The sequence below is a fragment of the Triticum urartu genome, chromosome 1 (assembly GCF_003073215.2).
Source record: "Triticum urartu cultivar G1812 chromosome 1, Tu2.1, whole genome shotgun sequence".
NCBI lineage: Eukaryota > Viridiplantae > Streptophyta > Magnoliopsida > Poales > Poaceae > Triticum > Triticum urartu.
In genome coordinates, this window is record NC_053022.1 from 227,325,795 (window position 1) to 227,397,883 (window position 72,089).

The window sequence follows — 72,089 nt, forward strand, 5'->3', positions numbered from 1 at the left end:
GGGCTATCATCAAGTCAAATGAGAACCAACGATGTTCATAATGTTGTCTTACTCGTAGTTGTTTCCTCGAGCATACACCGTTATATCTTTTGGGTCTAACCAATGCTATCACCTTGTTCACATAATTATGGAATTCCATCTTCACGGAAAGCTGGATGACCTGTTGTTGAGCTCATCGACAATATTTTCATCTTATCCATGATTCATGTTGAACATTAAGCTAGTGTTGGAAACTTTGAAAGCATTTCTTCATGCTAGCTCATGAAGCATATGTTTGGCATAAGAAGTGACTTCATGTAGTTCACGTGCATTTGAAGCAAGTTGCCTCCATGAATTTGGGAAAGTTTGTTTTGCTTCCTCTGGAATCATCCCAAGTCAGTCATGCATACGTGTGAAGTATTCTGTGGTCTGGAGACTTGCAACCTTCATCCTATATGAATCCCTAGCACACCAAGCCACTGATTGATTTGTTCAAGGAGAAGAAGTTTCTTCTTAAGAGCTAGAGTTACGCAAGGACTTCGATATCCTCGATGATGGTTCCCCATTTGGACTCGGTAGTGTTTTATTATAAGACTACTATGTGGTCATGCTTGTCTGGGACAGCATGTTCACATGTTTGTAGCAAAACCAGCTCATGTTTTGGAGCTTACTATCGTAGTTCATTTTCTGAGAATCTCGCAACGTCATCTCGTCGGTTGTGTTGCAAACTTTATTTTCCAGACATGCTGTCTGAAATATCCTATTACCAACCAGATCTGAATCTCAGGCAGATATGATGGTTGGAACTTTTCCAGGATCTATGATGTAGGTCCCGACAGGGTTGATGTTCTGGCCGACACACCTAGCCGGAAGATCTGTCATTATAGTATCTTGCCCATTTTTCCATGAGGATTTCGTGCAGCTTATTATAGAAGTTGTTCCGTAGGAATCCTTGTGCTCTCAGTTTCTTTGATGATTCTATAACCAATGAAACATTGGAAACACTCTCGACTGTTGAGTTTTGCCCAAGTTACCAGAATCATTCCCAGCATTTGCATTTTGTTCCCAGCTTGCACCTCAGTAGTAGTTGTCCAGGATCATCTTCAAAGGTGGACTTACCATGGGTCCCATCCATTTCCGGTGATCAGCAAAAGTCATCCATTGCGTTGTCTTCAACAAGGTAGTCCACATCATCTATTCTAGTCAGGGTATGCCATTTCTTCGAGCTCTTTCAAACGATCAATTGTAAATTGCCTTAAGCTGGTATGAAGAGTTTCAATGATCTATGGATCAAAAGTAATTCTTTTTGCCACTTAAGGGAACAATCCAATGAGTCACCTTTCCCAAGGTGCCCCGTTACGGGACCATGGCAATTATTTCCTCGCCACCTTGACACCATCCACCATCTTTCTAAGCATGGAATTGTTGCCCACCAAATCAAACCAGGTCGTTTGTTCTTCCATCCCTCTCGATGTGTTTGGTGTCTCAACTCAAGATGTTTCAACATGTCACTCAGTGAGTTGGTCTTGTGATCATTAGGATGATCCATCCATGTAGACATGTCTCGCTCTATTGACCACATGTTGGATGAAGATCTTGGAAGCAAAGATGTCAAGATCAATTTGAAGCAATGAATCAACATCTTCGAGAAGCACAGTTGGATCGTGAAGATCATCTTAGCTTTGTGTCCCCTCTGTCTTCTTACCTCATGAGTTGAATCTCGGGACGAGATTCTTGTTTAGTGGGAGTGATTTGTCACAGCCCTAGAGTTTGCTTGTAACTAGTGGCATTGCATCCATGCATCATGTTTAAATTTCATGAAACTTGAAATGGGGATTGTTGAAACCCTAGCACCAAATGAATTTAACTAGGCTCAGTAAAATATTTTCAGAGATCGCAAAATATCCTTTGAAAATGTTCATGATTTTTGATAAAGGTGAAAACCTCTGCCAAAAATGATGAATATATATTTCCAGGACATTCTGGATCTTTGAATTAACTCATATCGTATTTGAATTGGAGCATTTAAATCCTATAAATATTTTTAAATGCTCTAATAACTCTGACACTAGTTTTGGGTTGTTGGAAATAATCCAAGCACTACCCACAATTATTTTCAGGATTTTACAAAGTCGATTAGTATTTTTACTAATTCAAAACAGAATAAAAGAAATAGAAAACTGAAATAAAAAAAGAGAAGAGGGAAGAGTTAGCTGCCGCTCACCTCCCTAGCCCAGCCCAGCACTGTAGAGGCCCATCCCACAGGGGCATGACCGTCTTCTACCTCTGCCAGTAGGGAGAGGCGAACCAGAGCAAACAATGCATCACAAGGCATAACATGGCAATAAGATGTGCCGGGTGTGACCTAACGTATGGCTGCATGATATAGGTGAAGGGGGAATTCAACCGGGAATGTTTTCCCGGTTCTGAACCTGTGTCAGACAGATGACCGGAGGGGAAAAGTTCCATGTTCGCTATTCTAGGGATGTGCGATAGACAAACGGATCGCGTATTCGGATCCGTCTCGTCGTTCTGAGGAACTTTCATGTATAAAACATTTTCATCCGAGTTACGAATATTTTTCTATGATTTTCCAAAGTTTTAAAGACCTTTTCAATTTTTCGGAATATTATTAATTCAAATCTAAACAGTGGAATAACTTTTTATACCCAGCTGTAGCTAGCCACTGAGTATGACAGGTGGGGTCCAGAGGCTGAGTCAACATGCACAGTCAGCAGGTCAAAGGTCAAAGTTGACCAGTCAACAGGGTGTGTCGTCCACATGTCATAGACTATACCTCAGTAAATAAATGAAAACTACCTTAATTAAAGGGGACCACATGCCATAGGCGCACTAGACTAAATAATCAACTAACCTAGCTAACCTAATTAGTACTACTAACTAAACAGACACGGCCGGCCTCACATCTAGTGGCACCGCCGGCCACACACACACACACACGGCCATGGCCATGGCCATGGCCAACGGTAGTAGTAGTAGGCTAGTAGCCGGCTGCAGTAGCGGTAGTTCTAGAAGCGGCAGCGGCATGCAACAGCAGTAGCGACAGCTAGCACGAGCAGCAGCAGAGCAATGGCGACGACAGCAACAGCGCAGTAGTGAGCAGCGCAAGCAGCAGGCCCGCAGGCGTGGGCACGCGCGCTCGAGGCGCAGCCAGAGGCAGGTGGATGCGGCGCGGGGCATGCGTGGATGCTTGCGTGCGGGCGTGCAGCGGCGCGAGGTTCCGGCGCTGACGCGGACCGGGACGGGCGAGCGCGCACGAACGGCTTCAGCGGCCATGGCGGTCGAGCACAAGGCAGGCCTCAACGGCGACGGATCGAGGCAGGGAAAGTGGGCATTTGGGGGAAAAGCTCACCATGGAGCCATAGGTGTGCCCGGGGAGGTCGGGGGCGGACCGGAGCAGTGGCAATCGACGACGGACGGCGACGACGTACGTGGTGGAAACGAGGTCGATGGAGAATGTACGGGCCGCCTCTGCTCGAATCGGTGCTCGGGACGGACGAAGTCAATCGTGGTGGTTCTACTGAGTGCCTTCTCCCACGACAACGACCACAGTGGCCGCGACAACGATGATGACGAGCACGGTCATCGCGCGAGCTTTCGAGCTTGAATTAGAGCGGTTGAGGAGGGAGCGATGGGGAAAAAGGGGGTACTGCAAGAGGACAAGCTAGGGGATACTACATGGGCGTATTTGTAGGTCTGGGGAGGGCATGTGGCGGCCATCCATAGCCATGGCAGCTGGATTCACGCCACCGCTCTCCTCTGCCTCTCCCTAGCGAGAGGTGGGAGAAAGGCCGTGGTGGGCTTGGGTCGAATGCACTGTAGCTACATAGAGCCCACCCACACAGTAGCTTATTAGGCCTTTTCCCGCATATATTTACTGTTTTATAATTTTCTCACTGTTTTGTATTTTGTTTTCGATCCAAATAAATTCTGTTACATAGGAAATTTGTCTCATAAATACTTTGCGATATCGTGGAACTATCCATGGAGTCTTAGATAATTTTTGAAAGGCTTTATTTTTAGTTTGAATTTAAAGGAGCCACTAAGGGTTGTTTGCTCAATTCAAAAATATATAAGGGCAATTTTGAAGTTTCAAATGATGATGGTTCCAACATGAATAATGACCAGGGGAATTTATACTTATGTTCGAACATTTTAGTTTTTTTCCGCTTGAAGAAATAATAATTTCACTTGAAATTTTAATTTGAATTTGACTTCAATTTTGGACAAGTGGCAAGCTGCATAGTAATCACGGTGACATGGCCACCATTAGGGGGAGATTATTGTAGCATGATTCTCGGGGTGTTACAAAATGATAGTCTCCCCAACACTCAACTCTCTCTCATTGGATTTTGATTTGGTGGAAAGATGATTTGAGTGGAAAGAAACTTGGGGAAGGCTAGAGATCAAGATTTATGTGGTTGGAATGGAACATCTTGATCTCAACACAAGCGTAGGTGGTTCTCTCTCAGAAAATGTATGTTGGAAGTGTAGGCATGTTCTCATGGCTCTCTCCATGAATGAAGAGTGGGTGGAGGAGTATAAATAGCCTCCACACAAAATCTAACCATTACACACAAATCACCAAACTCGGTGGGACCGAATCCTGAAACTCGGTCAGACCGATCTAGTTCAAAATATGAACATTAGGATTTTCGGTGGGACCGACATATCAAGTCGGTGGGACCGAATTTGTTAGGGTTAGGGCTTAATGTAATCTCAGTGAGACCGATTACACAAACTCGGTGAGACCGATTTTGGTATGGACTAACAGAGAGTTGGTCAGGCAAACTCGGTGGGACCGATTCGCTCATCTCAGTTGGACCAAAACGTTACGAAAGGGAAATAGAGAGTTTGCATTGCAATCTCGGTGGGACCGATCGCTCATCTCGGTTTGACCAGAGCGTTACGAAGGAAAACAGAGAGATTACAATCCCATCTCGGTGAGACCGAGAATCCTATCAATGAGACGGAAAAGACTAGGGTTTTTGGCAGTGGCTATGTCAACTGAACTCGGTGGCCCCGGATAGAAAGTTTCGGGTGGGCCGAGTTTTACTTTTTGTTTGGGACATATTTGGATGTGAGAAAATAGTTGAGGGCTTTTGGAGCATATCACTAAGCACTTTGAGCAAGCAGGCCATTAGGCAACACCTCATACCCTCTTAATAGTATTGGCTTTTTCTATGGACTGAATGTGATCTTGTATCACTAAAAATTAAATGATGTACAGTCCTGAGCCTTGAGCTTGAGCCAATCCTTTGTCCTTAGAATTTTGAGGGATCCACTTTTGTCATCCATGCCATGCCAATCATTGAGCTTTCCTGAAATGTTTATCTTTAAGTAGCATTAGCTCAATGAGTTATATGTTGTTAGGAATCACCAAAACCACCGAGGGATAGTTGCACTTTCACTAGGGCGGCAAGCGTGCAGCAAAACACAAGGCATAAAGACAAGCCTTCCACCCTTTACAAACTACATATGTGCATTAATTAAATAAGAGATATTGTGATATCCCAAAATATCCATGTCCCAAAATGGAACAACCTGCAACTTCACCTGCAACTAGCAACGCTTTTAGAGGGGCTGTGCAAAGCGGTAACATAGCCAAACAACGGTTTTCTAGGAAGTGTAAAAAGGTTAGTGTCGGTGTAAAACCAGGGGATCTCGGGTAGGGGGTCCCAAACTATGCGTCTAAGGCAGATGGTAATAGGAGGCAGGGGACACGATGTTTACCCAGGTTCGGGCCCTCTTGATGGAGGTAATACCCTACGTCCTGCTTGGTTGATATTGATCATATGAGTATTACAAAAGTTGATCTACCACGAGATCGTAGAGGCTAAACCCTAGAAGCTGGCCTATGGTAGGATTGTATGTTGTCCTACGGACTAAACCCTCCGGTTTATGTAGACACCAAAGGGGACTAGGGTTACACAGAGTCGGTTACAAGGGAGATCTACATATCCGTATTGTGTCGGTGTACAAAAAGAGGGGTACGCTTTTTGTACCCCTATAACTGTGCACGGGCAGTCTGAGCCACCGGCACCACCACACTGAGCAAGGCAAGGGAGGTGAGCCAAGGTAAGGCCGAAGCTCGGGAGAAGCAGAACGACGCCAAGACCAAGACCACAAAGAGCGAAGGGGACGAAGCGGACCCCCCCGGCAAGATCCTTGCCGGGAGGCGGTTTTGGCAAACCCGACAAGACCCTTGCCGTGGCAGCTCGCCCCACACCGACGGAGTGAGTCACCCTTGAGTCCACTACCCCCATGGGGCAAGGATTCGGGAGACATCCCCGTGGTTGCATGCAGATCTTTGTGAAGACATTCAAGATCAGATACACCCTTTAGAAGATGATGATCCTTGGCGGGATCCCAGCCAAGGAGGACCACAAGGCCCCCGATAAGAGCCTTGCCGAGGATGACAGCAGGAGCCACGGCAAGACCCTTGCCGGGGTCCCGGCAAGGCCCTTTCCAAGAACACCCATAGGGCCACCATCTGGCCCATGCCAGTCAAACCTCCACCATCGTTCGCATGCAGCTGCCGACCCAACCAGCTGGGCAGGCACCTGCGCGGCGGCATGCAGATCTTCGTGGAGACCCACCACTGCGCCACCTCAGCTGCCTGCCTGCCTACATGGCACCGCGGGCACCGCTGGCTAGGGCGCGTGTCGATGCGAGAGGGAGCGGCGACGGATGAGACAGGGCTCTCCCCCGTCCCCAATAAAGCAAGGTCACCTGGGCAAGATGCATTAAATGCGCCTTGTCATGTAATGCGAGGGATGACCTCACATCACTGTTCCCTTTCCACCTCCTGTGTGCCACTGTGGCAACCCCTTTCCTATAAAAGGAGGCCCGAGGCGACCAGGAGGGGGATTCGGCTTTTTGGAGCTCCTCACACCCCATAGCTAGCTCAAGAACACAGATATACAATCCACCAAAGCAGGAGTAGGGTTTTACGCATCCCCGCGGCCCGAACCTGGATAAACGAACCATGTGCTATCTGTTTGATCTGCTCTTTTCACGACCCCGCGCCCCGCAACCGTAGTAGGGATTCTTGTGATCCCATAGGTGTCGTTCCCACCGACATATTGCCAAGCTTGCCTTCCACACCAAGGAAATTCCCATCCATACACGGGGACGAAGTCTTCGATGTTGTATCTCCATAGTTCAACAGTCCGGCCAAAGGATATAGTCCGGCTGTCCGGAGACCCCCTAATCTAGGACTCCCTCAGTAGCCCCTGAACCAGGCTTCAATGATGATGAGTCCGGCGCGCAGATTTATCTTTGGCATTGCAAGGCGGGTTCCTCACTCGAATACTCCATAGAAGATTTTGAACACAAGGATACTGTCCGGCTCTGCAAAATAAGTTCCACATACCACCGTGGAGAGAATAATATTTCCACAAATCTAATCTGCTGACACATTTTGATAGCATGACATCATGTCATGGCCCGGCCATTACTCGAACCGTTTTCTCAACCAGCACTGCACATATTGTGAGGCAGTTTTCTCGACACGTCTTATTGAAGCAGAGATCGTGTCCCCCTTATTACAGGATTCTCATCAATACGGACGTGGGTAACCCAATCGTGCATGTTGGTATGACTCCTCGATTTTAGGCAAGTTCCAAACGGCCACGAGGTGGGCGCTTGATATTCACCTTCTTTATATAGAGGCCAAGGCCTGTCCTTTTTTCCCTCTCGTGCTCAATCGAATCCTTCCCCCGCCTCGAGTCCCAACACCTAAGGCTCAGGTTAGGCACTTCGGACCTTCAACCATGTCTGGTTCCAACCTCCAAGGTCGGTGGATGCCTTCCTCTGTCACAGAGGAGGACATCAAGAAGCTGAGAGAGGCCAGGTATCTGACCGCCGAAATCTCGCAGAGGCTACCCGCCCGAGGGCAGGTCATCCCCACTCCCGAACCCAACGAGAGTGTTGTGTTCATCTCTCACTTCCTCCGAGGGCTAGGCCTCACTCTGGATCCCTTTGTTAGGGGCCTCATGTTCTATTATGGGCTGGACTTCCATGATCTGGCCCCGGATTCCCTCCTTCACATCTCGTCGTTCATCGTCGTGTGTGAAGCCTTCCTCCGCATTACCCCACACTTCGGCTTGTGGCTCAAGACCTTCAATGTGAAGCCGAAGATGATCGAGGGGTGGCACGCAGAGTGCGGAGGTGCCGTAATAAGCAAAAGCGCTTAGGCTCCATGGCCGGAGGGTTCCTTCCCAGAGGTGTCCAGTTTGTGGCAGCGGGAGTGGTTCTATATCACAGCTCCCTGGAGTTCCAAGTGGGTAGCTGTCGGTGTCAAAACCGGCGGATCTCGGGTAGGGGGTCATAAACTGTGCGTCTAGGCCGGATGGTAACAGGAGGCAGGGGACACGATGTTTTACCCAGGTTTGGGCCCTCTTTATGGAGGTAAAACCCTACGTCCTGCTTGATTAATATTGATGATATGGGTAGTACAAGAGTAGATCTACCATGAGATCGGAGAGGCTAAACCCTAGAAGCTAGCCTATGGTATGATTGTTGTTCCTCCTACGGACTAAAACTCTCCGGTTTATATAGACACCGGAGAGGGCTAGGGTTACACAGAGTCGGTTACAATGGTAGGAGATCTACATATCTGTATCGCCAAGCTTGCCTTCCACGCCAAGGAAAGTCCCTTCCGGACACAGGACGAAGTCTTCAATCTTGTATATTCATAGTCCAGGAGTCCGGCCGAAGGTATAGTCTGGCTATCCGGACACCCCCAAACCAGGCTTCAATGACGACGAGTCCGGCGCACAAATTGTCTTCGGCATTGCAAGGCGGGTTCTTCTCCAAATTCCGTGTACCTGTTGAACAGCGTCTGGTTTCCTGTAAATGTAGTGCTCCTTGGCTTCTATGCCCGATAATGGCCGTTTTCCACGTGTCAAACGAATAAGAAACGTCAGGGTGTTTTTTATATTTACACCCCTAGCCGCGTGAATGAGCCGCCTATTTATGGGGACGAGGATTTAGATTCAAACCACACCTTCTCCCTTCCGTGAGTATTCATCAGAGCATATCCGACAGAGGTCCATTCCATCATGGCCGGCCGCCGCAACTCCTCCTCTCGCCCTTCCAGCCCTCAGCCTGGAGATTGGAAGAGGTGCTCCATCCCGCACAGCGAGCTAGTGACGCTCCAGACCAAGGGATTCCCCCCCCCCCCGGCCTATATGGTCCCGGTTCGAGCCGGACTTGCCACCTATAATGGCGGAGAGCAAGCGGAGAGCGCCACCAATCCCTCCAAAGGAGAGTGGATATGCCTTGCCCCTTACTTAATAAGAGGGCTCGGATTTCCAATTCATCCGTTTCTCCGGGGGCTTCTGGAGTTCTATGGCCTCCGGCTGCACAACCTCACGCCTGCCTCTATATTGCATATCGCGGGCTTCGTAGCCCTTTGCGAGCTGTTCTTGGGCTGCGAGGCTCATTTCGCGTTGTGGAAAAGGTTATTCTGCCTTGTGCCCCGCTCTAAGGAGGGGTCAATATATCAAGTGGGCGGAGCCGAAGTGTGGTGCATCGCCGGGACCGGATATCTATCCGGAACCCCAAAGAAGGCATCCGAAGACTGGCCATCGGAATGGTTTTATATAGAGGACGTCCTGCTGCCGGATCCTGTCTGGATTGGCCTCCCTGAGTTCGACAGTGCTCCCCTAAAGAAGCGCCTAAGCTGGCGTCCACGGAGCCCTCAGAGGGAAAGTGATAGGGACGTTATTTACCTGATGGGCCGGATAAGATTGTTAGCTCCCGGACTAACCATGATCGGGGTCATGGCCGCATGCATCATGCGAGGGGTGCAGCCGCTTCAGTATAGAGGCCGCCCCATGTTGGACTTCAATGGGGAGGACGACGCCACCCGCTACAGTCGTAAGGGGCCGGATTCGGCTGCCGCTCTAATAAAGACCTTGCCCGCTTTGTACATGGGAGAAGAGGAGGAATTTCTCCGCGTCAACCCACGGGGTGGATATTCTATGTACAATCCCCCAAGTTGGGTAAGTGGACACTTTTACTTGCCCATCCGTTTTATATTCCCATTGTTAAATTTTCAGTCTAACGACTTCAACGCAGGAACTACGCCAGGCTGTTAAAGAAATAAACAGCCCTCCTCCACAACCCGAGGATCCGGGACGGTCCCTCGACCCGGCCTCTCAAGAGGATCCGGACTTATCTGTGGAGCTGATTGATGGAGTGTTTCATCAATTGAGCAAGGACAACGCCTTGGTGGCCATTACGGCTGATTATTCAGGGCTACTCCCAGCCTCACAGGTAACTGAGACCGGAGTCCCAACACTTTCAAAAGGGAACTGTCCTCGCGTGTTTTCGATTGCCGTATGACAATCGTGTTTTGCACGGGAGGTCCTTGAGACGGGAGGCCGAGCCTGCGGTGACTAGCCAACGAGGGGCGGCAAGGCCCCGCGAGCTGAAAAGAAGTGTGGTCCGGACTGAGGCACTGGTGCAGAGGTATAGCGCGCCACCTTATTCCTAGGTGTTATTCTGTCGAGGCATATTAACACTCGTGCTCTCTTCAGGACGACGAGACCTCACCGGACTATATCCGGAGAGGCTGCCAATCGCGCCTCCACCAGCCAGGCTCCAAAGCCTGGTCCGGAAGCGGAGGCGAACACGAGGCGCGCACCGGACGCTCCTCCGACGGATGATGCGGACAGGCAGTCTGCCACCAATTCCGAGGTGGAGAGTGCCATAAACCACAGGCGTCGCGGGACAGTTCTTCGCGACGCTTGTTTCTCCCAAGAGGCTTTGGATGCCTTCAATTCGGGAGACGCGTACCTCCGTGCCGCTCAAAATGGTCTAGCCAGAGCCATGGAGCAGTATGTGAAAGACATACGGGTAAGAAAATTTTGGTAATTATATAGATGTATAAGTGGCCCCCGAGACTTGAAATAGTTAGAATAACTGATTTAAGGATCATCTGTTATGCAGGTTCTTACAGAAAAGAATACCTTGCTATCCCAGGAGCTGGAAGAATGCAAAGGCCAACTTAAGACCGCACTAGCCGCGGCAGGGGACCCCAAGGAGACCCCCTCTGGTAATATACGCTTCGAAAGATAAGTATTTTGCGAGGTGCAGCGTGGGTGCAAATCTGACAAATGAAATTGCAGATGGCGCCGGATTAAATCCGGAAGTGCAACAACTTCGACGACAGCTCAAGGCTGGTGAGAGCGTTCTGACAAAGGTGAGGCGGGAGAAGAACGATCTCCAAGATGCCAACACCAAGCTGGGCATTGAACTAAAGGACGTTCGTGCCCAGCTGTTGGACTCCGTGAAGGAGAATCAGCGGCTTCGACGCGACATATATTAAGTGCTTAAACGAACTTTGAAAAAAGAGTTCGGTGAGGAAGTCGACTAACAGAGTAATGTCTGTTGGTATGCAAACAGGTCGTCCTGGAGAGGAAATGCCCGGTTCTACGGGTGACCTTCTTCCCGAGCTCTCACAATTGCACGAGCGAGTTCGGCAGGTGATGCAAGGAGTCGCCAAGGCTTTGTGGCCATCCGTCTCCATGCCCGAAGGCCTTGGAGAGGTTATAGAGAAGCTAAAGGGAGCGCGGCGGCGCTTCCGATTATGGAAGATGTCGGCCTGCCGTCAAGGCACCAGGGAGGCCTGGGCCATGGTGAATATGCGGTAGACAAAGGCTGACCCAAACCACATGGCCGAGGTCGGACCCGTAGGGCCCGATGGGAAGGAGATCCCTATGATCTTAGTACACGGCCAAGTAGAGTTGGCCGCAAAGTATTCCCAACAGGACTGTAAACTAGACAGCATGTTAGATGGTATTGAAGAGGAATACAATCAGTCAGATTGACTATGTAATTTTAATTGACATGTGTAATGCCTTCTAGCCGGATTGTAGATCGTTTGTCATGGCCGACCTTTTTGCTTCAACCTCGGGACCTGCCGGTCCGGAGTGTGTCCGAATACCCTCGCAGGTATATAAGAACCGGGATATGCATGGAGACCAGGCGTAGGGGTCATTAGTGCTTGAACATACAAGTGCCCAACTAGTTATGTTATATTACATGGTTAGTAAGAAACATCTTCCAGGGAGAATAGTTCCGTTAGGGGTTCCTTTCCCTGGGAGGCATGCCCTAAAGTGCATGTCCATTCTGCGAAAAGAGGCGCTGGAAAAACATCTGGGGCGTATAGATAAAAAAAGGATCATCTTTTGTTCACTGACCGAATATTCCCTTAAGAATGCTAGCTTTTGACTTCACCCAGTCTGAGGTACACATCCGGCTGAACCGACAGTAACAATCGCAGAGGTGCTCCCTTTACCACCTAGCCGAACAATCGAGGACGTAGGGGTAAGCACAGGAGCCAGGCAACCCAGCTTGGCCAAAACTTAAGTCATATCGATGCATATCATGGCGAATAAAAGGTACATGCGGAAGTGTGACACATGTGTTGGGCATGAAGCCCGTATAAATAAGCTTTTGTTTAAAGAAGCCCCCATGTTTATTGAGTGTGGATAGCGCGTCATTTTATGGTCCTTTAAAGGCTATAAGAGAGAGAGAGGAGAAGGAGAGAAATGTAAGACAGAAAGTATGTAAAAAATGGACAGAGGAAGGAGACAAACACAGAGTCCGGTGCTAGGCATAGAATCTTCGGAGACGGGCTGTGTTCCATGGGTTCGGCTCGAGTCAGTTATCTAATGCATCTCGCAGGCGGTACGCTCCACCAGTCAGGACTTGGTCAATTATAAAGGGACCTTCCCACTTGGGCTTGAGTTTGTCCTTTTTCTTGTCCGGCAGGCGTAGAACTAATTCGCCAACATTGTAATTTTTGGCCCGTACTTCTCTACTTTGGTATCTTCGAGCCTGCTGCTGATAGAATGCGGAATGGTCTTTTGGCACGTCTCGCTCTTCCTCCAAGGCATCCAAACTGTCCTGCCGATCGAGCTCGGCTTCTCTTTCTTCGTACATGCGCACTCGAGGTGAGTCATGAATTATGTCGCAGGGCAAAACTGCCTCTGCGCCGTACACCATGAAGAATGGTGTGTATCCTGTGGTACGATTCGGCGTGGTCCGCAGCCCCTAGGGTACGGAGTCGAGCTCCTCTACCCAGTGCATATTAGATTCCTTGAGGGACCACACTAATCTGGGTTTGATGCCGCTCATGATAAGACCGTTTGCACGTTCGACCTGGCCATTGGTTTGTGGGTGATAGACGGAAGCATAATCGAGCTTGATGCCCATGTTTTTGCACCAGAGTTTTACCTCATCGGCCGTAAAGTTCGTGCCGTTATTAGTGATGATGCTGTGGGGAACACCGTAACGGTGTACAACCCTGGATATAAAGTCTATCACTGGTCCGGATTCGGCCGTCTTAACAGGCTTGGCTTCTATCCATTTGGTGAACTTATCCACCATGACCAGTAAGTATTTTTTCTTGTGGGTTCCGCCTTTAAGGGGTCCAACCATGTGAAGCCCCCAGACCATGAAGGGCCAGGTGATGGGGATAGTTTGGAGGGCGGTGGGTGGCATATGGCTTTGGTTTGCAAAAAGCTAGCAACCGACGCATCGTTGGACTAAGTCCTGGGCGTCTGCCCGGGCCGTCTTAACAGGCTTGGCTTCTATCCATTTGGTTTGCAGCGTGATGTCCACCGAGTCCGGCATGAATTTCAGCCAGGAGGTTCCACCCTTTCTCTTTGGAGAAGCACCTTTGAAGGACTCCGGTAGTGCTTTTATTATAAAGCTCTCCCTCATGGACTTTATAGGCTTTAGATCGCCGCACTATGCAGCGTGCCTCATTTTGGTCCTCAGGGAGTTCCTGCCTGGTAAGGTAGGCGAGGAATGGTTCTGTCCACGGGGCCATGATGACCATTATTACGTGGGCTGAAGGTGTTATTTCATTGGCAGAGTCCCCAATTATGTCAGAGTGTTTGGTGTCGGGCAGTGCGGTTGGGTCCGGGCTGTTATTGCCAGGTTCCCCTTCCCATACTACAGACGGCTTGAACAACCTTTCCAAGAAGATGTTGGGGGGACTACATCGCATTTTGCGCCGATGCGTGCCAGGACATCTGCCTCCTGATTATTTTTCTGGGCTATATGGTGAAATTCGAGGCCTTCGAACCGAGCTGAGATTTTTAGGATGGCGTTGCGATAAGCTGCCATTTTTGGATCCTTGGCATCAAAGTCTCCATTTATTTGGGATATTGCGAGGTTCGAGTCCCCGCGCACCTCTAGGCGTTGAATGCCCATGGATACTGCCATCCGGAGACTATGTAAAAGGGCCTCATATACGGCTGCGTTGTTGGAGTCTGTGTACATTATCTGGAGTACATATTGAACTGTGTCTCCTATGGGGGACATCAAAACGACGCTGGCCCCTAGAACGGCCAACATTTTGGAGCCGCCGAAGTACATGACCCAGTTTGAATATGTGCCATACTGTGAGTTCGGCCTCCGTCCATTCTGTGAGAAGTCGGCCAAAACTTGTGACTTGATAGCTCGCCGTGGCTTGTAAGTTATGTCGAACGGGACGAGCTCAATGGCCCATTTTGGAATCCGGCCCGTCGCGTCGTGGTTGTTTATAATATCGTCAAGTGGCACTTCCCAGGCTACCGTTATTGAACACTCTTGAAAGTAGTGTTGCAGCTTCCGGGATGCCATAAATAACATGTACGCAATCTTTTGATAATGCGGGTACCGTGACTTGCACGGAGTAAGGACAGTGGACACATAATAGACCGGCTTTTGAAGGGGGAATTTGTGTCCGTCTGTTTCTCGTTCGACGACGAGCACTGCGCTTACGACCTGGTGGGTTGCTGCAATGTATAATAGCATCGGTTAGCCAATGTTTGGCGTGGCCAGGACTGGGTTTGTTGCCAAGATGGCTTTTATTTCGTCGAGTCCGGCCGTGGCTGCATCCGTCCACTCGAAGTGTTCGGTGCGCTGAAGGAGGCGGTAAAGGGGTAGGGCCTTTTCTCTTAAGCGGGAGATAAAGCGGCTTAGAGCCTCCACGCATCGAATTAATTTTTGTATTTGTTTGAGGTCCTTCGGGATATCCAATTGTGACAGAGCTCGGATCTTGGCTGGACTTGCTTCAATTCCTCTACCGGATACAATGAAGCCCAAGAGCTTTCCGGCTGGAACACCGAAAACGCATTTTTCCGGGTTGAGCTTGATGTCGTATGTTCGGAGCTTATCGAATGTTAGCCTCAACTCGTCTACTAGAGATTCGACATGTCTTGTTTTAACGACCACATCATCTACGTATGCCTCCACTGTTTTGCCAATCTGGTATGCCAGACATGTCTGAATCATGCGCTAATATGTTGCGCCAGCGTTTTTGAGCCCAAAGGGCATTGTGTTGAAGCAGAATGGGCCGTATGGTGTGATGAATGCCGTTGCGGCTTGGTCTGACTCTGCCATCTTTATTTGATGGTAGCCGGAGTATGCATCGAGGAAACACAACGAATCGTGTCCAGCGGTAGCGTCGATAATTTGATCAATGCGGGGGAGAGGGAAGGGATCCTTTGGACAAGCTTTGTTAAGGTCTTTGAAATCAACACACAGGCGCAGGGATTTGTCCTTCTTTGGTACCATCACCGGGTTTGCTAGCTAGTCTGGATGTTTTATATCTTTGATGAATCCGGCCTCCAATAGCTAGGCTAGTTCCTCTCCCATGGCCTGTCTCTTAGGTTCAGAAAAACGCCGAAGAGCCTGTTTGACTGGCTTGAATCCTTTTAGGATATTTAAGCTGTGTTCGGCCAGCCTGCATGGGATTCCTGGCATGTCTGAAGGGTGCCAGGCGAAAATGTCCCAGTTCTCTCGTATGAACTCTCACAGTGCGGCGTCTACATCAGGGTTTAACTCTGCCCCGATGGAAGCTGTTTTATTGGGGTCCGTTGGATGGACCTGGAATTTGACTATTTCGTCCGCCGGTTTGAAGGAGGTGGACTTGGATCTTTTATCGAGTATCACATCGTCCCTATTCACCATGGAGCACAACGCAGTCAGTTCCACAGCCGCTAGTGCTTCGGATAGCGCCTCGAGGGCCAGTGCGGCTGTCTTGTTTTCGGCGCGGAGTGCTATGTCCGGATCACTAACGAGAGTGATGATTCTGTTAGGCCTGGGCATCTTGAGCTTCATGTACCCGTAATGGGGTATTGATTGGAAGACTGTAAACGCTTCCCGCCCTAGAAGAGCATGATATCCTCTACTGAACGGGGCCACCTGGAGCGTGACCTCTTCGGACCTATAATTATCCGGGGTGCCAAACACCACATCTATGTGATTTTTCCTATACAGCGCGCTTCCCGACTGGGGATTATTCCTCTAAAGGTTGTGCTGCTTCGCTCAATGCGGTTCCAGTATATTTCCTTTTTTTGAAGGGTTTCCTCATAAATGAGGTTCAATCCGCTGCCGCCATCCATGAGTACCTTGGTAAGACGAAAGCCGTCCACTATTGGACTGAGGACCAATGCGGCTGGTGCTCGGGCTATTCAGAATTTAGGTTCATCACCAGCGTTAAAAGTAATAGCCGTGTCACTCCATGGGTTTATGTTGCTACTTGGTAGACTTCGGCAAGGCCGCGGAGTGTTCTTTATCGCATATTATTTGATGCGAAAGTCTCGAAGACTGTTAATACCGTACCGGTTTCTCTGGGGTGGCTTTCTGTCGCTTCTGGAATTAGAAGGTCTTCGCCAATTTTTGCCACATGCCGGAGTATCCAACATGCTCTAAGGCTGTGAGTTGGTGTGGCGCCCTCTGCACTATGAATTTTACAGGGTCCATCAAGCCATCCTTCCAGTACGGTTCCGTGCCCTGTAGAGGGCTTTTGCTTTTTGGTATTTAACCGGGGTGTCTGACGATGATGCACCCTTTTATTTCTGACCGGGCTTGTATTCAAGGCCGGATTGTCCCAAAATTTTGTTTCGGTTTTCCAGGCGCTTTCCATCGCACAGTACTTTCGTACTATGGATGCCAAGTCAAGCAAAGCGTGTAATATCACGGCAACTTATGGCGTTGAGGATTCCCTTGTCCGTGCAATTATTGCAGAAGAATGAAATTGCATCTTCCTCGCGGCAGTCCTTTATCCTGTTCATAACCAGGAGGAATCTCGCCTAGTAATGATGTACTGTTTCTTCGGGCTCTTGCCTAATTTGGGATAGATCGCTTATGTATGGGTGGGTGGGCGGAATCAAATCCGAAACCTCACCCAATCTGAGACCCAGGGGCCAAGGAGTTTCCGAACTCGGAAGTTTGGATTCTTGGATGCTGTCCAATGAATCTAGCCCGTCACCAAACTTTAAGTTCAGGTCTTGAGTGATGTCCTCCCCTCCGCGGGTATCCGACATGGAGGGATCGGGAATCCGGACATATCTAGTCCTTAAGATAGATGAAGGGTTGCTGCACTATCCCTCTACCACGGCAACGGGATGGGTGACCTGCGGGGAGTGAATCTCTCTCAGATTGTCAGGACCCCGATTCCAAGTCACATCGATCTAGGCGGTAACACCTCATATCACTTTGCGGCCTCACGCACGGTATCCCACGGGTGTCGCCTTACCATGGCCCGGGACCGTTTGCGCCTTTTGTCTCACGTATATGATAGTGTCGCTAGCATCCATATGATAGAGAACCTGGGCCGACATGGCTAGTCGTGAACCCAAAGCAGCACAGACCTATGGAGACAGGTATACATGAATCACATCGAGCATGTCGGTCATCAGCGAGTGATTCCGGGCTGTAGCACTGGGCTAACAGGACCCCGGATGTCACCGCGTGACATTTCCCCGAAGGGACAGACATAGGAACGACGTGAAACACATGTCGGCCAGTCAAGTGCCCTGAGCAGTAGTGCTGGACTAGTAGGACTCCGGTGAACCGGGCTGTAGCGGACTACTATGGCTCGAGGAACACTAGACTACATTTCCCCATAAGAAAGGCTGCCAAGGATAAAAATTAGATTGTTGGATCCCACTCATACCAAGCATTTCAATCATACACACGATATGCCCGATATGAGTACATACAACATGGCATCACAACAAAACTCTACAACTCAAGTACTTTATTTAAAGGCTCGAGAGAGCCATACATAACATGTTCATACAGATAGGGTCACATGACCCGACACTCAAGTAATACAATCATACAAGCACAAGCGGAAGCAACTAGTCTGAGTACAGACACTAGAAAGAAAGAAGGATTCTCGAAGCCTGTCTATCTACATAGGGCCCTCCATGGCCAGGATCACCACCTGGGTGGCTAGTCACTCGTCGACGTCAAGGTCTACGTAAGAACCCATCGGAGGGGGCGGGTTGTCGTCTGAACAATAATAAGCAAACATGAGTACAAGGTACTCAGCAAGTCTTACACAGAACCTACTATACATGCTCATTCTCAAGAAGGTGGTGGGGTTATTGCAGCAAGCCAGCTTTGACTCTTGGCTAAGCTATCCCTACGGAACTCCACCTAGAAAAATAGTTTTCGCACACGAGTCCACACTCACCAACACAATACTCCACCGGGATCCTCTCTCGTGATCCACCGGAGAGGGCCATCCTCAGTACTCACACTTATCTTGAGTCTTTTAGTAGTATCCATTAACTTTGTCTATGAACTGTATAGGCAACTAAGTAGTCCTTTACCGTGGACGCGGCTATTCGAATAGATGATGTTAACCCTGCAGGGGTATACTTCTTCATACAACGCTTTCACACTTATCGCCGTTTACACGACATGTACTCGGCAACCTTCAAGCGGAAGCCCAGCGAGGGTGTCGGCCACGGCCTACCTAAACACTTAAGTCTCTAGTCCAGGTTTATCACCTATCCAGGTTCCTGAAGGAAATATGCCTAGAGGCAATAATAAAGTTATTATTTATTTCCTTATTTCATGATAAATGTTTATTATTCATGCTAGAATTGTATTAACCGGAAACATAATACATGTGTGAATACATAGACAAGCTTAGTGTCACTAGTATGCCTCTACTTGACTAGCTCGTTAATCAAAGATGGTTATGTTTCCTAACCATGAACAATGAGTTGTTATTTGATTAACGAGGTCACATCATTAGTTGAATGATCTGATTGACATGACCCATTCCATTAGCTTAGCACCCGATCGTTTAGTATGTTGCTATTGCTTTCTTCATGACTTATACATGTTCCTATGACTATGAGATTATGCAACTCCCGTTTGCCGGAGGAACACTTTGTTTGCTACCAAACGTCACAACGTAACTGGGTGATTATAAAGGAGCTACAGGTGTCTCCAAAGGTACATGTTGGGTTGGCGTATTTCGAGATTAGGTTTGTCACTCCGATTGTCGGAGAGGTATCTCTGGCCCTCTCGGTAATACACATCACTTAAGCCTTGCAAGCATTGCAACTAAATGAGTTAGTTGCGGGATGATGTATTACAGAACGAGTAAAGAGACTTGGCAGTAATGAGATTGAACTAGGTATTGGAATACCGACGATCGAATCTCGGGCAAGTAACATACCGATGACAAAGGGAACAACGTATGTTGTTATGCGGTCTGACCGATAAAGATCTTTGTAGAATAGTAGGAGCCAATATGGGCATCCAGGTCCCGCTATTGGTTATTGACCGGAGACGTGTCTCGGTCATGTCTACATTGTTCTCGAACCCGTAGGGTCCGCACGCTTAAGGTTACGATGACAGTTATATTATGAGTTTATGCATTTTGATGTACCGAAGGTTGTTCGGAGTCCGAATGTGATCACGGACATGACGAGGAGTCTCGAAATGGTCGAGACATAAAGATTGATATATTGGAAGCCTATGTTTGGACATCGGAAGTGTTCCGGGTGAAATCGGGATTTTACCGGAGTACCGGGAGGTACCGGAACCCCCCGGGAGCTAAATGGGCCATGATGGGCCTTAGTGGAAAAGAGAAGAGGCAGCCCTACATGGGCTGCGCGCCTCCCCCTTCCCCTAGTCCTATTAGGACTAGGAGAGGTGGCCGGCCCCCTCTCTCTCTTTTCCCCCTCCGCGAATCCTATTCCAACTAGGATTGGGGGGGGAATCCCAGAGGGAGTAGGACTCTCCTGGCGCACCCCTTGTGGCCGGCCAGCCTCCCCCCTTTGGTCCTTTATATACTGAGGCAGAGGCACCCTAGAACACACAAGTTGACCCACGTGATCTATTCCTTAGCCATGTGCGGTGCCCCCAGCCACCATAGTCCTCGATAATACTGTAGCGGAGTTTAGGCGAAGCCCTGCTGCTGTAGTGTACATCAAGATCGTCACCCACGCCATCGTGCTGACGGAACTCTTCCCCGACACTTTGCTGGATCGGAGTCCGGGGATCGTCATCGAGCTGAACGTGTGCTCGAACTCGGAGGTGCCATAGTTTCGGTGCTTGATCGGTTGGATCGTGAAGACGTACGACTACTTCCTCTACGTCGTGTCAACGCTTCTGCAGTCGTCTGCGTGGTACGTAGACACACTCTCCCCTCGTTGCTATGCATCACATGATCTTGCGTGTGCGTAGAAATTTTTTGAAATTACTACGAAACCCAACAGTTCCATCCGCAGGGAGTCCGGCCGAGTTTCCACATACGGCCCCGAACGATGTGAACAGGGTCCCGAGACGCCAAAACGGGCGCCCGGCATACCCGGCCACGGTGTATCTACCGCAACATAGCCCACCCCTAGGGTCAGCGCTACGCACGGCCGCCAACACATAACCTACAAACACCATAAACTATTTGCAACTCCTGGACAGAGTACTAGGGTGATTAAGAAGCCGAGAGGGTCCATTGGTTTCGGGCCCAATGTACGGTAGTAACTGCATCTTAAATCACACATACAGATCTCAGTTCTTATGGACGGTTCAATGAAACAACCCACCATGTACTCCTACATGGCCTCTCATCGATACCTTTACCAAAACATGTTCAACACATCCCTCATTACCGACATAATCATATCACTCTAGCCCATCACCCAGATGAACCAGACCTGACACAACTCTAAGCATAGCAGGCATAGCAAGGTAGGAATCACATACATGGCTCAATCAACTCCTACACATGCTAGTGGGTTTCATCTAGTTACTGTGGCAATGACAGGTCATGCAGAGGATAAGGGTTCAACTACCGTAGCACACAGCAGTTTGAATCGCGTTGTCTTAATGCAGTAAACAAGAGCAGAAGCGAGAACATGGTTTGTATCGGAATGATCAATGGGTTGCTTGCCTGTTGTAGAGGTAGTAGGGTACTGCCCTTCAGACGGATACTCGGGGTTATCCTCGGAGGCAGAACCTACCACGAAAGACACACCGAACATAATCAACACATGGCAATATGCAACAATATGATGCATGCTATGACATGGCAAGATGAAAGTGTCTTGGCCTAATGCAAGCTAAAACAGAAGGGGATGAACTCATTTGAATCAAAGATTCAAATGTTAGCTCATTAAACATGGCCTTATTAGTGCATTACCTTATTCATGCTTAAACAGAAAGGTTAACTTGTTTTGTCATGCATGAAACCATTACAGATGGATAGATTGAATTTTTCTGATCATTTTTCATAAATAAATCTTTGCATTTGGAGCTATGGTTGATTTTCTATGATTTTTAGAAGTTTTGGCTATTTTCTAGAATTTCCTATTAAAGAATAAATCCAGTAATTGAATTAATGCGTCAGCATGACATAGGTGTGACGTCAGTGGTTCAACTGGGTCGGCCAGGTCAAACGTGACTGGTGGTCCCTGTCTGTCAGTGTCACAACTAATTAAGAGAATTATGTTAGTGCTAATTGACTGTCAGTGGGGCCTGGGCCCACATGTCAGTGACTAAACTAATTAAAATTAGTTAAAACTAATCTTAAACTGATTAGCAGACCGGCCCCACCTGTCATAGACTCAGGGGGGGTCTACCTGGCCCCACACGGGGGTCAAACAGGGTCAACTCGCCTGCGGCTTGACGCCGGCGACGACAGACGTGGAGGAGGGGCTCGGGTTTGCGTCTCCGGCGACCAAATCGACGGCGGAGAGCAGCTACTTGACGCGGGGAGCGAGCCGCGTCGTTTGGTGGAGAAAGTGGAGCTCGGGGAGACCGGGAACAACACCGGCGACGACCTTGGCGGTCGCCGGAGTTCAGGCGAGGATGAACCCGAAGCTACGGGGCACGGCGAGGCGCGGCGAGTGGTGCGTTAGGCTCCTGGGAACGTGGTGAGTGTGGTGACCCGCTCGGAATCGAGCTTACGCGCCTGTGGCCACGACGGCGACATGGCCGGCGGAGCCGAGCTTTCGGCCGTGATGGCCAACGGGGTTAGAGGGCAGCTCGAGCGACGTGGCTAGGGGGAGGAGAGAGAGAAGCTCACGGTGAGTGCAGTGGGCGTCGAAGCGGGCTCGGGGAAGTTTGGGAGGCAGCAAAACGTCGAAGACGATCTCCGGTGACCGACGAGGGGAACGGCAGCGGTGGCGGCGTTGCAGCGTGTCCGAGGCCTCGTGGCTCGTCGAGGAGGTCGAGGGAGATGTTGCGGAGCTCGTGGTCACGGTGGGGTGACACGGGGACGATGGTGGCTGCGGCTACGGCGGCAAGACGATGGCGGCTGCGTCGGCAGGAAGATGGGGAGAGAGCCAGAGAGGGGGAGAGGCCAAGGGGAGAGTGGGAAGAAAGAGGGGGAGATGTGGGGGTCGGCATGGCACTCGTAGACGCCTCCAGGGCGTCGGCGGAAGCAGGAGGTGGCCGGCATGTGGCCGCGGGCGCCGGCCACACGCTCCTCGTCCTCCTGGCGAGAGGAGGAGGACGACTGGCAAGAGCCAGTCGACTGGGCCGAGCCAGGTGGGCTAGTGGGCTGCGCCTGGTAAGTTTCTCTCTCTCTCTCTCCTTTTTTCTGTTTTTCTGATTTATTTATTATTTCTGTAACTTTAGGGCTTTATTAAAAATACTAGGGCATTACCATAAATCATAAAATTAATCACGGCCACTGCTTAGAATATATCCAACAGCAAACATTTTAGTTCATGATGATTTGAGCATTTAAAATATTTTATAGCATTTAAATGCCCAAATCCAAATACCATAAGGATTAATCCAATGACCTTTGATGTCCTAGAAAAATGTGCACCATTTTCGTCAAAGGTTTTAACCCAAAACAAAAAGGGTGGGCTTTTTAGAAGGGCATTTCAGGTTCATTGGTAAAGTTTTTAGTAAACCCTAGTTGTTCCAGGAGGGGTGCTGGGGGTTTTGTCATCCCCATTTCAAATTTAAAAGGAATTTAAACATGATGCGCACTCTAATGCTTGAACTAACTAGGGTGTGACACAGATCGGGTTTAGACCCAATCTGATCATAATCCGTAGCGACTCCCAGGGTGGCGAAGCGATCCAAGAGCTCGTTTAGGGAAGAGAGCTCCATTGGATATAGCTGCTCGGCGAATTCCATGCTGACGTGAAGATTGCTTTTGATGACCCGAGAGGTCATCGTCGGCGGAGCAGCCGAACGGGTGGTCATAAGGAAACCACCTAGCCTGAGAGTCTAGCCGACAGCCAAAGCTCCCTTAGCAACGGTGTCGTCTTTAAAGACGGGATGAGGCATCCTTCCTGATGGTGACGGCACAGAGGAACTCTCAATGAAAGCACCAATGTCGGTGTCAAAACCGGCAGATCTCGGGTAGGGGGTCCCGAACTGTGCGTCTAGGCCGGATGGTAATAGGAGGCAGGGGACACGATGTTTTACCTAGGTTTGGGCCCTCTTGATGGAGGTAAAACCCTACGTCCTGCTTGATTAATATTGATGATATGGGTAGTACAAGAGTTGATCTACCACGAGATCAGAGAGGCCAAACCCTAGAAGCTAGCCTATGGTATGATTGTTGTTCCTCCTACGGACTAAAACTCTCCAGTTTATATAGACACCGGAGAGGGCTAGGGTTACACAGAGTCGGTTACAATGATAGGAGATCTACATATCCGTATCGCCAAGCTTGCCTTCCACGCCAAGGAAAGTCCCTTCCGGACACGGGACGAAGTCTTCAATCTTGTATCTTCATAGTCTAGGAGTCCGGCCGAAGGTATAGTCCGGCTATCCGGACACCCCCTAATCTAGGACTCCCTCAGTAGCCATCCCTCCCTTTCGCTCAGGCCCCCCACCATAACTAACGTCATGGATCAACAAGGGGCTGAACTGGGGGCCAGTGAATGATGTACCGATATTGCAGAGTCGCATCCGAGATCTCCTTGAGAGAGATGTCATCCTGGTCTCGGTAATGCAAGTCATGCTAGTTCATCGGGTCCCGCCTTGCAAACGTCGACCCCTCCGTATGTCCGAGTTCAACCCGGAAGGAACGCGAACTATTCAACATTTCCTCGGCATGACGCTCGATGAGATGTACAAATTTTTATTTGGACGCCAAATAAAGTGTCTGGACACCACCGAGGATGCGGGTCTGAGCTGTAGTCGCCCTGATACCCATGTAAGTAATCCCATGGCCGAACATGCTGTCTTTTTATTTATCATAACATCATTCTGAAAAGTCGCTCTTTGACCAGGACTGGATAACCAAGGCGAAGATGATCAGGTGTTCGGCCCCCCTTCCCGAGGGCCTGGCCAATCCCGTACTAGATAGAATGCTCGTGCCAACGCCCTATTAGGTGCCCTCACGGGAAGATAAAGGGGGGAATACAGAGGCTGAAAGCGGGCCTCGCTCACTATTCGTCCAAACCGGGGGAATTAGCGCCTCCGCGAAGGAGGATAACCAGGGAGAAGAATCTGACATTCCCTCTATCCAAGGAAGGAAGAGGAACACCTCTAAAGACCCGGAAACAAAGGTTTTCAAACGGGGGAACAAATCTTCGCTAGAGGGTTCCGTCTTGGAGGGTACTCTTGCCGCACCGTGCCCGCAAGGGGATCAGCCCTCGACCGAGCTGTAAGTAAACAAAAAGTACTTAATAGTGAAAATATCCTACCTTACTTCTAAAGACAGTAACCGAAGCTTATATCTTGTAGTTCGGATCGTAGCCCTTCTTCCGGAGATGATGGAGAGCGAGACACCTCCCCCTGCCACCCCGCCTCATGAGGTGGGCGACCCTGAAGTGTCGTCGCGGAGGTTTCTCCTAATCCGCCAAGGCCAATCCTTTGGCCACCCGGACTCCTCGGTATTCGGCTCCTAAAGAGATCAACACAAAGAGTCTGGAACCATACAGTGTGCGGTCAAACGCACTGAAGGATCTTCTGTAGCAAGCGGCCATCTTAGAAGCGCATCGTATGCTAATGGGTACGGTAATTGAAAGGATTTCATCCGCCAAAAGCGGGTTGCATGAAGCTTTTATGAGCCTACTGAAAGGCTTTGAGGTACGTGAAATAGTGTATGTTTTTGACAGTACCACACACGCTAGGTGTGCCCTATGCAGATAGTGGCCCCTGAGACTCTAGTTGCCAACGAAAACAGCTGCAAACAGAGGATCATAGTCCCAGGTAATAACCAGACCGCCTTTATGTGCAGGTGGCTGAAGGTCCGGTGGCTACCCGGACTGATGAGTTTGTCGAGCTAAAGCGGCAACTTCATGCGACAGATGCCGACATTGTGCTTGTCAACAAGCGGCTTGACGAGGCACAGGGTAAGTGATTTCTCTGGTGATCAACACATAGTAAGAGGAGCATGATGTCGGTATCTTAATATGTTGTGACTACAGATGGAGCTGCCACCATGGAGACCCTTCGGGCGGAACTTGCCCGAGCCAAGGAACAAGCAAGAAATAGCGATGCGGCCGCTCTAAAGGCGGTCGAAGAGCTGAGGGCCGAACAGGCCGGGCAATGCCAGAGCAACGAAAGAGTAGCCAAGATGGCCGTTGAGTTGAAAGATGTCGCTGACCGTTACCAGCTTCTTGAAAAAGAAAGCAGAGCGAAGGCGACGGACCTGGAGAAGGCCATGGTAGCAGCCAAGGAAGCCCGCTCCAAAATCAGAGCGACGAAGGAGGAGCTGCGCCAAGCTACGGATATCGCGGTTGGGAAGCCTTTTTGTTGCGGAATAAGTTCGGAGAACCGAAGTATGCCCCTCTTGACCAACTAGGGAGTTCTGCAGACGCATACATGGATTTGGCAGCCAGTGCTGCTGATGCGGCCGAGTACTTCAAGGATCAGAAAGAGCGTGTAGTGGAAAAGTTGTTTTGGTCACAGTTCCATGCTCTAGTGCGTCCGCTTCTGTTGAATGAGCGAATGGCCGAGTGGGCCGAGCTCCATAGGTTGTCCGTACTTGCCATGAGGTCTGTTGTGGATCATCTGTGGCCGGAAGGGCCAAGGCCGAATAGTTAGTTTAGTTTAGTGCAACAATTCTTTGGTGCTGTGCCGCACATCAACGCTATGAAGAGGTCGGCGTGCATAGAGGGTGCGCGGATGGCACTTGCCCGTGTCAAGACATACTGGGTAGATATGGAGGCCACCTCTATTGCAACACAGGGTTCGGCCGTGGGCCGAGTAGCTGCCGAGCACTACTTTGAAGAGGTCCTTGAAGGCGCTCGTTCGATAGAGGCGCGGTGCTCGAAGAATATTATGTTCTAGTGACATGTATTCCCATTGGAAAAACAATATTTTATTGAAGTATGAAGGTTGTGTTTATACTTTTGCATGAAAGTATTATGATGCCTCCTGTGCGGCCGTTTATGTATATATGTATATAACCTGAAATTTTGCAGTCGTCGGCTTCAGCCCCCACGCATATAATGCGGGGGTGTTCGCAAAAAACGCGTATTCACACTTGATCCAACGTCTTGGTCCATTAAGGGGGTGGTAGCGCAACGAACGAGCAATCAAACTATATTGCTTTAACACTTTCACTTAGCCATAGGAGTTTGAATGCGGGACTACTAGATAGCCCCTGGTACCTCCGCACTCATCCGAATACGGGGCGCCTACGTACATGACCGAGAAACGACCCTTCGTTAATTCGGAGGAATCTCGAAGATTCTGCTAAGTCATCGAGTGGTTGACCAGTCTCGCGCTTTATCATGACAGTCAGTTTTCGGCTTTCTCTACTGAGGTGCTCATTCGGAAGAACCAGGGGACAATCACAGTAGTTCTCCCAGTGCTACCTTAGCCGATATAGCGGAACGTAAGGTACCAAAACATGGGAGCTGGGAAAACCCAACATTTGACCAAAGACATGATTCGGAGCTGATGCATATAAGGCCAAACTCGCGACGCCGAACACTCCCTAAGGTATTCGGTCTTTATAACATATGCTAGGCTGAATAATGCCCTTAATAATAAAACCCGAATATCCAGGTACGTGCAATATCCTGACGTGGCCACATGCCAATAATGTCAGCATCCTTCTCGGCTGTATTGAGTATCCTGAGGATGTGAACGACAAGAGACAGTAAAAAAGGTTTACGCAGGGTCTTAATCCGAAAAGAAACCTTTGAGTGGGTCCCTGCTGCACGTCTGTGCCTATGTCTCTGTCGTACCGTGTCCTGGACAGGTGTAGCACGATTGTCATCTGTGAAAGAGAAGAACTTAGGTGAAAGTTGTCGTGCAAGAAAATTTAATTATTATCAATTAAACCATTAAAATTGAAGATAAGTTAAGTTGAGCCAAGCTAGCCCTGATTACACGCGGGAAGCCCCTGGTACCATTTATGAGGGTTTAACCATCAAATCAATCTCATGTTTTTGTAGTGATGTGCCGGACTCGTCTAACCGTGTCCGTGGTCTTGACAACGTGTCATTTATTCTGGTTGGTGAGGCCGTCTAGTGCTCGGCTGTTAAAGCCGCCGCACACTCTTCCGCGCGTAGAGAACGCTCAATATTTCCACTAACTGTGATGGTGCCACGTGGACCAGTCATCTTAAGCTTGAGAGAAGCGTAATGCCGTACTGCATTAAAACGAGCGAAAGCCGCTCTGCCGAGTAGTGCTTGATAGCCACTTCGGAATGGAGCGATTTAGAAAGTTAACTTTTTGCTTCGGAAGTTGTCGGAAGAACCGAATACAACCTCTAGTAATAGGGAGCCCGTATAGTGAGCCTCTTTGCCTGGTATTACTCCCTTGAAGGTAGTATTGCTGCGACTGATTTTTGTCGGGTCTATCCCCATTTTGCGGACTATGTCCTGATATATCAGATTTAGACCACTGACGCCGTCCATAAGGACTCATGCGAGATGGTATGCATTTCTTATTGGGTCTAACACCAAGGCAACCAATCCTTCATGCCGGATGCTTGTCGCGTGATCCCTGCGATCAAAGGTGATCGGGCAGGCCAACCAGGGGTTGAACTTAGGGGTGACGGAATCTACGCGCGTGTGTTTGCATGCTTGCCTCTCCTCTTCGTCACATGGATCATGTTTACTGTTTTAACCTCTGGTGGGAATTTTTTCTGTCCTCTAGTGCTTTGCTGGCGAGGTTCGTCCTCGTCTTTGCTTGGTGTCTCCCCCCTTGTGTTCGGCGTTTAGCTTACCGGCCTGCTTGAAGACCCAGCATTCTCTCTGGGTGTGATTTGCAGGTTTATCGGGGGTGCCATGAATCTGACATAGTTTGTCGAGAATCCTGTTTAGGCCAGACGGTCCATCTCTGCTGTGTTTGGAAGGCTTTTCCCGCTGACCTAGTCGAGACCCCCTAAATCCGGCATTTACCGCCGTATTATCCAGGCTATCTTCTTTATTTTGACGCTTGTTTTTATTACGTCGTGGTTTTCCATTGCCATCCCTGACTTCGGATGTGCTTGGGTCGCTGGTGCTACTGCGGGCTAACCAGCTATCTTCGCCCGTACAAAAGCGGGTCATGAGGCTTGTTAGGGCTCCCATTGTTCTCTACTTTTCTTGGCCGAGGTGTCTGGCGAGCCATTCGTCTCGGACGCTGTGTTTGAAAGCTGCTAAGGCTTCGGCGTTCGGACAGTCGACGATTTGGTTCTTCTTAGTGAGAAACTTGTTCCAAAGATTTCGGGCTGACTCATCGGGCTGTTGAATTATATGACTTAAATCATCTGCATCCGGAGGTCGGACATAGGTCCCTTGGAAATTAACTCGAAAAGCGTCCTCGAGATCCTCCCAACTTCCAATTGAGTATTCGGGGAGACTTTTCAGCTAGTGTCGAGCTGGTCCTTTAATCTTGAGGGGCAAGTACTTGATGGCATGGAGATCATCTCCGCGAGCCATATGGATATGGAGGATAAAATCCTCAATCCAGACCCCAGGGTCTGTGGTCCCGTCGTACGCTTGTATGTTCACTGGTTTGAATCCTTCTGGGAATTCGTGGTCCAGCACCTCATCGGTGAAACATAGGGGGTGTGCGACACCCCTGTATTTGGGTGTATCATGGCATTTGGACGGTTGTAGTATTCAGTTTTGATTTTGTGCCGGAGCATGCTTCCTAGATCCATAGATGGATCTGGTGATACTTTTTTTTGGCGCAAGTCCTCACATAGATCGTGTGTCAACTTCTGTGCGACTTTGGTAGCCTCTCTATCGCGGTCACCAGGTGGTTGATCCGGCCTATTTGGCCATGTTATTTTTTGACTGTATGGGCTCTAAGGCCTCATCGTCGAATTCGGGTAATAGCTTGCGCTTTGGCTAGCTCTTTGTGTGGTAACTTCCACCATACTTTTCTTCGTTGTTCCACCTTCTGTTGAGCGTATTTTGTGTGGCCTTAAGCCTTTGCTTCTGCTTCTTCAGACTCCTCGCTGTGACAATAAGCCTTCTGCGGAGGTTCTCTTGCTCCAAGTGTTTTTCCGGGTTGATGTGTGCATCTTCGTCCGGACTGTTTTCCTTCCCAGAGGGGGTTCGATGAGGTTTATCCTCGGCGTCGCCATGTTCGAACGTCGGGTCCATACTATGTTCACCGTTTGCAGCTTCATAGTGCTCTGCCGCCAAGGAAATGTGGTCGTCGTTTCCTCTAGAGTCGACTGGAGTGTTATTTTCTCTTGCACTATTATCGCTGTTTTTGCCAAGGCGGGATTTGGAGCGGCGCCTACGCCGACGCTTTGTTTGCTTCTTGGAGGGGTCATCCTCCACTGCTTCCTCCCGTTCCTCATCATCGTTTTCTTTGGGTGTATCCACCATGTATATGTCATGTGATGAAGTGGCTGTCCAGTGCCCTGTGGGCACTTGTTCCTGGTCCTCTCCTGCATCATCGTCCATGCCGTCGATGTCTGCGGAGTCGAAATCGAGCATGTCGGTTAAATCGTCGACAGTGGCTACTAAGTGGGTGGTGGGTGGAGGGCGAATTTCTTCGTCGCCCACGTCCTGTTCTAGCCGGACATAGTTCGGCCATGGTTCTCCCGTCAAGGAGAGAGACCTTAATGAATTTAGCACATCGCCGAAGGGCGAGTGCTGAAAGATATCCGCGGAGGTGAACTCCATGATCGGCGGCCAATCGGATTTCATAGGCACGGATGTAGGCGGCTCAGAGTCCGTGGCCGAAGACGAATCCAGTGGTTCGGTGACACGGCTCTCATAAGGGGTGAAGTCAGTATCCGACTCCATCGCCGCTGAGAGTGCGGCCTCCATGGCGGGGTCTATCCCTCCGTCGTTGGATGGTGCAATTTGCTCCGGATTGAAGGCCGGAGTAGTTGCAGGCGCGATCTCCCGATCACTGTCCGACGGCAGAGTTACATCATGCTCGTCGTGATTGTGTGGCGCACCTAACACGGACTCGAATCCATCGAAGATCAAGTCTCCGCGAATGTCAGCAGTGTAGTTTAAGTTTCCGAACCTGACCTGATGGCCAGGGCGTAGCTCTCGATTTTCTCCAGATGGCCACGCAAATTGGCCCGCAGTGCGAAGCTGCCGAATACGAAGATCTGTCCGGGGAGGAAAACCTCACCCTGGACCGCATCGTTATCGATGATCGAAGGGCCCATCGAGCCTTGTTGTGATGACACAGTGGAAATCTCAATGAAAGCACCAATGTCGGTGTCAAAACTGGCGGATCTCGGGTAGGGGTTCCCGAACTGTGCGTCTAAGGCGGATGGTAATAGGAGGCAGGGGAGACGATGTTTACCCAGGTTCGGGCCCTCTTGACGGAGGTAATACCCTACGTCCTGCTTGATCGATATTGATGATATGAGTATTACAAGAGTTGATCAACCACGAGATCGTAGAGTCTAAACCCTAGAAGCTAGCCTATAGTATGATTATATGTTGTCCTATGGACTAAACCCTCCGGTTTATATAGACACCAGAGGGGACTAGGGTTACACAGAGTCGGTTACAAGGGAGGAGATCTACATATCCGTATTGCCAAGCTTGCCTTCCACGCCAAGGAAAGTCCCATCCGGACACGGGGACGAAGTCTTCAATCTTGTATCTTCATAGTCCAACAGTCCGGCCAAAGGATTTAGTCCGGCTGTCCGGAGACCCCCTAATCCAGGACTCCCTCAGTTAGAGGATATCATGGCAATTTTGGAGGCTCGATAAACAAGTGGTAGGTAGTAAGACATAGCGATGGCATTGAGAGAACTAGCATAGCAAAGATAGTAGTGAGATCCAAGATGAATGTCATCTTGCCTAAAATCCCACTAGGAAGAAGATCTAGTCCATGAAGAAGATGAACCAATATAGTCGGACGGATCCTCACAATCGCAACGTAACCGGAACTATCGAGAAGAAGAAGAACCAGAAAGAAGCAAACACCATGGTAAACAACCAAGCATAATCATGGCATAATGCACAATCAAGTATGATGCGTGTCCGATTTAATGATGCATGGCATGGCAATTTGCAACAAACAAAACTACAAGTTGCATATTGGAGAAACACCAAATTTAATTATGAAGTTAACTCTCGTTTATGTACCCAACAATACTAAATGTTATTAAACATGGCAAGGGGTGAAGCATAAAGAAACTATCTAATTAGGAAAGTTTAAATGAGGTCAGAAACATCAAACAATAACTCCGGAAAATCCCCACATGAGATTTAGCAATTTAAATTAAACAACATTTTTAAACATTTTAAATGTTATTATCATGATGCGGATGACATATTCAAGTTATATGCAAGTTTTAAGAAAACGTTGACATCACATGATATGAGGCATTTGTACACGGTGGTTAAACGGAATTGGTGCCATGACAACATACCGGCCCCGTTAACTCGATTGACATAGCGATGCAACAAAAAAGTGTGCGGATGTGTGGTACACACAAGAGATGGAGGGGGGATCCTGGGAACCGGGTTCCCACGGGTCGGCGGCATGGCAAACAAGGATCATGCAACAATTCGTACACGGTGCAATCATTGAGTGCATCTCATACAACACATGCATTCGTTCATCGCATCAGCGTTCGGCTTGGGGGTATACCTTCGAAGTGTGCGATCGGGTGGTTTGGGTCAAGCGGTGTGGTCGTTCACGGTCGTCGTGGGAAGTAGTGGTGCTCAGCAATGGTAGTTGTACATGGCAATCGTGGAGGGTCATCGATAGTCGTTCATGGGTGTTCAACGATGGTTGTGGTACATGTTCTGTAGATGTTCGGGCGGCGGTAGTGGTACATGTTTCGAAGGTGAACTTGACGAATTCGAATCACTTCAGGGTTGTCGTGGTACTTGTGGTCTTCGGACTTGCCAGTCTCGTTCTTGCAACGTTAGTTGAACTTGATGTATCCGAGGGTAATTGATGATCAACGGATGTCATGGTATTTGTCGTTCTGGGTCTTCGTAGTGTCGTGGAACTTGACGCTTGGGATTGATTCCAGGGTTGCGTGTGTCCACGGCAACACATCGCAGGTGCAAAGAGGCAACGACTTGGTGCAGTTTTAGTCATCGCGGCAGGGTTTTGGCCATGGCTTGATGCGGCTTGACGGCAAGGTCGGACGAGGAGCACGGGGAGGAGGAAATCGGGATGAGGGCGTAAAACAATGCTCCTCTATGTGAGCGCGTGCAAGGAGAGGAAGAGAGATGGGGATTGAGCGAGGCGCCGCTACGCGTGTGAGTGGCGGCGCGATGGAGAGAGCTGGGGGTGGGGCTTCCTATGGTTAGGACAGGGTTAGGTGGGCCTGGGAGGCCGGCCAAGTGGAGAGGGATGCTTGTAGGCCTGTGGTGCAGATGGGCCTGCCTGAGGATTTTTGGTGGAAGTAAAATCCAGACACTTTGGATTTAACTCGGCAAGTTTGCATTTCGAAACCCATTCAAGTGATCTCCAAATGGGTTGAAACTGTAGCAGGTGACCTTTCACACCACATGTGATGTACAGGCATATTTGGAAGATTTATGGAGAAGTAAAATTGCAACTCAATTTTACTAAAAGGTCGAAAAGGAAGGATAGGAAGTTGAGTCGGATAAAAGAAGAGTTAAAGAATAATGCGAAAGTGTTATGGGTGATTCCAAGTTAATGGAATATTTATTATAGCCACCTAATATATTGGGAGGATAAGTTATAAAGAGAATTCACTATTGTGAACATCCCTCGATTTAAATGGATCATAGATCCATATGGTTTATTTAGTCGAGTTTTAAAAAGGGGTGCAAGATGACATGATGCAAAGATGAATGCAATGAACCAAACAAATCACACGATGAAACTCGGAATCCATGGAAGGCATATGGAGCGCCGGTCTTGGGGCATCACAACTCTCCTCCACTTACAAGAGATCTCGACCCAAGATCTAAGGATGGCACCGGGGAGAAACGGAAGAGGAAGAGGTAAAACAAAGTTGCTTCTTTGACAAACAAGTGAAACTAATGAACCTTGAGAGGCTGAAAAAACTTGAAAGAAAGAACACAATAGAGTTGAACGAAATTGAGAGAGCTCTGGTAGAAAAGAGAAAGAAGGAAAACCATGTGAACCTTGGAAGTTGCGAAGCTACCAATGACGAGCACAAAGGACAAGAAGGGATTGAAACTACTCTGGTTGAAACAGCACTGCAGTTGAAAAGAGATACAAGACTTGATAAGATGAAAAGAACCTGAGCAGAGGACACAACACTCCTGCTAAACGTATAAGCAAGGAAAAGAACATGATCTTAAAAAATGAGATGATGGGTCGAAGAGAGTAACATCCCAATGCCTCTGGAACAAACATAAGAATGGAATCAAAAGAACTGAGAAGAAAACAACATGTTCTACCTGAAATGAATTTAAGACAGCATCCTTAAAAATAAGGATTGAACGGAGTTTTTGGAAGATCAATATGAAAGGATATGATCCTCGTGGGCTTATGGAGACATCTTAGAATTATGAGGTGACAACCAACCACTACCAAAAGATTGATTAGGTGAGAGGAACGAAGAGATGGAAAAACTTCTTTGACCACGAGAATAGGAGGAAACTTGGACCATTGATAAACACCATAACAACAACATTCCTTTGGGAAGGCTTTAGGTGAAATATAACCCAAGATAACTCCAATGAAGAGATTGATGGTTTGCAAAGGATCTCATGAACGAATGAAAATGATGGGTTTAAATATCTCATTCTTAACACTGGTGGACCTTGAAACACAAAGGGAAATTGTCAAGAATGACATAACACCACCTAAAGAGATAAGGTAGAAAGAATTGCACATGGGGATGCAAAATGAAGAATGCTTGAACTCCTCCAACAAGAATCTTGAAGAACACTTCGAGAATGAATTAAATCTTTGATGAACCACCATGGAGAAACTCTTGAAGAACTCCAGATAGATGAAAAAGATGGTCGCAAAGAAAACAAGCTTGAAAAGAATAAGATGAAGCCTTGCGATGATTTAGATGGAGCTTTGAGGCGAGTTAACTTAGAGAGCATGGAACTTCAGAAAAAAGATGAACAACTTAGCCTCGACATATTGATATCATGAACGAACTCCAGAAGAAAAGAATTGAATCACTTCAAGGAAACAAGAATAAGATTTACTGTATGTTTATCCTTCATCAACTTAAATTGATGACAAGCAACAGATTTGGCATACTAATTATTCTTCTCGAAAAGATTGAAGAAATATAAACAAACTTGGGAAGGTCTTCAATGAGCCACCGGTAGGATTGAAACAATGAATAAAGAAAAGAGATTGAATCACTGGGAAGAATTAGAAAACTAATAAAGATACTTGAGTGAATTTTGATACAATTGAATGAAGAGATGACAAGCTGACTAGAGAATACATGAACGATGCACAGGTAAGATTTGGAGAACGAGAGCGGAAAGCTAAGAATGAATAATTCTGAGATGATGGGCTCCGGCGAATTAAAATGAAAAGACTCCTGAATTGCTACGGATGGGTGAAAAGGATTCTCACAATCGAAAACAATTTGAGAGGATGGCATCAAGCTTGAACTACGAATCTTTGAGAGAACGGACCAAGATTTAAGAGGAATACTTCGTCGGTCTTCAAAATCCGAGAATGACGACTAGAAACACCACCATGATTTATTGAGGCATTCCGTAATGAAGAAAAGAAAGGTTGAGCAAAAGATGAAAACAATTTGAAACAATCTAGGAGAAGACATATGACTGATGGAATCCCTTCGTCCGTCACACTTTAAAAGAATTTGAGAAAGGTAGCTTCGGAAAATTTAGAAGAGTCAGGTAAGATCCTGGGAGAGACATGTGGGTTAGGGCCCACTCAAAGACACGTACCATTGAGAAACTTTTAAAGAGGGAAGAATGGAAACATGAATCTTCTGAGATATCTTAAGCACTCCGGTGTCGGATTACGTGTTCCGGCAAACCCTTGAGGTTCGATCTCTGGGGTGTGCACAAAGATCTCTCCCCCCTAGCTCACACTCTCACCACGATCTCAAGGCATGGCACGCAGAACCCACAGAACAAGGGACACAAGTGTTTATACTGGTTCGGGCCACCAATGTGGTGTAATACCCTACTTCAGTGTCGTGTGGTGTATTGCCTTGCAGGCTGGGGATGAACAAGTACAAGGGAAGAATAACCTCCTGAGGAGAGGCATTCTCGAGCTCGATGAGCTTGTGTGGTTGGGGATGATCTGAATGATCCGTCCAAGATCAGTCCTCCCCCCCATGGTGGTGGCTAGTCCTATTTATACAGGTGTGGGTCCTCTTCCCAAATATTAGGCGGGAAGGGATGCCACAATGGCCAGTTTGAAGGGGAAAACTAGTAGTTATCCTAACAAAAGGTGTTATTTGCCTACCAAAGGCTCTGGCGGTGACACCGTCATGGGCTCCGTGGTGACCACCGTCCTGCTGGTCTTGGTCTCGTTGTACCAATATGGAAACCTTTTCCTGATGCCTCGAGACTCCTCTTCTGCACCGGCCCCTTTAGCACCAAAGAGGCAACCAGTACTCTGCGCGCTGGTGCCCGCCTGGCCTCGCTCGTCATGGCTCACATCATGCGAACCTCGCAAGGTTCCCCTAGCATATATCTCTCCGCTCCTCGAGAGCCTGCATAGGGAGGCCGCCCCTGAGGAGGTCTTGCGTTGTCTACCTTGCGAGGCTTGGCCCCTCGCCAGGGTCTTGAGAGGGTGTTGATGAAGTTGGGCCATACCAGGCCACTGGAGGAGCCACGCCCAGGGCCGCAGGTAGGCAAGTCTTGGTGCCCCCGTTCCCAGGACAACGACAGTAGCCCTTGGGCCCAAGGGGCGCTTATACTTGGCTTCGCGGCGAAGCCAAGGGTCAACTACGGAGCTCCACGGGCCCCAATAGCCTGCAGCCTTGGTTGATGCGTGGTGATTGAGAGGACGTGGGCGTCTTTGCTTCCCCACGCTGCCTCGGCAACTGCCCGACTTGACGAGTCCCCGCGGCCTGCAGAAAAACCATCATTACCTGCGATCATGGAGGCCGGCAGTTGGCCTCCCTCGGCTATAAATGAGGAGAGGGGCGGAGCCCGCATCGCTCATCTCCTCCTCCATTCTGTATGCTTCTTCTTCCTCCTCCTTGTCGCGACACTCATGGCGCCAGTGAAGAGGTTCTCGGCTGCCGAGAAGGGGAAGGCTCACCAGGAAGGGCCTGGCTCGCCGCCGCCTAAGAGGGGGCGCAGTCGCTCCCGCAAGCATGCCGCAACCCCCGCAGTGGTCCCTTGTGGATGCGGGCGAGCTTCGTCGGGGTCCGACAGTGCCTCTTCGTGTGGCGAGAGCTGCCTAGGTCATGGCAGCCCCGTTAATGAAGGGAGGCACGTCATGGTCGCTCGGCCTCCCCGACTACGCTTCCACTCCGCGGAGGTTTTGCCGGAGTTTGTCGTGTGGTCGAAGAACCCGACCGGCACTTTGCTTCAACTTCCGCGCTCCTTTGCTGGCGAAGTGCCGCCCCCAGGTCCCAGCGGCCTCTGGTTGCAGGCTGACGGCTCCTGCAGCAAGGCTTCGTGGGTCGTGGTGGAGATCTCTGCTGCAGGCGACGTAGCCCTAGCCCGTGGCTGGCAGACGTTCAGCCGTGCGTGTGGCCTAGGCAGGCGGTGCACCCTCCACTTCCAGTTTGATGGGGCAGCGACCCTCTTCGTGAGGGTGTTCAGGGAAGATGGCCCTCACGCTGGATGCTTCCATGAGGACGATGATGGTGGCGAGGCGCTCGGTCTTCGCGATGGACGTGACGAGCACGAGGGTGAACTTGCCCTCGGTGGCGGCCGTGGTTCGCCCAGCTATGGCAGCTCCTCCTCCAGCGAGAGCTCCAGCAGCAGCGGCTACGACCAGCCATCACGCCATTGGGCACGCTTCGAGGACGGTGGCGGGTCGTCCCGTCGTCGCGCCCCAGTGAAGCGCGAGCAGGGCTCTGTCTGAATTCTGGGGCCGATCCTCGTGAGCAGCCGCGTCGCAGGAGCTACTTTTTCTTGTCATCTCCTTCCCTTTCCTCCTGCATTGTGAGAAACGAGTATGGAGCCCTGCAGGGGCGTTTAATGAACCATTGTGCTTATGTTGCTTTTGTGGTGTGTTTATAGCTTCCGGGTTGTGTTGTGAGATCTATGCCTTATATGGGTGTAGAGGGGTAACTTAGCTCGATGCATCCGGGGTAGCTTTCACCTCATGAGGGCGTGCATCTCTAGGCACCTGGTGGGGCTTCCCCACTGTTGATTCGGGTGACATCACGAAGCTGCAAAAATTCGTTAAGATATCCTTAACCCTTCTTGCGCGAGGCCTTAGGTATGGGATGGTTAGGGCCCAATGCACCCCATTGCGGTACCCATGGGGCACAGATTAAAAGGGGATGCGCTGATCACAAGCTCAGACGAGAACGCCTCGTGGAGACCAGGGGAGTGGGCACGCACATACTACCTGTCCAGCCCCATTCGCGGAGCTTGCGAGGCAGAGCATCGGGCAACTGCCGCCCTCCCTGGTGAAAAACAAAGAATCGAGGGAAGAATCGGAAAGAAGAGGGGGTTTAACCAAACCATCGAGAAACACCAGAACTCCAAATTTCATTTAATGAAAAGGGGCAAGCCAACTATAGAAAGCAAATGAACAACCGCGTCCGGAATCTAGTCTAGTCTTCTCACCAGCATGGAGCTAAGTGTTGCGACTAGGACGTGGGAGGGAGCCCCCGAGGCCCGAGGGTGGCACTCCGGAGACTCCGGGGCATGTATAGCCCCACTCATTATTACTTGAGAGTGTCAAGAGCAGAAACCTTCATAGGCACCGGGCTTTCCTTCATGGATAGAACTTCCAGAGGTGCTAGGTGTTCTAGGAGTTCTGGATGGGGATCCCGTCCTGCGTCTCCAAGGGCGCGGCACCAGTCCTAGAGACGCGGGCAATCCTAAACGGGCCCTCCCACGTGGGTGAGAGCTTATGCAACCCTTCCCTAGAGAGCACCCGCCTTAGGGCGAGATAGCCCACCTCGAGCGTCTTGGAGCGGACGCTGCGACAGTGGTAATGTCGTAACGCCTGCTGGTATCTTGCCGCTCGGAGCGAGGCTTCATGGTGGCGTTCGTCCCCCGGCACAAGGTCCATCCCCCGCATGGCGTCCTACTGCGTCTCATCAAACGCTAGGACTCACGTGAAGCGACGCCTGACATCGTGAGGGAGAAGCTCTTCTGCTCCGTAGACGAGGAAGAATGCGGTCTCGCCTGTTGGCTTGGTGGAGGTGCTGTGGATGGACCATAGCACATACTGGAGCAAGTCATGCCAGCCCCTGTCACAGGCTTCGAGCTTCTTCTTGAGGCCTCTCAATACCTCGGCTTTGGCGCGCTCAGCCTGGCCATTGCTGCCGGGGTGTGCCACCGAATCGTAGCAAATCTGCGTTCCAAGTTTAGCACAATAGGCCTTGAAGAGATTGCTAGTGAACTGCGAGCCGTTGTCGGTGATGATGCGGTTAGGGACCCCAAACCGGCTGGGATGGTGCGGACGGCTTGCACCTCTACCCACTCGGTGAACTTGTCGATGGCGACGTAGAGGTAGCGGTAGCCCCCAGGCGCTCGCGGGAACAGACCCAGGATGTCCAGCCCCCAGATTGCGAATGGCCACGAGAGCGGGATAGTCTGGAGGCCCTGGGCCGGCTGGTGGATATGCTTGGCATGGAACTGGCAGGCCTCGCAGGACCTTACCAGCTCGGTCGCGTCGTTGAGTGTCGTGGGCTAGTAGAACCCGCTGCGGGAATGCCTTGCCAACCAGGGTACATGAAGATGAGGGACGCCCACAGTCTCCACCGTGTATGTAAGCCAGCAGCTCGTTCCCCTACTCCCTGGAGATGCAGCGCAAGGAAACATTATTTGGTCGTTTTCTGTACAGCTCACCATCCTAGATGCAGTAAGCCGTAGCCTGCCGAGCCACATGCTCCGCGTCCTCCTCCTTCTCGGGCAGCATCCCATGCACCAGATATGCCTTGAACTCATTGGTCCAGCACCCATCCTGAGGCTCGAGCGCCAGGAGCAGACGTGCTCTTGAGGTCGGACTGCAAGCGGGGGCTCCTGAGGCTAGTGGCTGGGGGAGTTCCTCTTGAGATGATGTAGTCTCTGCGGCCTCAGGGGTATCCGAAGGCTTGAAGAGTCGCTCTTCGAAGACACCAAATTCTTGGGGTAGACGCCTTGACGCCCTCTTGGCAATCTTGTCAGCCTCCTTGTTGGTGCTGCGTGGCACATGTTGTAGCTTCAGGCCTAGGAATTGCCTCTCCATCTTGCGCACCTCCGCGAGGTACGCCTCCATATGCTCGTCCCTTGGTTCGTACACTTTGTTGGAGAAGTTGACAAGGAGCTGCCAGTCACCCTTGACGGTGAGACGCTTCACCCCTAAGGCTGATGGGGCCTTGAGGCCGGCGATCAGCCCCTCATATTCTGCGATGTTGTTGGAGATCTTCTCACCCCGCTGGAAATAGAGCTGCATGACATTGTATAGCTTGTCTTGGGTGGGGGAGATGAGCACAGCGCCAGCCCCGCGTCTTGTCGTGTGAAAGTGCCATCGAAGTACATGACCCAGCCATCCGGTACTTCATTTTGCAGTGAGAGCGATCAGCTTTGGCCCGCTTCCTTGATAACCTCGGTTGTGCCGAATTCCAACTGAAATGCTTGCATTTCAATGTTCCATTCAGCAACTCCCCCCGCAGCATTGGGGCTCCGGAGCACCCTCTCCAGGGGGTAGGCTGAGACGACCTTGATTGGTTGGCCTTGGAAATAATGGCGTACCATGCGTGAGGCCACCAGGAGCGCGAGTAAGAGCTTCTGCACCATTGGGTAACGTTCTCTCGCGTCCCATAGCACGGTGCTGACAAAGTATACTAGGTGCTCGACAAGGGCGGGAGCGTCGATGGAGCATGTGTCCTCCAGACGTTGTGGTGCCTCCTCAGGTGGGGGGACGTCTGGTCGCCCATCGGGGCCTCCGTAAGCCTGGGAGGGCCGTCTGGCAAGGCCTGACCATTAGCCGATGTCGTTGTGGCTTGGGCGGCACCGTCTTGGTGCCGCACCGTCCCCGTCGAGGGTGCGGCATTGCACGGTGGGTTGTTGGCTTGGCGTTCCTTTCGGACGGCCACCAGCGCCGCACTGGCGGAGTGAGGTGTGGCGGCCAGATAAAGCACCAGAGGCTCGAGGGGACGCGGCGCTACCATTACTGGAGGGCTGGTCAATTATCTCTTGAGGTCTTGAAACGCAAGGTCGGCTTCTAGGGTCCACTCGAACGGGCCCTTCTTCATCAGCTTGAAGAACGGCAGGGCGTGCTCCCCCAGCTTGGAGATGAAGCGCCCCAGCGAGGTCACGTAGCCTGCAAGCTTATGCATTTCCTTGAGAGTTTGCGGTGGGCTCATGTCTTCTATTGCCTTGACCTTCTTCGGGTTAGCCTCGATCCCCCTATGAGACACCAGGAAACCCAGTAGCTTGTCGGAGGGGACACCGAACACGCACTTCTCCGGGTTGAGCCACAAATCCACGTGGCCCAGGCTAGCGAAGGTCTCCTCCAGGTCCTGAATCAGGGTTCTCGCCTCCCAAGATTTTACCACGATGTCGTCGACGTAGGCTTCATCGTTTCTCCCGAGCTGCTGACCCAGGGCGATGTGCATCAGCCTCTCAAAGGTCACCCCAGCATTGCGCAGTCCGAACAGCATGCAGGTGTAGTAGTACACCCCGCACGGGGTCAAGAAGGCGGTCTTCTCCACATCCTCCACTTCCTTCTTGATCTGATGGTAGCCCAAGAATGCGTCTAGGAAACACAGCAGGTCGCACTCGGCGGTGGAGTCGACGATCTGGTCGATACATGGAAGCGGGAACGGGTCTTGGGGACAGGCCTTGTTGAGGTTGGTGAAGTCCACACACATGCATTCCTTCCCGCCTTTCTTTGGCACGACGATGGGGTTCGCCCGCTGTCGGTGTCAAAACCGGTGGATCTCGGTTAGGGGGTCCCAAACTGTGCATCTAGGATCGATGGTAACAGGAGATAAGGGACACAATGTTTTACCCAGATTCGGGCCCTCTCTATGGAGGTAATACCCTACGTCCTACTTGATTGATCTTGATGAATATGAGTATTACAAGAGTTGATCTACCACGAGATCGTAATGACTAAACCCTAAGAGTCTAGTCTGGCTATGATTATGAGGATTTGGCCTATCTACGGACCTCGCCCTCCAGTTTATATAGACACGAGAGGGATCTACGGTGACAGAAGGTCGGTTACAGAGAAAGGAATCTCCATAGTTGGCCGCCAAACTTGCCTTCCACGCCAAAGAGAGTCCTATCCGGACACGGGTGGAGTCTTCGGTCTTTGTATCCTTAAGGCCCATCAGTCCGGCTCATATCCAATAGATCGGAACCCCGAGGACCCCCTAGTCCAGGACTCCCTCAGTAGCCCTGAACCAGGCTTCAATGGCGATGTGTCCGGCGCGCAGATTGTCTTTGGCATTGCAAGGCGGGTTCTACTTTCCCAATACTCCAGGATAGTCTTTGGATGAAATGAAGGTGTCCAGATCTGCAAACCAAGTAACACACACAACCGCAAGGAATATAGTATTTCACGAGTCCCATCTGCTGACAACTTTTTGCAAGATGACATCTCATCTCTTCGGTCACTATATCAAACCGTTTTTATCCGCCGTTCCGCGCATCGAGATGCGCTTTCCATTGGCACGTCTTGTCAAAGAAGAGATTGTGTCCCCTTATTGCGGGATTTTCATTAATGCGGGCATGGGTAACCCAAGCGTGCCGTTTTCACAGCCCCTGGGAATAGGCGAGTTTTAGGGTGAATGGGGAGGCGTTCGATATTCACTGCCTTTATAAGGGGATAAGGATTCCCCCTTCTTCTCCCATGCCTTCTCTCTTCCTCTAGCCTTCCACTCTTGAGCTCCAACGCCCAAGTTTTCATCTTCTTCCCACTCAAGCTAGCACTCAACCATGTTCGGATCCGGAGGTCAAGGCAAGTGGATGGTCTCCTCCGTCAAGGAGAAGGACATTACTGAGCTTCGGGCGGCCGGGTAATTTGCAAAGGAAATCTCCCACTGTCTTCCAGCCTAGGGGCAAATCATCCTCATGCCGAAGCCCAACGAGAGGGTGGTATTCATCCCTCATTTCCTCCGCGCGCTAGGGTTTCCACTACACCCTTTCGTCCGTGGACTGATGTATTATTATGGGATAGACTTCCATGATCTATCCCCGAACACTTTCCTCAACATCTCGGCATTCATCGTTGTGTGTGAGGCCTTCCTCTACATCCAACCCCACTTCGGGCTGTGGCTCAAGGTCTTCAACGTGAAGCCGAAGGTGGTGGATGGCCAGCATGCAGAGTGTGGGGGCGCCATGGTGAGCAAGCCGACCAATGTCTCCCAGCCGAAACTCACTTTTGTGGAGACTGTCAAGGAATGGCAAAAACAATAGGTTCTACACCACAGAAGCCCGCGGCACAAACTGGGCCATAGCTGCCGAATTTAACTCTGGCGCTCCCATGCGACTCATCTCCTGGGTCGAGAAGAGCCCGAACTGGTGCTCGCCATATGAGCTGATAGTGCTGCACACGCGCATTCAAAGCATGGTGGACAAGGACGTCAAGCTTGTTGACGTAATCCGAGTGATGTTGGATCACCGGATCCTCCCCTGCCAAAGCCGAAAATGCCCCCTTTGGGAGTTCAATCCGAAGAGGCACCAAACCCTGGACAGGCTCTTCAAAACAACTCACGAAGATACCTGGAAGTTGCTCTTCGAGGGCAACGAGATACCGCCAGCCACGGATTCAGACCATGGGCACGACATTAACAACCTCGCCAGCAAGGTAAGTATTCAACGCATCCTCTACTTGTTTGTTTCAAGGAGAATATCTGAACTTTTATCATTATTGCTTTTTTAGGATTGGATGAAGAGGGCGGACCGGATCGAGTGTCCGGCTCCGCTGCCCGAAGAACCAGTCATCCCGCGTTTAGTGAAGATGCTGGTGCCGGCGCCCTATACGGTGCCGGCGAAGTAGGCCACGGGGAAGGCCAAGGGGGTCCGGAGTGGCCCCCGCCGCAAGGGCGCTTTAGACGCGACGTCCGAAGACAAGACCCACTCCTCCGCCCCCGAAGACGACGACGAGGAGGAGGAAAGTGGTTCTCCCTCTAATGGGGGGAGGAAGAAGAGGGCAGCCTCCACAATTCTGGAGGCTAAGGCACCCAAGAAGGGGAAAGGCACTCTTGAGGGCAGCACCGCATGGGACATCGAAAGTAGTCCGGACCAGCGCCCCCGGAATAAGCCCCTGGCTGCATCGTGAGTGCTAAGAACCCGTACAAGTCCATTTATCCAGCATTTCCGCCATATGGTATGTTATATGATATAATCATGTTATTGCAGTCCGGCCCACGACAGCTCTCGGTGGTCCTCATCAAGAGGCTCGTTGGACTCAAAGGAGATGGCCACCGAGACACCGCCGGCCGCTTACTCTCCCAAGGGCACGAGAGAAGATGAGGTTCTCTCCCAAAGGACATTCCCAGGCCAGGGGGAGGTTTAGGAGACGGTTGTGGCGGCGCTAGAGGGCGACACCTCGGCCGTCGGACACATGGGGGAATATACCCACATGGAGACTGACAATGGGGGTCGTGATCAATTCAGTCCCCATATGAGCTTGGATCCGGAGACCCATACGTACCCAGAGCCCGACAAGCAGCTTCCTTCAAGAGAAGGAGGCGTGCCCGTCCTGCCGGCGACCTCTGTTCAACCAGAGGCGCCGAACTATCTATTGGAAGTGCCACGGGACACTTCCATTGTGGAAGAACACCGTACCCTTATGGGTACGGTGATTGAGAAGGTTCAGTCCATTAAAAGCGGACCGACCAAAGCCTGCAGCAGCCTACTGAAAGGTTTTGAGGTAAGCGATGCTTAACCGAGAAAATCCCTGCATAGACAGTAGCCCCTAAGACACTGTCCGGTGTTCGGAAGGAAAAGTCAGACAGAGGATCAATTAAATTTCACATGAAACTAACCAAACTTTTTCTGATGTGAATAAGCAGGCGTCGCTGCTGGCCGCGACTTCTCACACTGCTGAAGTCTCTGCACTGAAGCAAAGACTGGAGCGGGCCGAAGAAGAGGTCGGCCAGGCGAGGAAGCAGCTAGAAGACCACCAAGGTATGCAATTGCTCGCTATGTATTTGGAAGAGTGAATAATGTATACTAACCGTAGTGTCATTAGGGGTGATGACCGAGGTCGAGGCCCTAAAAAAGGCCTTGTCCGAAGCCGAGGGGAAAGTCGCCAAGGAGTAGGCCGCTCGCAAGAGGCTAAAGGCCCGGCTGAATGAGGTCAAGCAAGAGCTCCAGGACGCGGTGAAGAAGTACGAGACCCTAGAGGGCGATGTTTTGGCTCGAGAGACCGAACTCTCCAAGGCTCGTCAAAGCGCGGAAGCTGCCCAGGTTGAAGCCCAGGATGCCCTCCAGGAGATCTAGGAGGCCAAGAAGATCGCAACGGGTAAGGCTTTTAGTATGCAAAGCAAGCATGTGAAGAAGAAATATCTTCTACGAACCCGGATTCGGAGCTCTCCAGGGGCATTTGTAGATCTGCCGTGTAGTGTGTCCGACACCGCGGAGTTCTTTCGAGCCGAAGAAGGAAACTCGGTGGAGAAGTTGTTCTAGTCGCAGTATCTTGCGCCAGAGCATCCCGTGCCCTTCACCGATCAGCTGAAACAACTGGTGGAGCTGCATAGGGTGGCCGAACTAGCCATGAAGGATTTGATAATCCGGCTGTGGCCAGCCGAAGCTATGCCCTGCAGCTACTTCAGACTCGTGAAGCGGCTAGTGAACGCATGTCCTCGGCTGGACGTCGTCAAGCAATCGGCCTGTATTGAAGGTGCACGCATGGCCTTCGCTCGCTGCAAGATGTGGTGGGCGAAGATGGATGCCGTCAAGCTGACCAAGGGACCGCCAGAGGGCAAGCAGCACCGCACACCCGAGCGCTATTTTGCAGACGTCCTAGAGGGGTCTCACATTATAGCAACACAGTGAGGGAAAGACATTATTTTCGAATGAATACATTCGTGTTGTCTTTGCCTTGTATGATGAAACAAAGTCGGTTTGTAATATAACGCTTGTTATGTCTTAATTTTTTCCTCCTGTGCGGCCGTGTTGTATGAAATCTGAGGGTTGGCCAGTCATCGGCTTCTGCCCCCACGTAGGTAGTACGGAGGTGTTCGGGATGGAATCTAAACAATCTTGATCCAATTATATGGTCCTTGAAGGAGTTGTTTAGCGCAACGAACCAGGCAATCAGACTATGCGGCTTTAACGACCTCACTTAGCCATAGGAGTTTGACAATAAAACATCGGCGCAGCCCCTAGTATCTGAACCAGAGTGCTATGAGCGTCTTCTCGGGAAGTACCGATCCTTCGCATAATGCGGAAGAAATCTCCAATGATTTTCAACCTCCGAACAGCTGACCGGCTCTCGCCGCATCATGACAGTTAGTTTTCGACTTTCTCCACTGAGGTGCTCCATTGGATAAACCAAGGCACAATCGCAGTAGTTCTCCCTTTACTACCTTAGCCAATATAGCGGAACATAAGGTAGCAAGCACAACAGCCGGGCAACCCAACTATTGACCAAAGACATGATTCGGAGCCAATGCATATAGTGCTAAATTCGGGGTGCCGAACTGTACTGTAAAAGTGTTCAAACTTTTGATGCCATGTTGCGGGGCGCTATGAAGCCCCTGGCAAATTGAAATGCACCCGAGTGTACGGGTGTTATCTGATAGAATTACCAGAAAGGGAAAGACAAAAATAAAAAAAAGGAAGAAACAGTGGTAAGCTAGAGCCATGAAAATTTGGGACGCAAACAGTTTCTATTATAATTTCATTGGTGCGCTGAAGCACACTTATACAAGTAATGCAATAAGCGGAAAGGCTATTTACTATGCCTTCACCAAGAGAGAGCTGTGTGTGGGTCCAGAAGATAGGTAAAGGCATCGTTAAAGAGACCACCTAAGAGTTTCGCCGTACGTCCATGCTTCTTGTTGTCTTGGTGTTTTTATCCTTCGAAAAGAATCGATGGTCCAACAGCCAGAAAAGGCCTGTAAAAAAAGAAAAACAAAAGAAAAAAAGGAGAATAGTGAAAGTATGAGTGTCCAGAGCGGTAGAGCCGTATTCCGGATCACAAGCTGATTATGCCTCCATCCGGGTCCATTGTATTTTTAGTGCGTAATTATGTACGTGGGGTACGATAGCGGCCACTTGGTGAGGACGAGGACGGAGGCTAAATTGCTAGTCGAGCTCCTGATGAGCCGAGCTGTCCTTCTGCGGAATGGTTCAGAATCTCTTGACAGTGTCTGAGGGATCAACCGCCGAATTGAGGTTCTAGTTGACAAGGCCTCCCTCTACCTCTGTCGCTAAGGCAGCAGTGTGCTCGTCGGTGCGGAGGGAGCGTTCCGTATTTCCATTGATTGTTATGACGCTGCGTGGTCCGGGCATTTTAAGCTTGAGATAAGCGTAGAGTGGCACCGCATTGAATTGAGAAAATGCGGTCTGTCTGAGCAGCGCGTGGTAGTCGCTGCGAAAGGGGGCGATATCGAAGATTAACTCCACACTTCGGAAGTTGTCCGGAGACCCGAAAACATCCTCTAGTGTGATTGAGCCCGTCCATCGGGCCTCTACGCACGGTATGACTCCTTTAAAGGTAGTCTTTTTGGGCATGATCCATGATGGGTTAATGCCCATTTTGCGCATGGTATCCTGATAGAGCAAGTCGAGGCTACTGCCACCGTCCATCATGACTTCGTCGGTGAAGCAAGGAGGGTTTGCGGCACATCTATATCGGGCCGTATCGCAATGTAGCTCTGACGGGGTCTGTCTGCGGCTTTTAGCCTGTGCATGACTAGGTTTGTCACGTCCGAACAGGCGGCCGTCGTCGCGTGTCGGGGCATGTCCTCGCGATCCGTAGATCGATCTGGTGTGTCTTTCTTTATTGTTCAGGTCATGTCTCAGGTCATATGTATGACCGTGAGCTAATTTACCTCTACCTTTGCGATGAGGCGGGGCGGGCTGGTGTTCGGCTCGGGTTGCCGCTTTGTCCCGGCCACGTGGTGGTTAGTCAGCCACATTGCGCGATGGTGGTATGTGTTCCGGCGCCTCGTCGTTGAACTGAGGTAGTAATTTGCACTTCGGGTAGGTTTTGGCCGGGTGCTTGAGGCTATATTCTTCGGCTACTAGGACGTCGGTCCATTTCTCGTTGAGCAGATCTTAGTCAGCTTGAAGCTGCTGCTACTTCTTTTTCAGGCTCCTTACAGTGGCTGTTAGCTGGCGCTTGGAGCGTTCCTGCTCAAGAGGTTCCTCGGGCATGATGAAATCCTCGATGCCGAGGCTCGCCTCATCCTCGGAGAGCGGAAGATAATTACTGTCCTCCGAGTCCTCGTGTGTGGCCTGTTTACCAGGGCTAAACTGCTCATCTTCTTGTTCATCCTGTTCGGTAGCTGCGTCAACGGGGTCTTCGTTGTGCTCGGCACCTCTCGGAGTGTTATCTTCTCCAGTTCCCGTGTTGCTGTCTTTACTGCGGCGTGACTTAGAGCGGCGCCGCTAATGCCAACATTTCAATTGTATCTCAGGAGGTTTATCCTCAACTGGATCTTCTTTGTCATCGTCGCTGTTTTCCTTTGGTGCATCCACTATGTATACATTGTACGATGAGGCGGTCGTCCAGCATACGGTGAACGGCGGGTCCTGAGCCTCTTCTTCTCCGGTTTCGTCGTCCATACCATCGAGCCATAATCGAGCATGTCAGTTAAATCTTCGATAGTGGCTATAAAGTGGGTGGCGGGTGGGGAGAGAAATTCCCTGTCATCAGCTTCTAGTTCGAACCGGATATAGTTCGGTCGTGAGTCCCCCGCCAAGGACAGGTTCTTTAATGATTTTAGCACGTCGCCCAAAATTCGAGTGTTGTAAGATGTCTGCGGGTATGAATTCGAAGATCGATAAACGACCCAGTTCGTCGTCTGTGAACTCACACGGATCTGAACTTGTTGCCGAAGACGAGTCCGGAGTTCTGGTGACACACATATCGTGTGAGGTTAAGTCCATGTGTGGCTCCAACGCAGGGGAATCTGTGGCCTCCGTGGTGGGGTTGAGCCTCCAGTCCTTGGATGGCGCATTATGCTCCGGATCTAAGGCTAGAGTGGTTACAGGAGCTATCTCCTGGATGCGGTCTGATGACAGATTTACGTCATTTCCATCGGGGTGACCAGGAGTGGTTGCCACGGTCTCAAATCTAGCGAAGATCAAGTCTCCACGGATGTCCGCAACGTAGTTCAAGATCCCAAATCTAACCTGGTGGCCAAGGGCGTAGCTGTCGATCTGCTCTAGATGGCCAAGCGAGTTGGCCCGCAGTGCGAAGCCACTGAACACGAAGATCTATCCAAGGAGGAAGGTCTCACCTTGGACAGGATCGTTGTTGACGGTTGAACGGGCCATCAAACCTTTTGAGGACGGCACATCGGAACTCTCAATGAAAGCACCAATGTCGGTGTCAAAACCGGCGGATCTCGGGTAGCGGGTCACGAACTGTGCATCTAGGATCGATGGTAATAGGAGATAGGGGACACAATGTTCTACCCAGGTTCGGGCCCTCTCTATGGAGGTAATACCCTACGTCATGCTTGATTGATTTCGATGAATATGAGTATTACAAGAGTTGATCTACCACGAGATCGTAATGACTAAACCATAAGAGTCTAGTCTTGCTATGATTATGAGGATTCAGCCTATCTACAAACCTAGCCCTCTGGTTTATATAGACACGGGAGGGATCTAGGGTTACACAAGGTCGGTTACAGAGAAAGGAATCTTCATAGTTGGCCACCAAGCTTGCCTTACACGACAAGGAGAATCCTATCCGAATATGGGTGGATTCTTCAGTATTTCTATCCTTACGGCTCATCAGTCCGGCCCATATCCAATAGATCGGACACTCGAGGACCCCCTAGTCCAGGACTCCCTCGCCAGCCAGCCTGGGTATCGAACCTCACAAATGACACCTACCGCCTCCCGCTTGCGAGTTTCCTGAACGATGAAGGACTGCTTCTCTGTGGACTGTCGCCGCGCCTTCCGCTTCACAGGGCACACATTGGGGCACACCCTTAAGTGATGCTTGATTACCCCCTTGGGACCCCTACTAGCTGCTTGGGTTCCCACGCGAATACCTCCTTGTTCGCGCGCAAGAACTTCACAAATACCTCCTCTTGGTCAAGGTTGAGGTTGGCGCCTATGGTGAAGGTGGCTCCCGAGGGTCCACCTTCCTCGACCAGCACTTGCTTTGTTTCGGCCCGGTCTAGAGTGAACATCTGCTTCTTCTTCGCCGGCACAGCCTCCTTAGCCCCTGGGGTGGCTTCGCCCGCCGGGCACGCTGCCGCTGTGGCCCTAAAGTTAAGCTTGAGGGCTGCCAGAGCTTCCCCGGTGTCTCCGGCCATGGTGAGGATGCCGCTGCTGCCCGGCATCTTCATGAGGTTGTAGGCCGAATGGGTCGCTGCCATGAACTAAGCCAAAGCAGGGTACCCGAGGATGGTGTTGTACAGGAGGCCGATGCGGGCGATGTCGAAGTCAATGAGCTCCATGCGGTAGTTGTCCCGGGTAACGAAGGTGGTCGGGAGGCGTATTTGCCGCAAGGGGCTGGTGGACCCGCTACCGACTCCGGAGACAGGCTTGGTGGGGTGGAGCCAGCCGTACGGCACATGAAGCAAGCCGAAAGCTTCCACGGAGAGCACGTTGAGGCCTGCTCTACCGTCGATCAGTCTTGGTCATGGCGACATTGAAGATGGTGGGCGTGCAGAGCATTGGGAGCGCACCCGAGCTAGCAGTGGTAGCGGCGTGATCCCCTGAGTCGAAGGTGAGGTCGGCCTTGGGCGCCGCCCATCCTGGAGGGTCTCCCCACTGCATAGAGGCAGCGCCGATCTGGAGGAAGAACTGCTTGGTGCGGCGGTCCGAGGGTGGCACTTGTGAGCCGCCGAGGAGGGTAGCGACAGCGATAAGCGCCGGTGCCATGCCCCGGGCGACGAAAAGGCCGCGCAGCTCCTCCCATGAAGCCACAGAGGATCCTGGCAGGTTGAAAAGCCAGGCATGTGAGGGCCATGGGGAACGAGTTGGCCGTGACCTTGTCGTTGCCTCCAGCTTCAAGGACGGCCTCCTCGTATGCCAGTAGGAAGGCCAACGGATCCGCCCCACCGTCATAGCGAGGCAGCATCTCTGGCTTGAACTTGTGCAGCCACTGCACCCGCCGTGAGGCGGTGGTGAAGGCCCTGAGCCACCTGGCACCGCTATGGTCGCCCGCCGATCTAGTCGGAGGAGCAGCGCCGGCCATGGGGACCAGAAGGAGAGGCGGAGCCGAGGGAGGAGTGGAACTTCGGCGCACCCCTTCCTGGCGCGCCGAATGTCGGATTACGGGTTCCGGCAAACCCTTGAGGTTCGAACTCTGGGGTACGGACAAAGATCTCTCTCCCCCTAGCTCACACTCTCACCATGGTCTGAAGGCCTAGCACGCTGAACCCACGGAACAAGGCACACAAGAATTTATACTGGTTCGGGCCACCGATGTGGTGTAATACCCTACTCCAGTGTGGTGTGGTGGATTGCCTTGCAGGCTGGGGATGAACGTACAAGGGAAGAACAACTACCTGAATAGAGGCATTCTTGAGCTCGATAAGCTTGTGTGGTTGGGGATGATCTGAATGATCCGTCCAAGATCAGTCCTCCCCCCCTCCCATGGTGATGGCTAGTCCTATTTATAGAGGCTCGGGTCCTCCTCCCAAATATTAGGCCAGAAGGGATCCCACAATGGCCAGTTTGAAGGGGGAAAACTAGTACAAGTTATCCTTGAAGGAAATATGCCCTAGAGGCAATAATAAAGTTATTATTTATTTCCTTATAATCATGATAAATGTTTATTATTCATGCTAGAATTGTATTAACCGGAAACATAATACATGTGTGAATACATAGACAAACAAAGTGTCACTAGTATGCCTCTACTTGACTAGCTCGTTAATCAAAGATGGTTATGTTTCCTAACCATAGACAAAGAGTTGTTATTTGATTAACGAGGTCACATCATTAGTTGAATGATCTGATTGACATGACCCATTCCATTAGCTTAGCACCCGATCGTTTAGTATGTTGCTATTGCTTTTCTTCATGACTTATACATGTTCCTATGACTATGAGATTATGCAACTCCCGTTTGCCGGAGGGACACTTTGGGTGCTACCAAACGTCACAACGTAACTGGGTGATTATAAAGGAGCATTACAGGTGTCTCCAAAGGTAGATGTTGGGTTGGCATATTTCGAGATTAGGATTTGTCACTCCGATTGTCGGAGAAGTATCTCTGGGCCCTCTCGGTAATACACATCACATAAGCCTTGCAAGCATTACAACTAATATGTTAGTTGTGAGATGATGTATTACGGAATGAGTAAAGAGACTTGCCGGTAACGAGATTGAACTAGGTATTGTATACCGACGATCGAATCTCGGGCAAGTAACATACCGATGACAAAGGGAACAACGTATGTTGTTATGCGGTCTGACCGATAAAGATCTTCGTAGAATATGTACGAGCCAATATGGGCATCCAGGTCCCGCCATCAGTTATTGACCGAAGACATGTCTCGGTCATGTCTACATTATTCTCGAACCCGTAGGGTCCGCACGCTTAAGGTTACGATGACAGTTTCATTATGAGTTTATGCATTTTGATGTACCGAAGGTTGTTCGGAGTCCCGGATGTGATCACGGACATGACGAGGAGTCTCGAAATGGTCGAGACGTAAAGATTGATATATTGGAAGCCTATGTTTGGACATCGGAAGTGTTCCGGGTGAAATCGGGATTTACCGGGTTACCGGGAGGTTGCCGGAACCCCCCGGGAGCCATATGGGCCTTCATGGGCCTTAGTGGAAAGGAGAAAGGGGAAGCCCAAGGTGGCTGCGCCACTTCCCCCTCCCCTAGTCCTATTAGGACTAGGAGAAGGTGGCCGGCCGCCCTCTCCCTCTTTCCCCCTTTGGGGAATCCTAGTTGGAATAGGATTGGAGGGGAGTCCTACTCCCGGAAGGAGTAGGACTCCTCCTGCGCCTCCCTCCTTGGCCGGCCAGCCGCCCCCCCTCTACTCCTTTCTATACGGAGGCAGGGGACACCTCTAGACACACAAGTTGATCCTTGAGATCTATTCCTTAGCCGTGTGCGGTGCCCCCTGCCACCATATACCTCGATAATACTGTAGGGGAGTTTAGGCGAAGCCCTGCTGCTGTAGTACATCAAGATCATCACCACGCCGTCGTGCTGATGGAACTCTTCCCCGACACTTTGCTGGATCGGAGTCCGCGGATCGTCATCGAGCTGAACGTGTCCTCGAACTCGGAGGTGCCGTAGTTTCGGTGCTTGATCGGTTGGATCGTGAAGACATACGACTACTTCCTCTACGTCGTGTCATCGCTTTCGCAGTAGGTCTGCGTTGGGTACGTAGACAACACTCTCCCCCTCGTTGCTATGCATCACATGATCTTGCGTGTGCGTAGGAAATTTTTTGAAATTACTACGAAACCCAACAGTGGCATCCGAGCCTAGGTTATTTATGTTGATGTTATATGCACGAGTAGAACACAAGTGAGTTGTGGACGATACAAGTCATACTGCCTACCAGCATGTCATACTTTGGTTCGGCGGTATTGTTGGACGAGACGACCCAGACCAACCTTACGCATACGCTTACGCGAGACCGGTTCCCTCGACGTGCTTTGCACAGAGATGGCTTGCGGGCGACTGTCTCTCCAACTTTAGTTGAACCAAGTATGGCTACGCCCGGTCCTTGCGAAGGTTAAAACGGAGTCTATTTGACAAACTATCGTTGTGGTTTTGATGCGTAGGTGAGACTGGTTCTTACTTAAGCCCGTAGCAGCCACGTAAAACTTGCAACAACAAAGTAGAGGACGTCTAACTTGTTTTTGCAGGGCATGTTGTGATGTGATATGGTCAAAGCATGATGCTGAATTTTATTGTATGAGATGATCATGTTTTGTAACCGAGTTATCGGCAACTGGCAGGAGCCATATGGTTGTCGCTTTATTGTATGCAATGCAATCGCGATGTAATGCTTTACTTTATTACTAAACGGTAGTGATAGTCGTGGAAGCATAAGATTGGCGAGACGACAACGATGCTACGATGGAGATCAAGGTGTCATGCCGGTGACGATGGTGATCATGATGATGCTTCGGAGATGGAGATCACAAGCACAAGATGATGATGGCCATATCATATCACTTATATTGATTGCATGTGATGTTTATCTTTTTATGCATCTTATCTTGCTTTGATTGACGGTAGCATTATAAGATGATGTCTCACTAAATTATCAAGAAGTGTTCTCCCTGAGTATGCACTGTTGCGAAAGTTCTTCGTGCTGAGACACCACGTGATGATCGGGTGTGATAGGCTCTACGTTCAAATACAACGGGTGCAAAACAGTTGCACACGCGGAATACTCAGGTTATACTTGACGAGCCAAGCATATACAGATATGGCCTCGGAACACGGAGACCGAAAGGTCGAGCGTGAATCATATAGTAGATATGATCAACATAATGATGTTCACCGATGAAACTACTCCATCTCACGTGATGATCGGACATGGTTTAGTTGATTCGGATCACGTGATCACTTAGAGGATTAGAGGGATGTCTATCTAAGTGGGAGTTCTTCAGTAATATGATTAATTGAACTTAAATTTATCATGAACTTAGTACCTGATAGTATCTTGCTTGTTTATGTTGATTGTAGATAGATGGCTCATGCTGTTGTTCCGTTGAATTTTAATGCGTTCCTTGAGAAAGCAAAGTTGAAAGATGATGGTAGCAATTACACGGACTGGGTCCGTAACTTGAGGATTATCCTCATTGCTGCACAGAAGAATTACGTCCTGGAAGCACCGCTGGGTGCCAGGCCTGCTGCTGGAGCAACACCAGATGTTATGAACGTCTGGCAGAGCAAAGCTGATGACTACTCGATAGTTCAGTGTGCCATGCTTTACGGCTTAGAATCGGGACTTCAACGACGTTTTAAACGTCATGGAGCATATGAGATGTTCCAGGAGTTGAAGTTGATATTTCAAGCAAATGCCCGGATTGAGAGATATGAAGTCTCCAATAAGTTCTATAGCTGCAAGATGGAGGAGAACATTTCTGTCAGTGAGCATATACTCAAAATGTCTGGGTATAATAATCACTTGATTCAATTGGGAGTTAATCTTCCAGATGATTGCGTCATTGACAGTATTCTCCAATCACTGCCACCAAGCTACAAGAGCTTCGTGATGAACTATAATATGCAAGGGATGAACAAGACTATTCCCGAGCTCTTCGTAATGCTGAAAGCTGCGGAGGTAGAAATCAAAAAGGAGCATCAAGTGTTGATGGTTAACAAAACCACTAGTTTCAAGAAAAAGTGCAAAGGGAAGAAGAAGGGGAACTTCAAGAAGAATGGCAAGCAAGTTGCTGCTCAAGAGAAGAAACCCAAGTCTGGACCTAAGCCTGAAACTGAGTGCTTCTACTGCAAGCAGACTGGTCACTGGAAGCGGAACTGCCCCAAGTATTTGGCGGATAAGAAGGATGGCAAGGTGAACAAAGGTATATGTGATATACATGTTATTGATGTGTACCTTACTAATGATCGCAGTAGCACCTGGGTATTTGATACTGGTTCTGTTGCTAATATTTGCAACTCGAAACAGGGGCTACGGATTAAGCGAAGATTGGCTAAGGACGAGGTGACGATGCGCGTGGGAAACTGTTCCAAAGTCGATGTGATCGCGGTCGGCACGCTACCTCTACATCTACCTTCGGGATTAATATTAGACCTAAATAATTGTTATTTGGTGCCAGCGTTGAGCATGAACATTATATCTGGATCTTGTTTAATGCGAGACGGTTATTCATTTAAATCAGAGAATAATGGTTGTTCTATTTATATGAGTAATATCTTTTATGGTCATGCACCCTTGAAGAGTGGTCTATTTTTATTGAATCTCGATAGTAGTAATACACATATTCATAATGTTGAAGCCAAAAGATGCAGAGTTGATAATGAAAGTGCAACTTATTTGTGGCACTGTCGTTTAGGTCATATCGGTGTAAAGCGCATGAAGAAACTCCATACTGATGGACTTTTGGAACCACTTGATTATGAATCACTTGGTACTTGCGAACTGTGCCTCATGGGCAAGATGACTAAAACACCGTTCTCTGGTACTATGGAGAGAGCAACAGATTTGTTGGAAATCATACATACCGATGTATGTGGTCCGATGAATATTGAGGCTCGTGGCGGATATCGTTATTTTCTCACCTTCACAGATGATTTAAGCAGATATGGATATATCTACTTAATGAAACATAAGTCTGAAACATTTGAAAAGTTCAAAGAATTTCAGAGTGAAGTTGAAAATCATTTTAACAAGAAAATAAAGTTTCTACGATCTGATCATGGAGGAGAATATTTGAGTTATGAGTTTGGTGTACATTTGAAAAACTGTGGAATAGTTTCGCAACTCACGCCACCCGGAACACCACAGCGTAATGGTGTGTCCGAACGTCGTAATCGTACTTTACTAGATATGGTGCGATCTATGATGTCTCTTACTGATTTACCGCTATCATTTTGGGGATACGCTCTACAGACGGCCACATTCAAGTTAAACAGGGCACCATCAAAATCCGTTGAGACGACGCCTTATGAACTATGGTTTGGCAAGAAACCAAAGTTGTCGTTTCTGAAAGTTTGGGGCTGCGATGCTTATGTGAAAAAACTTCAACCTGATAAGCTCGAACCCAAATCGGAGAAATGTGTCTTCATAGGATATACAAAAGAAACTATTGGATACACCTTCTATCACAGATCCGAAGGCAAGACTTTTGTTGCTAAATTCGGAAACTTTCTTGAGAAGGAGTTTCTCTCGAAAGAAGTGAGTGGGAGAAAAGTAGAACTTGACGAGGTAACTGTACCTGCTCCCTTGTTGGAAAGTAGTACATCACAGAAAACTGTTTCTGCGACACCTACACCAATAAGTGAGGAAGCTAATCATAATGATCATGAAACTTCAGAACAAGATACTACTGAACCTCGTAGATCAACCAGAGTAAGATCCGCACCAGAGTGGTACGGTAATCCAGTTCTGGAAGTCATGCTACTAGATCATGATGAACCTACGAACTATGAAGAAGCGATGGTGAGCCCAGATTCCGCAAAGTGGCTTGAAGCCATGAAATCTGAGATGGGATCCATGTATGAGAACAAAGTATGGACTTTGGTTGACTTGCCCGATGATCGGCAAGCAATTGAGAATAAATGGATCTTTAAGAAGAAGACTGACGCTGACGGTAATGTCACTGTCTACAAAGCTCGACTTGTCGCAAAAGGTTTTCGACAAGTTCAAGGGATTGACTACGATGAGACCTTCTCACCCGTAGCGATGCTTAAGTCTGTCCGAATCATGTTAGCAATTGCCGCATTTTATGATTATGAAATTTGGCAGATGGATGTCAAAACTGCATTCCTGAATGGATTTCTGGAAGAAGAGTTGTATATGATGCAACCGGAAGGTTTTGTCGATCCAAAGGGAGCTAACAAAGTGTGCAAGCTCCAGCGATCCATTTATGGACTGGTGCAAGCCTCTTGGAGTTGGAATAAACGCTTTGATAATGTGATCAAAGCATTTGGTTTTGTACAGACTTTTGGAGAAGCCTGTATTTACAAGAAAGTGAGTGGGAGCTCTGTAGCATTTCTGATATTATATGTAGATGACATATTACTAATCGGAAATGATATAGAATTTCTGGATAGCATAAAGGGATACTTGAATAAGAGTTTTTCAATGAAAGACCTCGGTGAAGCTGCTTACATATTGGGCATTAAGATCTATAGAGATAGATCAAGACGCTTAATTGGACTTTCACAAAGCACATACCTTGACAAAATTTTGAAGAAGTTCAAAATGGATCAAGCAAAGAAAGGATTCTTGCCTGTGTTACAAGGTGTGAAATTGAGTAAGACTCAATGCCCGACCACTACAGAAGATAGAGAGAAAATGGAAGATGTTCCCTATGCTTCAGCCATAGGCTCTATCATGTATGCAATGCTGTGTACCAGACCTGATGTATGTCTTGCTATAAGACTAGCAGGGAGGTACCAAAGTAATCCAGGAGTGGATCACTGGACAGCGGTCAAGAACATCCTGAAATACCTGAAAAGGACTAAGGATATGTTTCTTGTATATGGAGGTGACAAAGAGCTCATCGTAAATGGTTACGTTGATGCAAGCTTTGACACTGATCCAGACGATTCTAAATCGCAAACCGGATACGTGTTTACATTAAATGGTGGAGCTGTCAGTTGGTGCAGTTCTAAACAAAGCGTTGTGGCGGGATCTACATGTGAACCGGAGAACATAGCTGCTTTGGAAGCAGCAAACGAAGGAGTCTGGATGAAGGAGTTCATATCCGATCTAGGTGTCATACCTAGTGCATCGGGTCTAATGAAAATCTTTTGTGACAATACTGGTGCAATTGCCTTGGCAAAGGAATCCAGATTTCACAAGAGAACCAAACACATCAAGAGACGCTTCAATTCCATCCGGGATCTAGTCCGGGTGGGAGACATAGAGATTTGCAAGATACATACGGATCTGAATGTAGAAGACCCGTTGACTAAGCCTCTTCCACGAGCAAAACATGATCAACACCAAAGCTCCATGGGTGTTAGAATCCTTACTGTGTAAATCTAGATTATTGACTCCAGTGCAAGTGGGAGACTAAAGGAAATATGCCCTAGAGGCAATAATAAAGTTATTATTTATTTCGTTATATCATGATAAATGTTTATTATTCATGCTAGAATTGTATTATCCGGATACATAATACTTGTGTGAACACATAGACAAACTAAACGTCACTAGTGTGCCTCTACTTGACTAGCTCGTTAATCAAAGATGGTTATGTTTCCTAACCATAGACATGTGTTGTCATTTGATTAACGCGATCACATCATTAGGAGAATGATGTGATTGACATGACCCATTCCATTAGCTTAGCACCCGATCATTTAGTATGTTGCTATTGCTTTCTTCATGACTTATACATGTTCCTATGACTATGAGATTATGCAACTCCCGTTTGCCGGAGGAACACTTTGTGTGCTACCAAACGTCACAACGTAACTGGGTGATTATAAAGGAGCTCTACAGGTGTCTCCAAAGGTACATGTTGGGTTGGCGTATTTCGAGATTAGGATTTGTCACTCCGATTGTCGGAGAGGTATCTCTGGGCCCTCTCGGTAATGCACATCACATAAGCCTTGCAAGCATTGCAACTAATGAGTTAGTTGCGAGATGATGTATTACCAAACGAGTAAAGAGACTTGCCGGTAATGAGATTGAACTAGGTATTGAGATATCGACAGTCGAATCTCGGGCAAGTAACATACCGATGACAAAGGGAACAAAGTATGTTGTTATGCGGTCTGACCGATAAAAGATCTTCGTAGAATATGTGGGAGCCAATATGAGCATCCAGGTTCCGCTATTGGTTATTGACCAGAGACATTTCTTCGTCATGTCTACATTGATCTTGAACCCGTAGGGTCCGCACGGTTAACGTTACGATGACAGTTTCATTATGAGTTTATATATTTTGAGGTACCGAAGTTTTTTCGGAGTTCCGGATGTGATCACGGACATGACGAGGAGTCTCAAAATGGTCGAGACATAAAGATTGATATATTGGATGGCTATATTCAGAGAAAACCGGAGTGCCGGAGGGTTACCGGAACCCCCCCGGTAGAAGTAATGGGCTGTATGGGCCCTAGTGGAGAGAGAGAGGGGCAGCCAGGGTGGGCCGCGCGCCCCCTCCCCCTTTGGTCCGAATTGGACTAGGAGAGGGGGGCGGCGCCCCCCTTTCCTTCTCCCTCTCCCCCTTCCTTTCCCCCTCCTAGTAGGAGTAGGAAAGAGGGGAGTCCTACTCCTACTAGGAGGAGGACTCCTGCTCCTTGGCGCGCCCCAAGGGCCGGCCGGCCTCCCCCCTTGCTCCTTTATATACGGGGGTAGGGGGCACCTCTAGACACACAAGTTGATCTTGAAGATCGTTCTCTTAGCCATGTGTGGTGCCCCCCTCCACCATAGTCCTCGATAATATTGTAGTGGTGCTTAGGCGAAGCCCTGCGACAGTAGAACATCAAGATCGTCACCACGCCGTCGTGCTGACGGAACTCTTCCTCGAAACTTTGCTGGATCGGAGTCCGGGGATCGTCATCGAGCTGAACGTGTGCTAGAACTCGGAGGTGCCGTAGTTTCGGTGCTTGATCGGTCGGGCCGTGAAGACGTACGACTACATCAACCGCGTTGTCATAACACTTGCGCTGTCGGTCTACGAGGGTACGTAGACTACACTCTCCCCTCTCGTTGCTATGCATCACCATGATCTTCCGTGTGCGTAGGAAAATTTTGAAATTACTACGTTCCCCAACAGGAGGAGAGGCGGCGGCTCTGGCGCCTTATAAAGGCCCGGGGGGCGCGGCTTGGGGAGGGGGCCCGCGCGGGGTGGAGTCCGGCTGGACTCCTCCTTGTCGTCCGTGCCATGCACAAGGGCGGCGGTAGCAAAGCGGCATGCGGGAGTGGGCCGGCTAGGTTTCGGCCTAGTCGGTCTGGGAAACCTTTTTTTAAATAAAATTTTCGCCCGAATAAAACCCTAATAAAATATAAAGAAAATTCTAAAAATGCGAAAAACAATTTTCGCCGTCTAAATAAAATATTTAGAACAAAGTGAACATTTTTCTGGCTTAAAATACAATTTTCAGAAAAATGCATATTTTTTTCTAATTAAAATAAAATCTAAAAAAATCCAAATAAAATATTTATTTGATTTTTATATTTTCCCTCCAATATTCCTCACTTTTTAAGAAGTCGTATTATCTTCTGTCTTTTATTTTTAATATTGTAAATAATTGGAGAGAAAAAATATTAAAACCAAATTGATCCTCTTTTTAAATTTGACAAAAATTCAAATATGAAAATGAATGAAACCCCCAACTCTCTCCTTGGGTCCTTGAGTTGCTTAAGATTTCTAGGATCACAACCAAAATGCAAATAAAATATGGTATGCACATGTTGACCTATGTATAACATCCAAATTGAAAATTTGGGATGTTACACTCTTTGGCCCGTCTCATTATGCCACATTTACTAATGATGCATTCGTATATGGCTTTGTCATTGTTGATGACTATTCTCGTTACACATGGGTGCATATCATCACTTACAAAACTGAAGTACCGGAAGTTTTCAAACGATTTTCCTCGAGGGCTTCAACCAACTTTGGTGTGAAGATCAAGCACATCCGAAGTGACAATGGAACCAAGTTCAAGAATACTGGTCTTGATGACTATCTTGATGAACTTGGTATTACTCACGAGTTATCTGCTCCTTATACTCCTCAGCAGAATGGCGTCGTGGAGCGCAAGAACAAGACTTCTTGAGATGGCTCGCACCATGCTTGATGAATACAAGACGCCGCCTCGCTTCTGGGCTAAGGCAATTGATATTGCGTGCCACATCATCAATAGGGTATATCTTCACAAATTCTTCAAAAAAACATCATATGAACTCCTCACTGACAAGAAACCCAATGTGAGTTATTTAAAAGTCTTCGGTGCTAAATGTTGGATTAGAGATCCTCATCACAATTCTAAATTTGCACCAAAAGCACATGAAGGTTTTATGCTTGGTTACGGAAAGGACTCACACACCTACAAAGTTTTCAACACCTATCACCACAATGTTGTTGAAACCGTAGATGTGCGGTTCGATGAGACTAACGGCTTGCAAACAGAGCACCTACCTCATGTGCTAGATGAAATACCACCTAAGGAATCCATTAAGTTCAAGGCAACTAAGGATCTCATTCCTATAGAAGAATCTGTTGAAGAAGTCATTCATGATCGTGAAGAACATCATGCTGGTGCACCTATGGAAAATGGCTTTGAAGAAAATGCTGAGCCCTCTCAACGTCGTCAACCAGCTCATCCGCATGTTGCTAATGAAGTGCGGATTGAGAGAATCATCAACGACATCGAAGCACCAGGTCCTCTCACACGCTCAAAATCTTCACATTTGTCTAACTTTTCTTTCGTCATGTCCGGGGGCTCGGGAGAGGCCGGATGTCCGGGCTGGCGGGGCCGGATGTCCAGGGCCTGCAGTCTTCTGCGGCTGGGCTGCTGTAGTGGAAGACGCTCCAGGGGCCGGATGTCCGGGGCCTTGTTACATTGCATCTTGCGAATCTTTTCCAACATTATTGAAGCTCACTTACAATTGCATCAAATTTTTGTGCCACCATCCTAACCAAGCTTCACCAAAAGATTTTACTTGTGTAGGTGTGAGAAACCGACAAGAACTAGTACAAATTGTGCTATTTCCTTGTCCTACATTGGAGTGATCCTCGATCCCCTTTCAACTTAGGTCAAGGTCAATGTTGGGGATATCGCCTATCGGGAACTTATCGGTTGACCCATGATAAGGGGTAAATCGGCCAATTTATCGGCATATTGGCCGATTTATCGCCATATCGGCTGATTTATCACCCAATTTATCTTATCGGTCAGACAAAGGTAAGCGATAAATCGGCCAATTTGTCAAAATATCGGATGATATCTTGAACAGTGGTCAAGGTACATTTGGTACTCGTTCTTCTCTTTCTACCACTCACATTTGTCTTGGAATGATGGATAGGCAAAGTACTTCTACCAACCCACTCTTCATGGAGCAAGACGACGACATGAACTCCTTCGTCACCAAGAGTCACCTCTTTGGTCCACAACGTGCTTTGCATCAAGAGCAACAAGCTATGAGTGAACGCATCGACAACCTTGTCGCTGACTTGCAACTTTCCGAGCAACGTACAAGGGACTACTTCGACCACAAGCTCGACGATCACAAGCAAGAGAATGACGCAAGGATGGACGAAATTCGTGCTTTGTTGCTCAACCGTTCGTATTCCACTTCAAGAAGGAGCCGTTCAAGCCGCCACACTGACTTCACCCTCTCCGGCGCAAGTACACCGACATCAAACACTCTTCGCCGGGCCGCGTGCACCGATCGTCAAGCAAGCCTCAATCTGCTACGCGACACCGACTCTCAAGAGCGCCGACAACGTCAAACTCAAGAGGCCTTTGCGCTAGCCCGAGAACGGCAACGACAACGCCAACATGAAGAGGAAGAGCGAGCGCGTCTACACCAAAATGCTCAAGATGCCGAGGCACAACGTCAAGAGCAACAACTCTGTGACACTCAAGCACTTGCGGCGCAACAAGCTCTACGCGATTCGAGTCGAGCCATTGCCGAGCGAAGCCGACAAGCCCGTGAACAAGAGGAAGCACTTCGCGAAGAAATTCAAGAACGAAGATTTCAAGCTCACGTGCATCGTCAAGTTCCTCCTCGAGCTCTACAAGATCCTCCACAAGATCGCCAAGAACAACAAGTCAATCAAGAGCATGAAGACAATGGAGATCCTCCACGAGAACAACAACATGACGATAACAACCCTCCATGCCAAGAGCACCATGAGTTGCACAATCATCAACAACATGGGCGTCATCATCCCTAACCCCAACACAATGAAGATCAACGTTATGGCAAACTCAAGTTCACCATGCCCAAGTTCAAGGGAAGCAACGATCCCGAAGAGTACCTTTCATGGGCATTGAAGGTTGACAAGCTCTTCTGTTTGCACAATTATGAAGAAGACAAGAAGATCCCGATGGCATCCCTTGAGTTCCAAGACTATGTCCTCATTTGGTGGGAACAAATCATAGAGCGCCGAGAGGCAAGAGGTGAACCACCCATCACTACTTGGGCGCAAATGAAAGATGTCATGAGAGCATGCTTCGTACCTACCTACTACAACCGCGACCTCTTCAAGAAACTCCAACAACTCAAGCAAGGAACAAAGAGCGTTGAAGAATATTACAAGGAGTTGGAGATTACAATGATAAGAGCCAGTGTCATGGAAGATGATGAGCAAACAGTGGCACATTTCTTGAATGGACTCAATCATCCCATCAAGAAGATCGCCGACTTCCAACCATACTCCAATCTCGTCGAGCTAGTGCACCAAGCTACCAAAGCGGAACGCCAAGTGCAAAATGATTTCAAGTATGCCAAGTTCTCATCCAAGTCCTACGGCTTCTCCAACAACCAAGTTTCAACGACTCCAACACCGACTACAAAGCCTTCTACTTCCAACATCGACAAGTCAACTTCCAAGAAAGCTTCGTCAACTACAAGCCATCCTCATATGAGAAACTTCAAGCCGAGAGCTTCATCATCATCAACCCCAACCGATGAGACGATCAAGACGAGTTCCTTCAAGTGTTTCACTTGCGGAGGCCGAGGCCACAAGTTCTACGAGTGCACCAACAAGCGAACCATGGTCTTCAACGATGATGGCACTTATGACTCCATGAGTGAAGGCGAAATGGAAGCCCTTGAGCAAGTCGCCATGCACCGCCAAGTGAACAATGAAGAAGAACAAGTCTTTTGCGATGAAGACTCAAGCCCCGCTCTTGTTGTCTCCAAAGTCTTGAATCTCCAACATCACCAAGAAGAAGACCAACGATGCCACATATTCCACAACAAGGCCGGCATCATTGGACGATCCGTCAAGGTCATCATCGATGGAGGGAGTTGTCATAATCTCGCAAGTGAACAACTTTGCTCCAAGCTCCAATTTCCCAAGACAAAGCATCCACATCCATACAAAGTGCAATGGCTTAGTGACTCCAGCAACATCCAAGTCGAGCACCGAGTACAAGTCTCCTTCAAAATCGGCGCCTACGAAGACACCTTGGAGTGCGACGTCGTTCCAATGACTGTTTGTCATCTTCTCCTTGGACGGCCATGGCAATTCGATAGAGGAGTCGTCCACAGCGGCCGAACGAACCACTACATGTTCAAGATGAAGGGCAAGGAGGACGTCCTCTGTCCAATGTCCCCAAGTCTAGTGATCACCGACAAGCAAGCCACCCATCATGGAGATCATAGTGAGAGAGCGAGCCACCAAAAAGAGAGTGAGCGCCACAAGTCTAAATCGAGTGCCTCCACGATGAGCCACCAAACGAGAGATAAGAGAAGTGTGTGAGAACCCATCTAGTGTCCTACACTACCTCGTCGTGTGCAAGGACAATGCACCACAAACTAACACGTCTCACACTCTTCCTCTAGTGTTGTCTTCTCTTCTGCAGGAATTTCAAGATGTTTTCCCCGATGAGCTACCTCCGGGTCTACCTCCTCTACGAGGCATTGAGCACCAAATCGACCTCATCCCCGGAGCACCTCTTCCGAACAAAGCTCCATACCATGTCAACCCCAACGAAACAAAAGAAATACAAAGGTAAGTAAATCATCTCATAGACCATGGACATGTGCATGAAAGTTTGAGCCCTTGTACCGTTCCGGTCATTCTTGTGCCAAAACGTGATGGTAGTTTTCGCATGTGCTCCGATTGTAGACCTATCAATGCTATCACCGTTCGCTATAGGTATCCCATTCCACGCCTAGGTGATATGCTTGATGAGCTTAGTGGTGCCACTATATTTTCCAAAATTGATCTTAAGAGTGGTTACTATCAAATCCGCATACAAGAGGGTGATGAATGGACAACCGCCTTCAAAACCAAGTTTGGTTTGTATGAGTGGTTAGTCATGCCTATGGGTCTTTCGGAAGCACCGGGCACTTTTATGCGCCTTATTAATCATGTCTTTCGCCCTTACATTGGTATATTTGTTGTGGTCTACTTTGATGACATTCTTGTGTTTAGCAAATCTATCAAAGAGCATTTCACCCATGTCCGCACCGTTTTGCAAACTCTTAGAAAAGAGCGCCTCTATGCTAATCCGGAGAAATGCCTTTTTGGTGTTGATAAGATCGTTTTCTTGGGGTTTGTTGTTTCTTCTAAGGGTGTTCATGTTGATGAGTCCAAGATCAATGCTATTAAGACTTGGCCGCAACCAACCAACTAGCATCAAGTGCATAGTTTTCTTGGCATTGCGGGTTTCTATCATCGCATTGTGAAGGATTTTAGCACCATTGCTTCGCCTTTGCATACTTTGAGCAAGAAGAATACTCCTTTTGTTTGGGGACCATCCCAAGATACCGCATTCAATGAGCTTAAGAATTTGCTTACTCATGCTCCTGTGCTTGCTTTACCCAACTTCGAAAACCCTTTTGAAATTCATTGCGATGCTAGTGGTAATGGCATAGGAGGTGTGTTAACGCAAGAGAAGCACCCCATAACTTAGTTTAGTGAGAAACTTTCCGGAGCACAACTCAATTATCCCATCTATGACAAAGAGCTATATGCTTTAGTTTGCGTTTTGCATGAATTGGAACATTACCTTCGTCCCCATGAGTTTATCATTCATACCGATCATGAGACACTCAAGCATCTTAAGGGACAAACAAAGTTGAACAACTGTCATACTAAATGGAGTGAATTTATTGAGTCTTTTCCCTATGTCATAAAGTACATCAAGGGAAAATAAAACATTGTAGCAGATGCTCTTTCCCGCATATGCATGCTTGTCATGCAACTTGAGTTCGATGTCATTGGCTTCGAGCATATCAAAGACTTGTATGAGCATGATGCAACTTTTGCTACTCCTTCTGCCAAGTGTTTGTCGAATACATCTTGGGAGCGCTATTACATTAAAGACGAATATCTTATGAGAGCTAACAAACTTTGCATTCCCGAGTCCTCTCTTCGTTTGTTTCTTTTACAGGAATCTCGTGGAGGAGGCTTAATGGGACACTTCGGACGCGACAAGACGTTCCCCACACTCTCGAAGTACTACTTTTGGCCAAAGATGTTTCGGGACGTCAATCGTTTCACCAACCGATGTTCTACATGTCGCAAAGCTAAGTCCAAAGCACAATCTCATGGCCTCTATATGCCTTTACCAATTCCATACCAACCATGGGAAGACATTAGCATGGACTTTGTACTTGGTTTGCCTAGGAATCGAAATGGGAAAGATTCCATATTTGTCGTTGTGGACCGTTTCTCAAAAATGGCACATTTTCTTCCTTGCAACAAGATAGACGATGCTTCACATGTTGCTAATCTCTTTTGTAGGGAAATATTGCGTATCCATGGTGTGCCAAAGACTATCGTCTCGGACAGCGACATCAAGTTCCTTAGCTACTTTTGGAAGACCTTATGCGCCAAGATCGGAATCAAGCTACTCTTCTCCACGGCGTACCATCCTCAAACCGACCGCCAAACGGAGGTGACAAACCGCACACTCTCCGCTCTCCTTCGAGTACTCATCAAGAAAAACTTCAAGGAGTGGGAGGAATGTCTACCCATGGCCGAGTTCGCCTACAACCAAGCAAGACACTCAACAACAGGCAAGTCTCCTTTTGAGGTCGTCTACGGATTCAACCCTTTGTCACCATTGGATATTCTCCCTCTACCACTCCAAGAGCGCATCAATTTGGACGCAAGTGCATGAGCGACCCATCTCAAGAAGGTGCATGAAGATACAAGAAACACCATCGAGCGCCAAGTACAACGCCTTGCGACCAAGCTCAACGTCAACAAGCACCCTATGATATTCAACATTGGAGACCTCGTGTGGCTACACCTTCGGAAGGACCGCTTTCCCCAAGAACGCAAGTCCAAACTTCGACCACGCGCGGATGGACCATTCAAGGTGCTTGCACGCTACAACAACAACAACGCATACAAGATCGACATCCCTCGTGACAAGTACTCTGTGAGCGAAATCTTCAACATCAAAGATCTCTCGCCCTACCATGGTGATGTGGATTTCGATCCGAGGATAGATCTTCCACAAGGGAGGGGAGATAATGCGGAGCATCCCAAGATCATCCCCATGGACGCACCCACACCTCCAACGACACCACTTGGACCAATGACACAAGCCCGAGCCAAAGCTATCGAAGATAAGGTGAACTCACTCCTCTCCGAACTTCCACTTACTATGCATGAGACATGGCTACTACCTAAGTCCGAGGTGTTGTGCATGATTAGGTACCAAGAGGGTCCTCCCGAAGATGTGCATGAAGATGTACAATTCCCCAAGTCCACGGAAGAGGAGAACCAACGGAAGGAGCCAAGAGCATCTCCCAGGCACCCGACATCCGGCCAAGGCCCCGGACGTCCGGCCCCTGGAGCGTCTTCCACTACAGCAGCCCAGCCGCAGAAGGCTACAGGCCCCGGGAGCCCAGACATCCGGCCTGTCCTGAGCCCCCGGACATACGGCCTCTCCCGAGCCCCCGGACATTCGGCCACCGGCCCGGAAATCCGGCCCCTCCGAACCCAAGAGCAACAAATGCCACCGCTCCAGCCCGAACATCCGGCGTCGCTTGAAATCCCGGACATCCGGCCCGACCAGCCCGGATGTCTGGCCTCCCCTGTTTGCGCACAGTGAAGGGCCAAGGCCCGTGTATCCCTTCTGCCCCTAGAGTATATATACTCCACCCCGTACAACTTTCTAGGGTTAGCAAAGGATTAGCTCATATTTTGTGTGAGAGCTTTGCTCATCCAGTTGGTTACTTTCTCCTCGGAGATTCGAGCCTCCACCGGAGAAGTTCCCCCAAGCGGATTCAAGACCCCTCTTTAGGGAAGAACATCAAGACCTCCTAACGGAGAAGAACCAGTTATCCTTTTGTATCGTCCCTAGTTCATCGTGGATCGTGTATCTTACTTTATGTACTCGAGGATCTAACCCATGTGTGACTTGTTCTTGTTAGTTTGAGTGTTCCTCTGATGTTTCCCCTTGTGTTTTCCCTCGTTCCCCTCTTTGTGTTCCTCGTGTTCTTCGCGGGATCCGCTCCTTTCATGAAAGATTGGCCGATTAGGGTTCTACCCTACATCATCTTGGTATCAAGAGCCATGTTGATCACGATTTTGGAGCCTCCCTGTTGTGTTTCTAGCCTTGTTTTGTTGTTTTTCGTCCTAATTCGAAAAATCCCCACCAAAAATAGCCCCAATTTTTTTTTTGATTTGTTGGTGTGTTGATATTTTGTTGGTTTGGATCCATGGATTTGCTTTGTTTTGAGTGGATCTAGCTTTCCATCCTTTTTCCCCCAATTTCCATCCACAAATTCCTCCGAATTTCGCCCGAATTTAACCTCTCCTCGCGGTGTTCATCCCGTTCGTCCCCGGATCCAAAGCCCGGACATCCGGCCCCCAGACATCCGGCCTTCCACCCGGACATCCGACCCCTGGCAGTAACATCTCCATCCACCGCCCCGTTTTCCACCAAATTTTGTTCCGGTATCCACCATATACCATATATACTTCCGCATACCTCCACCACTTCCGCATAACCCAAACATTTTTGGACCGTTTCGCTTTCCGACACAATTGCTACTTTGAGGTTTGAGAATTTGAGTTGCGGTACCGTATCCTTTTGTGTTTCGGATATCTAGGTACGGTTCGACATCGACATCACCGTCGCTCATCTTCGCCACGGACGTGTCCTACATCATCACCGCCGTCCTACATCGTCATCAACAACGACCGCCTCGACTACATCTTGGTATTCGTGCCACCATTTTGACACCATACCGGAAGCAAGACCGGTAACCTCATCTTGGTATTGGACATATCACTCTTGCCATTACATTGATATCCATCATAGCCTTACTCCTTTGCGTTGCTTACCCATCGAGACTAGCCATCGAGTATTGCCGGCAACGAGACTTGTGCACATTAGTGATCATACTTCCCATAGCATACATACATCCTTGTTGCATATATTGGTATCATCTCTTGTGTCACAAAGTTGTCATCGCATAGTCATTTGCTATCTTGGTTTGTCAAGCATTGCATGAGAAAAGAGCTCAAACATTAAAGAGCCAAACAATCTTTTAAGCAAAGAGAAAAGATAAGCAAAGAGCTTTTAAGCAAGAACCATAGCATCTTACAACATTAAGATTGTCATACTCGATCATCTTGGATCATATCATAGCAACACCTTGCATACAAAATATTTGGGATAGAAGTCGTTGCATTTTTGCTAAGTAGGTTGTGCACAAGTTCTTGTATCCGCCTATTGTGCAATCGTGCTAGCGTCTCTGTAGTGTTGTGCAACAAGAGCATTTTTGTGGATTCCACATTTTGGCTCACCCTTGGTTGCTCAACCCCACTTATCTTTTTGCGCGTGTGTTTCCATGAACCTTATATGCTTGGTCTACTTGTTACATTGCATCTTGCGAATCTTTTCCAACATTATTGAAGCTCACATACAATTGCATCAAATTTTTGTGCCACCATCCTAACCAAGCTCCACCAAAAGCTTTTACTTGTGTAGGTGTGAGAAACCGACAAGAACTAGTACCAATTGTGCTATTTCCTTGTCCTACATTGGAGTGATCCTCGATCAACTTTCAACTTCGGTCAAGGTACATTTGGTACTCGTTCTTCTCTTTCTACCACTCACATTTGTCTTGGAATGATGGATAGGCCAAGTACTTCTACCAACCCACTCTTCATGGAGCGAGACGACGACATGAACTCCTTTGTCACCAAGAGTCACCTCTTTGGTGCACAACGTGCTTTGCATCAAGAGCAACAAGCTATGAGTGAACGCATCGACAACCCTGCCGCCGACTTGCGTCTTTCCGAGCAACGTACAAGGGACTACTTCGATCACAAGCTCGGTGATCACAAGAAAGAGAATGATGCAAGGATGGATGAAATTAGTGCTTTGTTTCTCAACCGTTCATCTTCCACGTCAAGAAGTAGCCGTTCAAGCCGCCACTCCAACTTCACCCTCTCCGGCTCAAGTACACCGACATCGAACACTCTTCACCGGGCCGCGCGCACCGATCGTCAAGCAAGCCTCAATCCGCTACGTGACACCGACTCTCAAGAGCGCCGACAACGTCAAACTCAAGAGGCCTTTGCGCTAGCCCGAGAACGGCAACTACAACGCCAACATGAAGAGGAAGAGCGAGCGCGTCTACACCAAAATGCTCAAGATGCCAATGCACAACGTCAAGAACAACAACTCCGTGACGCTCAAGCGTTTGTGGCGCAACAATCTCTATGCGATTTGAGTCGAGCCGTTGCCGACCAAAGCCGAGAAGCCCGTGAAAAGAGGAAGCACTTCGCGAAGAAATTCAAGAACGAAGATTTCAAGCTTGCGTGCATCATCAAGTTACTCCTCGAGCTCGACAAGCTCCTCCACAAGCTCGCCAAGAACAACAAGTTAATCAAGTGCATGAAGACAATGGAGATCCTCCATGACAAGAACAACATGATGATAAAAGCCCTCCGCGCCAAGAGCACCATGAGTTGCACATTCATCAACAACATGGGCGTCATCATCCCCGACCCCAACACAATGAAGAGCAATGTTATGGAAAACTCAAGTTCACCATGCCCAAGTTCAACGGAAGCAACGATCCCGAAGAGTACCTTTCATGGGCATTGAAGGTTGACAAGATCTTCCGTTTGCACAATTATGAAGAAGAGAAGAAGATCGCGATGGCATCCCTTGAGTTCCAAGGCTATGTCCTCATTTGGTGGGAACAAATCATAGAGCACCGAGAGGCAAGAGGTGAACCACCCATCCCTAATTGGGCGCAAATGAAGGATGTCATAAGAGCACGCTTCGTACGTACCTACTACAACTGCGACCTCTTTAAGAAACTCCAACAACTCAAGCAAGGAACAAAGAGCGTTGAAGAATATTACAAGGAGATGGAGATTGCAATGATAAGAGCCAATGTCACAGAAGATGATGAGCAAACAATGGCACGTTTGTTGAATGGACTCAATCATCCCATCAAGAAGATCGCCGACTTCCAAACATACTCCAATCTCATCGAGCTAGTGCACCAAGCTACCAAAGCGAAACGCCAAGTGCAAGATGGTTTCAAGTATGCCGAGTTCTCATACAAGTCCTACGGCTTCTCCAACAACCAAGCTTCAACGACTCCAACACCGACTACAAAGCCTTCTACTTCCAACATCGACAAGTCAACTTCCAAGAAAGCTTCATCAACTACAAGCCATCATCCTGTGAGCAACTTCAAGCCGAGAGCTTCATCATCATCAACCCCAACCGATGAGACCGTCATGACGAGTTCCTTCAACTGTTTCACTTGCGGAGGCCAAGGCCACAAGTCCTACGAGTGCACCAACAAGCGAACCATGGTCTTCAATGACGATGGCACTTATGACTCCATGAGTGAAGGCGAAATGGAAGCCCTTGACCAAGTCGCCATGCACCGCCAAGTGAACAATGAAGAAGAACAAGTCTTTTGCGATGAAGACTCAAGCCCCAAAC